Source organism: Canis lupus, chromosome 3 (genome assembly GCF_003254725.2).
Source record: "Canis lupus dingo isolate Sandy chromosome 3, ASM325472v2, whole genome shotgun sequence".
NCBI lineage: Eukaryota > Metazoa > Chordata > Mammalia > Carnivora > Canidae > Canis > Canis lupus.
This window is the reverse complement of record NC_064245.1, coordinates 58,510,273-58,579,531: the sequence shown is the minus strand read 5'-3', so window position 1 is coordinate 58,579,531 and position 69,259 is coordinate 58,510,273. Positions and strand designations below refer to the sequence as shown.

The following is a 69,259-nucleotide window of genomic DNA, read 5'->3' as shown; positions in this document are numbered from 1 at the left end:
TCAGGCTAAGGGGCTTGCCAGAGGGCACACAGAGCTTGCTCTGCTCTGATGCTGGGTATGGCAGCACAGGGTGTTGGAAGAGGCATTCATTTAAGGGGACCCTGAGAATGAATTGTTCAGTGTATTGCCCTGAGGGCCTTGCTTGGCCTCGCCTTCTTCGAGGCCCTTGGGGCCCTGTTGAGAGGCAGTTGGAGGGTGGCTGGAGAAGCAGCCGGTGAAGGCCTGGTTAGGAAGGAGCTTGTCGTCCTACCTGTAGGAACCCGAATCTTGATCCTGTAGGCAGTGGAAGCCATAGAGAGCTTTAAGCCACAGAGGAACGCTCGCTCAACTGCGGACGAGGCTGGAGAGGAAGGCCTGCACCCAACCTCTGGCTTCACCTTCCCATTCCTGGGGTGCACAGGTGCTTCAGAGCTCGGCTCCCTACGACCCCTTCACCTCATTTTGGGGAGTGTGAAGGGCTTCTCACCCTTCCCCACTGTATGCCAGCAGCGATGCCATGGACACCCAGACAAGAGGAGGTGGTTTTCAGGGAACCAACCGGGGCCACAGAGCCTTAATTAGCAAAATCATTAAAAGGAAATAGGACATTTCTGGGGATTCGGAACCCTACAACCTGAACCTAATCGGGGAGAATGGGGCGGGGGATTGAGCCTGTCACAATGACAGGGGCTCTGGGATGCATTTCTTTAAACTCTTGGCAGCAATAATTACTGTGAACTGTCCTTCGTGATTCCATCAATTAGAGGGGAGACTCCCTTATCTGTTATTGACGCCCTGGGGGACGTGCGGCTTGCCTGTGGTAGCAGGGAGGGGGGAACGGGAATTGACATGGAAGAGGACATTCTGCAACCCTTTGACAAAAAAAAAAAAAAATACTGGTATCAGAAATTTCACAGGAATTTTTGAAAAATTAAAAGGACTTTTAGATATAATTTTTTCACACCTGTCAGTATCTCTTCCCATTAACTGTGTGCAGCACCAGTCCTTTTGTGCTCAAAAAGCCATCAGAAATGCCCGCATACAGCCAGAGCTCGGGTTACAGAGGGCCGTTTGGTGTTTCTGTTCTCAGCTATTGATTAGAGCATCCTCTCAGCCTTTGACCTTTGCGGTGTCTTGCTCCTTGAAGCTGGCAGGAGACAAGCCCATGGCTCCGTGGTGTTCAGTGCGGACGCTTCTCTGTGATTTTGATCCCAAGCCACCACCTACCCTGCAAGGCATGCCAGATGCTCTGCACGGTGCAGGGGTGAAGTGAGCAGGACCAGCCCTGGGGGTTTCGATGGAGGCTGGCCAGAGACCTCCAGGGCAGGCCTGGGGTGCAGAGTTGGGGTGTTAAGAGACCACGTTTTGTCTTTGTAACTCATCTTTTGTTCTGACCCCTAGTGGCAGGAACTGGCATCTACCTGCGACAGAAGAGAGATCTGGTGTCCCAAATAGGGGGGAATACAGGGCTGGGACAGACCTACCTGGGAAGTAGGATGAGGGACTTTGGGATGGGGGGGCGGTGCCGGCCGGCAGGGCATGTTTGTGAGCCTCTAAGGACATGTGATCAGCTCTCTTGCTTCTTGCTTCCCTGTTTCAGGTCTAGGGGCTCAGGGGCCAGCAGGTGGAGCAGCTACTCAGCTGGTTTCCATGGGGACAGCTAGGCAGGTTGTCAGATGTTTAAGACCTTCCAGACTGGCTGGGGAATAGCTGCCAGCCCACCACTCCATCCTCTTCCATGTTCCCCGGGCCCCCCTGTGCCCCAGCTCCTACGAGTTAGTGCTTGGTTAGCTAAGGTGAGGCTTGGGTCATGTTTGGTCCCCACCTGCTCCAGCACCAGGACCACTGTAGGATCTGATTAGCCAATGAGGCTGTTGGTGCTCAGACTGGTGGGACATCCAGCCACAGACTGAGCCCAGAAGAGCCTGTCCTGCTGTGTGGGGTCCTCTGCGTGTCAGGAAAGCCCGGTGCTTGGGAGCAGCAGAGAGGGGGCGCTGCCTGGGGAGGTGCTCACCGTGCACTCCGCCCCAGAGTGGGATCATCCGACTGGGGCAGCAAGCTGTCACCATTGGGAGCCTAAGCAATTCCCTGTGTGGGGCACCTGGTCCAAGGTAATAGGAGATGGGAGATGGAGCTCTGTCTGTGGCAGCGAGATTTGATTTTGCCACAATCCTTGCGGCAACCAAACAGCGTGCCCGCCAGCAGGGCTCAGGCGCGAGCGCCCAGTGCTGCATGGGCAGAGCCCTAGGGCCACCAGCAGTGCCCAGGCTAGCCCAGGACACTGCCCAACACAGGCGAGAATGTCAGGACCCCTCACTGTCCTGGTGGTCAGCATCACCAGCAGGCAGCTGTCAAGTGCAGCACAGCGAGTGCCACTCTGGGTCCAAATCCCCACTCCGCAACTTTCTTCTAGCTCAGTGCCTCGGCCATGGATTTCAGCCATCTGTGCCTTAGTTTTCCCGGCTATGAAAAGGGAATGATGGTGGTACTGACCAGATGTTTTTATTAGGTGGTTAGATGAGTTATGAACAGGAAGGGCTCTGCACAGAATCAGGCTGAGAATAAATGCTCAATAAACATTGTCCCGAAAGCTGTTCTTTCCCTCCTCAGACAGCCCTTTGGGCCCACTGCCTCGGAGAGTGGGTGTTCAGTTACAGGTTTGAGGAATGAATGAGTGACCCTACAGCGAGAGCCCAGGATGGAAAACAGAGCGGTCTGTTATTCTGGCCCGTGGGGGCGAGCAGCCCTGTGATGGCCATGGATTCTCTGTCCTCACAGTGTTTGAAGAGCCTGAGGACCCCAGTAACCGCTCCTTCTTCTCGGAAATCATCTCCTCTGTGTCGGACGTGAAGTTCAGCCACAGCGGCCGGTACATGCTCACCCGGGATTACCTCACGGTCAAAGTCTGGGACCTGAACATGGAGGCGAGGCCCATAGAGACCTACCAGGTAGGTGCCACAGCCCAGAAAAATCGGAGCCCCTCTGCAGAGTAGGAGACCCTCCCACCCTGGGCCTCTGTGCCCTGTGCCCAGAACTCTCCCAGACAGGGTGTCCCCAGCCACAGAAGTGGCCTTCATACACCTGTATTGTAGGCGAAGATGCTAAGGCTCAGGTAATCAGGGAGCCCGTCCCCAGCCCCAGCAGAAGCACCTGCTCTGTCCTGCCTCACCGGGTCGGTGGGTGCTGTCCACTTGTTTGCTGGCCTCTGCGGTCCGGGGCCCAGATGAACAAGGTTGAGCATCAGGCTCAGCCCAGTTTGAGGGTTCAGATGATTAAGGGTACAGATGTTGTGCCTCCTCGGAGCAGCGTCTGCAGCCCTAGGTTAAAATGGGAGAAACAGTGCCCTCCCCCAGGGGACACCTGCTGAGCGCGGGCAGTGGGGACAGGGTGGCATGCTCTGTTTCTACATCCTCAACCACAGGCCTTGGAAGCCAGGCACGTAGGCTGAAGCCAGGGACACCTTCCAGGAAAGTTATAATTTATCAGTTTTCTGTTATGATCTACCCAGATATATTAGGGGGTAAAAAACGAAATTCATGTGATGTTAAAGTGAAACCCACTGGAAGCTCCCCCGGTCAGACCCTCACAGTGTCACCAAATATTAGGTGCCCACAAGGTGTCACACACTTAACAGTCGTCACTTCAATTCCTTACCACTCCTGCAAAAGGGGGTGCCATCAGCTCCACTTGGCTGGAAGGGAACTTGGGTGCTAAGAGGCCAGGACAAGTGGGAGCTGCCTTGCAGCTGGCCGGTGGTGGACGCAGAGCCCAGGGGGACCCTCCAGCCCATTCCCTGTCCTCCCTCCCTGTCAGGGCCTAGGGTAGGGATGCAGGAGTGACAACCTTCCATGGCCCTGTCATCAGTAAAGACCCACAGACCCCAAAACTAGGTGTGATGTTTAACATGGGCATTTTGCAGAGAGAGGGTCTGTAGCCTCCAGAGATCCTCAAAGTATGTGGGGACCCAATAACGTGGAAGGGGACTGTTTTGGAGACAAGGCCAAGAGCTGGGTGCTTGGCTTCTGGCCCCCTGGCCTGTTGACCCTATCATAAAATAGTTACATGAAACCAAGATGATAACTAACATTTTTGGCTATTATGCTCTAGGACTGGGCTCAGCAGGGGTGCAGTTGGTTGATGCACAGTGATGAACACACAGGGACTTTTCTCCTTTCACAAGAAGCCACAAGAACAGAGAATGGCTCTGGGACCTCCATGGTATCCCAGCAGCTCCTTCTGTGATCAAGTCCACCCTGCCGTCATGTGTGACACCTCATGGTGGCAGAACGGCTGCCACACCTCCAGGAACTCCATGCCTACATTCCAAGGAGGAAATAGGAAATGTGAAAGGCTGTGTTAGTTGGGTCTGTTGGATGTTTTCTTGGGAGTACACAAGCTTTCCCAGAGCACTCCTCAGAAGACTTCTTACAAGTCGTTGGCCAGAATGGGTCTGTGACCAGGCTGGGGAAGGAGTTTTATGGCCTCTGTGTTTGAGGAAGGTAGGGGAGAGGGGGTGGGGAAGGGCGTCAGTGAGCCAGCCCTCAGCCTATGCCGCCTCGAGCTGAGTCCTTGGCAGAGTTTTCTACTTTAAAGCCTCACATTTGCCCTGGGAAGTGGGGCCAGTGTTCTGTTGATCGCATTTTATTTGGAGAAAATGGAATGAAATGGTACATCTGTAGGAGTAGAGCTAGCAAACGCACACCTGAGGTGGCTGCTCGCGGCTTTCCCCAGAGCCCACGCTCTTCCTTGGCCTGCCACCCGAGGGCAGGAGGCGCTCACCGCTCTGGAGAGGGAGAGCCAGGACAGTGCGTGGAGGTGCTTGGACGAGTGTAGCAATGAGGCTGCTGTGCCCCCACAGGGAGCGGAGCACACACGATAGTGCTGATCTGGAGGGGTGAACATGAGCCCCTGAGAGTCACCATTCACCCTCATCTATCTGGGTGGTTACACATGTTTGGCAGGTGTGTTCTGTGCCTGGCGAGAGCCTGGGCTCAGGGAGAGGTAGGGGCCACAGCCTCACCCCCTTGACAGGGACCCAGTGAGCCTCAGCCAGGTGCCGCTGCAGGAGCAGGGGGACTCCCTGGGAGGGGGCGGCTCCCCGAGGGGGGCACCTGTCTGAAGGAGATAGCAGCACCCTCCCGCATCTGTTTCCCCTTTCCCCGCTCTGCATCCTCCATCACCCCTGGTGCTCTCTCATGTGTGTCCATCAGCCTTCCTCTCAGGCTCCCCCAGGGCTGCCTTGGCCTCTGTCACTTGGCTCCTCGGGGACTCACAAGCCATCAGGGGTCCCCTCTGTGTGGCCTCATCTGTGCCATGGTCCCATCCGAGGCAGCCTGGGCTCCAGTGTGCAGCTGGCAATGCTCCTCCTCCCGAGCTCTGTGCAGCCTTATTCCTGGCCCTGCCGGCTCCCATGGAGGGAGCTCCCCACCCCACATGCTCACCAGGGGAGGGGGGCTCACCATGGGAGGAGGGCAGGAGTCCCTGACACAGTGGCTCCATCCCAGGTGTCCCTGAGCCCTGCCCTATGCTTCCCTCCCTCCAGGTGCTGTTGATGCACAAGACCCCCACCCCCCACCATCCCACCTCCTCCCTTGGGTCCTGCAGCACAGACCCTGGGCTCTCCCCTTTCTGCTTCCCGGCCTCCTCAGCCCATTGCAAGTCTCACCCTTCTCCTTCTGGCCTCTGGCTGGGGATGAAGGCCCATCATCCTCCCATTGCATGCCCTCCCCCAGACCCAGAGCCTTGTGGCACCTGGGGAGCCATAAACCGGGTCTCTAACCCCATTTGTTCATTCTAAAAAAATGCATAGAGCCCCTGTGTTGTACCAGACCCTGTGCACCCCATTGAGAAACTGTGAGGAACAAGATAGATCCTGCCTCGAGGGGCCTCCGTTCCAATGGGAGAGATGAACAGAAACTGAGCAAATAGACAAAATAATCCCAAACTGCAGAATGTGTGACAAATAAAGCAAACCAGGGGCTGGGGCAAAGAACGTAGGGCTGCTGGAGTCTGAGGGAGGTGAGGGCATCCACCATCTGGGGAAGAAGGTGCTCCCAGAGGCGGGAACAGTAAGTGCAAAGGCCCTGAGGCAGGCACACATGGTTAGTGCGGTGGTAAAGCCATGGTGGGGAGCCAGCTGGAGCAGAGTGAGCAGAGAGGAGAGAAGACTCTGAGGTCAGAGAAGCAATTGGGGACAGAGCCTGGGGCGGGTTGTGAGCACTGGAGGGTCTCGAGCAGCAGTGTGCCAGTGATCCACAGTGGTTTCTTGAGGGTCTTCCCGGCTGCCTATGGAGACAGACGAGTTGGGGGCATAGCACGGGGAGAACGGTCGGGAGGTGTTTGCCGAGAGATGGTGCTGGGAGCAGGTGGCAGCAGGACGCGGTGAGAAGCAGTTGGGCCCCGGATCACTTTGGATTCTGGACCAGCCGCTTGTGGGGTGTGACCAGCCAGAGGTGGGGGGAGGGATGCTGTTGCTTGTGACCTTAGTACCGGGGAGCACGGAGGCTGGTGGAGGGCCCGGGGGCTCGTCAGTGGGGGCTCGTGGGCAGCCTGGAGGGGCCTCTCGCCCATCCCTGTGGCCTCCTCCCTCCGTGAGGAGGTCCCTGTGTAAGATGGGGGCGAACCTTCAGAGCAGGAGGGGTCCACACAGAAACTTGGGGCAGGAGCCACAGACGCCCCTCCAGGGAGAGCCGCAGGAGATGAGACAGCACATCCTGGGACCCATCGAGGCTGCCGGTGGGCACCCATCTTTTTAAAGATGAATTAAGAGGTTCCCGACCCCCTTTCTAGATGGGAAACCCAAGGCTCACAGAACACAGAAGTTAAGGGACCCTCTGGGTCACACAGTAAGGGGTCGAGACAGGCATGTGGGCTTTGGGGACCTGGGTGCCCTCCACTCCCCCACCCTGAAGGCAGGGCCACACCCCCGGCTGACAGCTGGTGCTCACTGAGGCCCTCAGGTGGGGGAGAGCTTGTGGGATGAGGCTGCTGCCAGGTGGCCATGGTCCACAGGTGCATCGCCATCTCTCCCAGGGTGTCAGGTGACTCTGGAAGAGGGTCCTGACTGTGTGACTTTGGGCCAGTTACTTACCCTCTCTGAGTGGCAGTGCCTCATCCACAAAACAGGACGAGTGACGTCTACTGAGATCATGTTAAGGAGCCTGTGTGAGCTCCCCTTCCCCTTCGTCCACGATTTGGGCTCACGTGACTGTCACTGTCCTCAGGGGGCATGACCCTACACCAGGCAGTCTCTGGTTGATCCCACTGACGGCCCATGAGGTATGTGCTCTAAGCACTCTAAGGAAGAAGAAACCAAGGCCCAGAAAGGTGAAGTTACTAGTCTAGGATCACACAGCAGTAGTAGGGGAGAGGCCAGGATTTGGTCCCGATGTGCTGTTCCCTTTGTCATCCCGACTGTCCTCTCTCTGGCCACAGCTCAGGATTGGCCATGACAGGCTGTGGGCCCATCTCAATGAGCAGGGCTGGATTGGGAGGGCCATCCGGACCCCAGAGGGCACAGCCTCTCACTACTTAGGGAGACGTGCCCCCTGCATCAGCTCACCCTGCCCCTTCTCTCACTAGGTCCATGATTACCTTCGGAGCAAGCTCTGTTCCCTATATGAGAATGACTGCATTTTCGACAAGTTTGAATGTGCCTGGAACGGAAGCGACAGGTAACCCCCCCCGTCCAATCCTAGGACAGTGATCCCCTAGCTGGAGAGGGCCTCGGCCGCTGACCTAGCATCTGCTGCTAATGAGCCTTGGTGAGTGAAGGTGTTGGGGTTGCAGGGGGAGGTTGCCGAGCCCCTCTTCTTGCAGCGCCCACGAGAACTCAGGACACATCCTCAACCACACTGCCTCCACTTTGAGCCCCGGGTTTGGTTTCCTGAGCGGTAGTGGAAGCATTCAGTCCATTCTGGGTCCCTAGCACACGGCTGCTTCCCTGGGCTGTCAGGAGGAGGGGTGTTTCCAGCGTCTGGGCACCCATGGGGCAGAGAGCTTCGGCCATTGTGTGCACCCTGCCCCCACCCTGGATTGTGGCTGCACCTGCCTCTTTCTTGCAGCTCCCCTATATCAGTCCCGCTGGAGCAGGAGGGCATATCTTAGCTCCCACGCCTCTGGGGCTGGCAGGGTTCCCCACGTCTGGCCACCTCTCACAGCCCCACCCACCCACCCGGGAAATGGCCTGATGTGAGCTCCTGACTCCCCATGGATGGTTCATTCAGCCCAGGGCAGGTGCGGACAGGAAGGCCTACGCTGAGACCATAGGGTTGGGGTGGGGAGGAGGTCCAGAAACCACAGGGATGGGGCTGGGAGGGAGCCACCTGCATACAGGCTGGCCCCATGTGGGGCTAGGCCACCGTGGCCAGGGGTGGGGATGCCCTATAGCTGCTGCTGACATCCTGGGGCTCACCTAGCCCCCTGGGGTCTCTGAGCAAGGCAGTGCTCTCCATCAGGGACCAGTATGCTGGTCACAGGGGGTCTGTTGAGTAACACTCAGAAAACCAGGGTAGAGGCCCTGGCTGGAGACCAGGCTGACTCAGAAGGTCACAGGGGACACATGGCACTCCAGGTGCCCGCACCCTGGCTGACCCCAGACACCCTCGCACCCCCACCCAGGACAGGGCTTCTCACATACCCCGGAGCTGCAGACGCTGACACATAGGGGTTCCCTGGTGAGCACTGGCAGTGGGTCTTGGGATAGGGGTTCACTAGAATCTCAGGTGAGGGACTGTTGCTGGCCAGAGGGGATTCCAACACTACTGTGTGTGAGTGTGTGCGTGTGTGCATGTGTTGGGGAGTCTCCTCTGGCTGCGGCCGCTGCACGCCCTTCTTCCACATTACCACCAGGGGGCACTCGTGAACAGGCAATGCCTGGCTCCCAACAGACAGGAGCCGCCAAGCTTGTCCTGGCTGCAGCCCAGCCTGGAGCTCAGCTGTCCTGCCTCTCACACACCACTTCCTGCCATGCACTTTACATGACAGCCACCCCCACCCCTGGGGGTCCTGCTACTCACCTCAGGGGATGTAGCTCTGCGACGAGCTCCACTCCCCGCGCCCTGAAATCCTGGCCACACTGCACCTAGCTCACTCCTGCTGGCACCTGAGATTACTGACCCAACTGAAGGCCGCCTCCTCCAGGAAGGGCCCTCTCCACCTTGTTGGCCCCCCTAGCCCCTTGTGTCTTAGCATCTATCATGTTTTCTCCTTGTCTCTGTTTGCCTGCCCTGTTGGCTGACGTGCCCATGAGGGTGCGACTGTGGCCCAGCCCATCCTGAGCAGTTCATGCGGGGCCCTAGGAGTGTCTAGCCGGTGGCTATTCATATTCAGAAGGCACAGGGGTGTGTCACCCCCTTCTACTTCATCCTGAACGCTCCTCTGAGCCTGTTGTGCCCTGTGGAGGAGAGTCCCTGTCTTCTAGGAGCTCAGGGGTTAAGGAGAGAAGCAAGTACTGCCCCCTGGGAACCCCACTCTTGCAGAGCAAAGCAACTCTCTGAACCCCACAGGCTCACCACGAGTGGTGCTTCTGATATCAGTGGGGAGCCTTAGTGGTCTGCTGGCTGTCTGATGTCCCTCACGGTGGCATCGTACCAAACGCCAGCAAGACCAAGACAGGCAGCGTGGTGCAGAGGGAAGGGTCAGACACCCTGGGTTTCTGGTCTACCCTCCACCACTCTCCAGTCCTGCACTTGAACGAGCTGCCGGGTCTCCTGAGTCTGCTCACCTGGTGCACAGTTCTAATAAACGCACAGCTGAGACCCTGCATGTGAGGCTCCTGGCAAGGTTGTGGGTCTGTGTGGGCAGTGGAAGTTCTGGTTATTTTGCACATACCTGTTACCCACGTCAAAGAACCCTGCTGAGCCTCCAAGTCCCATTTCAAGTGCCACCTCTTCTAGGAAGCTTTCCTTGACCTGTTCTGCTTGGGACAAAGGGATTTGCGTCAACCAGGCGTCTTCCAATTGCAGAGGTCAGACAAGCCTAAGCTTGCTCTGAGCAGGTGCAGACAATGCTACCCCAGGGCTCTGATGTGTCCTGGGCCATCGCTTTCCCTGTCTATTCCTATCTCTGTGCCTCCCTGCTTCTCTTTACACACTAGCCTCAACCTGTGCTGAGGCTCCAGTCGCTGCTGGGGATGATGGTCCCAAGTAGTTCCCCTGGCCTTGATATCACAGCCTGCCGCTGTCCCCGGGTCAATGGGAATTTCTCCCGGAGGGTCAGGGTTGGATTGCCTTTGGGTTACATGCTCACTTTTGGAGGTAACCCAGTCAGCATGCACGTGATTTTTGCATGCCACGCTTGGCCAGCAGGGGGCGTGTAGAGCCCCCACCTGCTGGCATAGGAACCAGAGCCTTCCCACCCAGGAAAGAGCAATCACTGAGGTCCCCAGTGAAGAAGATGAAGCTAGCAGAGGTGAAGCAACCTGCCTAGACACCATAGAGGCCAGGGGCTTGCCCTTTACTTTGTTAAAGGAACCTTCTGTCCTGGTGTGGGTCGCAGGGTACTGGGACCTGGAGTTCTGAGATGAGAGAGACCATTCTTGCAGGTGGGGAAGGGGCTCCGTCCCCCCCAACCCCGCCCATGTCAGCTGGATCCTGCATCTCAACGGAGGAGGATTAACAATTGTGTGGGTTGCCAGGACTTTAGTGACCTCACCCCACCTTCCCCTTGGTGGACCAGAAGGGGGAGAGCTGCATGAAAGCTGTCACTGGCTAAGTGAGCAAAGGGGGGATGCCTTCCTCTCTTCTCTGCCCTCCTGGCCTGGAGGGAGGGTGTGGCCCCTGACAGGAACCTTCCCTGAGAATTGGTTCTCATCCCTGTTCCTTCTACTCCTCTATTTTACGCATCCCCTCTCAGAGCTAGCCAGCGGGGCTTCAGGCCAGGAAGATGATTCGAATCAAGAAATACCTGTCGGCATGTAGTATAACGAAGGGCAGAATTTCTCAGGGCCACCATACTGCCCCGTTTTACTGAAAATTCCATTCTCATCGGGAGCTAGGGTCCCTTGTTACCCCCATTTTATCAATGGAAAAACCTCCAGGGAGAGATGGGAAGCGGAGCATGGTAGAGGCAGAGCTAGAATTTGGAGCCAGGTGGGCTGGCCTGAGCACCTGCCTGCAATACCTGGGTGTGGGGGTGTGCCTTTGCCTTTTAGGCCCAAGAAAAGCAAACAAGTGGGGAGAGACCCCATATTTTACAGTGAGGCCAGTTACCATGCCCAGACTGCAGGCGCCTGGGGCAGCCCGGCAGGTTCCTGACCCCAGTCGGAGTTCCACAGCAGCCACTCTGGGCACAGAGAGGGGAGACCTTGACCCCATAGGGATCTCAGGTGTCCCCATCCAGCCTGGGTATCGGAAACCACAGCCGTGCCCTGGCCCCAGGCTGCTGAGTCCACCCCGGGGCAGGGCTGGCATGGGTTCTAGGAGTTCCTCAGGTAGGTCTGTGGCCAACAGGTGATGCCTTTCCTCTGCAGGCTCTGGCAGTGACCACCTAATAGGGTGGAAGCCAGATGAGGGAGTAGGTGCTGCAGCTGCTCGCCCTGGGGGAGGGGGAGAGTCCACCTTCTCTTGCTAACATCTCAGTACTGCCCCGTGAGTCCCAGAGCTGGACACAGCGAGTGATGAGGAAGGAGCGAAAGCAGGAATCACCTTCTGATAAAGACTGGGGCCGTGGGCATCTGGGCTTATCAGCACTTACTCACTGTACATTTGTTGTGGGATCCTGGCAGGTGGGGCCTTCCCTGTGACCCAGCCTGGCCCAGCACCTGACAACAGTGGACACCCACTGTGGGACTGATGGGGAGCATCGGCAGGGCCACAGGCAGGTCCCCCCCCCCCGCCCCCACTTATTGTCTGCTGAGCCAGACAGGCCTGATGGGTTGCTGACCTGGGTCGGGAGGTCAGAGTTTATCCCAGCTGGTGACCCCCGAGGTCCAAGCATCCCTCTCTACAAGGCACATGGCAGAGTCTAGGCAGGTATCAGCTGGGATCTGCAGATTCCAGCCTTGGCATCCCCGAGAGCACAGGGCACCTGGGACACAGCGGAGATGGGATCCAGTGCCTCCGTGGGAGGACCATGTGGCTTATAGGGCACAGACTAGAGCAAAGCTCAGCAGGAAGCCTGGGCAGGAGGGGAATGGGTGGAGGCCTATCAGGGGAGGGAGCTGGGGATGGCCTCCTGGAAGAGGTGCCTTCAAGTCTCAAGAAACCAGTAGGAATTTGCCCATAGGGGGTGGAAGGGCATTGGGGCAGAGGGAGCATCACGGCAGAAGCCTCAGGAAAAGAACAACTGCTGTGGCCATAGCTTGGAGGTGAGGGCAGAGGTTAAGTCTCAGGGTTCATAGGTGCTCTAGGGCCTCCCTGGGGTGGGTGCCATGAGAGTCCAGCATGGGTGTCATGGGCTTGGGGGCTGGGCTGGAGATCAGAGGCAGGGTGACCAGTGAGCAGGCTGTTGCAGCTGTCCCTCGGGGCCAGGGACAAGGGTGATGTGGGCGGTGAAGGTAGAGGGGAAGGTTTAGAGTCAGACCACCCCAGGTACCGGGTCACATACACCCTTGTGGGTGGCCATAGGGCCCGGGGGTCCCCGTCCACTGGCTGCCACAGGGACCTGGGTGGAGCCTTAAAAAAAACATTCCCCCCTCGCCCTCCACCCCCACCCAGTTCCGGGAAGCAAGAGATGTGATGCAGAAGCTCCCGAGAGAGGTCATGACCTCCTGGGCTGCACGAGGATCTGACGATGAACAGGCCACCAAGTGTCTGCTTATTATATCAAGAGGAGCTAGTGAGCCCTGTTTCCTGCAGCCCCCAGCCCCTCGGCCGTGGGACTGTGGCACTGGGCTGCAGGGTGGCCCCTTTTGCCGTTCCCCAGCCTTGGTGGCAATGCTAACATCACCTGGTCCCCGGCCCTAGCTCTGTCCTCCAGCATGGGCCATGTAAAGCCCCAGTTATGAGCACTCCACAGGCTGGGTGTCCCCACCTGGCATCCCTAGGTCTCCAGTGGGCTCCTGGGGGCCTGATGTTGGGGACCTGTCTTTCCCCCGGAAAACAGCTCTGGGTCTCTGAGTTTGCCGACCCCTCTCCTTCCTGTGGCCTGGTCTGTTCTAAACTGCAGGCTAAAGCCGGTGCAGAGAAGCCCCCACCCCCACCCCCTGCTCCATCCCAGGTCAGATGCAGAGGGGTGGATGGGCGAGGTCCTTGTGAGGGCCTGTGACCCTTCTGCTGCATTCCCTCATTCCAGCAGATCCTCAAGAGCACCTGGGGGGCACGTACCTCTGAACTCGCAGGTGTGGCTGTGAATAGTGAGTAAGAGAAGCTCCTGGGCACTTCCTTCCCTGCGGTTTACAGAGCATTCGCTGCTTTCTCCTCGAGCACCAGGCCAGGGGTTCGACTTGGTCTGCCTCTGTGTCTGCGGCTAAGGTTCTGCATTCTTTCCCTCCCTCTCCCCAATGAGGCCAAGCTGGGCCTTGGGGCTCAAACAAGACACTCCTGCCCCAAGAACCCCCACCCAGCAGTGGAGACAAGGTCCCCGCAGACACTGGCCCACGCTGATTAGCTTAGCGCCATGAGGGTCCCCCGCCTGCCCCTCTTGCTCCCCTAGCCTGTGCCCTGAGGCCGACCATGCAGGCCCTGCCTTAATAGGCCTGGTGACCTCTGGCTTCTGGCCAGCTTTAAGCAGTGGGGACAGTGGAGGGAGGTCTGAAGGTGGGAGAGAGAGACAGGTGATCTGTCCCACCTCCCTCCCTGTCCTCTCAGCCGACTGTGTCCCTTTGGGCGCTTCTCCCATCAGCCAGCCTCTCCACACAGATCCGGCTCTAGCTCTGGCTCCGTCAGCTCTCCTCCCCTCCCCACTCAGGCCTGGGGGGTTGGCAACAAAATCTCCAAAAGTTCCAGCCCCAGGGCACGGCAGTTTCCCTGTGGTTCCCTTAGAACTTTCCAGAACATTTGTGCATAACCTCTTTACGGAGTCCTCCAGTCACCCACTTGGCGTGTGACTTCTGCCCTCTGATCCTCGCCTGGGCCTGCCTGGACACCCCAGGAACATCGCAGAAGAAGCGCTTTATGGAGGAGGTTTCCTATCCTCACTCACAGATCTCTCAACATGAGGTCTGACAAAGCAGTTTGGGTGGCAGGGGGAGGGGACACCGATGCTACCTCCGCAGATCATGGGCCGCGTTGGAAAGCCTCGCCTCATGGGTGGAGGCCAGCTCCGGGAACCACGCGTGCAGAGTGTGCAGGGGAGGCCCGATGCCACTCATGGGTGGAAAGCCAAAGCCTGTACTTCCCGCAAAGCAGCTGCCGTCCCAGACCTGCCAGGCCCCGGGAACACAAGGCCCTTCCTAGGAAGGATCAGAACTCTGAGGGGCCGCTTTCTCAGTGAGAAAGGAGGCAGAAGGAGGCAAACCCCCTGCCCTCCGCTGGGGAGGTCTCTCCCCTCGGGCAGGTCCAGGAGCCAGGCAGCAGCAGGCCTCCCCACCATACACCCTGCCCCACCATCTAGAAGGGACTGACATTGAGAAATGGTCCACAGGTGAGGTGACGGGGACTCCTGTGTGTCTGGTGCAGGCCCCAGGAGGCTGGTTTCCCCAGTTCTCGTAGAGATGCTGCAGGTGGGGCCTGGGGTACTCACTCTCTCCATGTCTATCAACTCACATTCTCCCACAGAAGGGAACTTGGTACCAGGAGCTGTGTCCCTCTCAGCCTGTGACTCAGCATCACGCAGGGCCCCCAAGCCCCTCCATGCATCTGAACTCCCACAGCCCAGGTGCCTGGTCTGTCCAGGTGGATCTCGCCTCCAGCATCTCCTGCCCCTCTGCCCAGCATTGTTCCCCTGACTTGGGCGAGCTTAAAGACACACCATACGTGCATAGCCCTTGTGAACCAGGGGTCTGCAGGGCTCTGTGTCACCTCTAAGGGACACATTCAGCTTCCAGAGGGAAGAAAGGAACTCCAGTCTGTAGGCACCCTCCTGAAGAACAATGAAGGGGGCCCCATTTTGTGGAATCCTCTCCCTCCCTCCTCAGTTATTTTGCACCCCCCCCACACACACACACACACTCCCTCCCTGCCTGTCCTGGGGCCTCTCTCCTGGGCCAAACCCTCAAACCCCTTCTCTAGGCCTAGGCCCTGATGGCTGTCCCAGCTCTTACCAAGCAGACTAACATGGTCTCTCTCCCATGCCACAGGAACCCATTCTCCTTAGAGGAGGTGGGGGGAAGAGAAATGGAGTGCAAAGACAAGTGTCAAATTCTCTTTAGCAGGACAGGGAAGTCTGTGAACACTTGGACTTCACTGGTGTGCAAAGAGTATGTAGTCCCTCAGCTCCCTAGAATAGCAGGGTCCCTGCCATGAAGGGCCTGGTGTGAGGTCAATTCAGGACCAGCCCTGGGTCAGCCTTGGAGTCTACAGTTGGGCCTCAGCTTCTGTGTTTATTTACCCTTGGCTTTCCTTCTGCTGGTGCTTAGTCTCTCTGGAAGGTTAGGCATCTCCTGGAGGAAAAGGAGAGTACAGGTGGGTTTTCTCAGTGATGTCTTGGGCAGAGCATTAAGGGGTCTTAGCTGCTGGCCACAGAGGCCAAGTGCAGATGGCAGCTGAGCCATGAGGGAGGACAGAAGCCTGAGACGAAGGAGGGGACCCCGAGAGGAAGGTGGGGACTGGGACCCATCTCTTCTCCTCCACCCTGGGGAGTGGGGTGGGGGGTAGCCTTCCCAGGAGGGAGCATGGCCCTGCAGCCCGGGGCATATCACCTGCAGCGTGGCACATTTCCACCCGCGTCCTCCCCACCTGACGTCTCTCCTCCTCCCACCAGCGTCATTATGACCGGGGCCTACAACAACTTCTTCCGCATGTTTGACCGGAACACGAAGCGCGACGTGACCCTGGAGGCGTCGAGGGAGAGCAGCAAGCCCCGGGCCGTGCTCAAGCCACGGCGTGTGTGCGTGGGGGGCAAGCGCAGGCGGGACGACATCAGCGTGGACAGCCTGGACTTCACCAAGAAGATTCTGCACACAGCCTGGCACCCGGCCGAGAACATCATCGCCATCGCGGCCACCAACAACCTGTACATCTTCCAGGACAAAGTGAACTCCGAGATGCACTAGGTGGGCACGGGGCCCTGTCCCCGATGCCACCCGCATGGGGCACAGCCAGGGCGACGCAGGAGCAGGCCCTGTCCCCTCCCGGCTCTCCCCACCGGCCAGGCCGCCTCTGCTGGCCACTCTCTGTTGGAAAACAGGAGTAAGGAGGGTTCACAGCCACAAACGGTGAAATGGACGTGATTGTCGCCTTGGGGTCCAGGCCTCTGTTCCTGGATATAACCTTGTGCTGCCCGTTCCACTGTTAGGACGTGGATGTCTCCGGGTTCACGGCTTCCCTTCTTCCAGCAGCAACTTTTAGGAGGAAGCGGGCGCCCTAGGAGCCTCCCGGGCCCCCAGATCAGGGCTCTGGGACAGATGATGGACTTGAACAAGCCAGCTAGGGATTCTTTTGATTATCAGTGGAGCAGTTTCCATTGTCTCAGAGCTGAGGGTTTTCCCTTTGCTTTTTGGATCGTGAATTCATGCTGAGAATCGGCAGGTGCAAGCTCCTCTTTTTAAAGTCTTTCGATACCCCGGGTCTGGCGTTCCCTGAGAGGAAAGGGGGCGGTGAAATCCGCCCGTGTGTGTGTGCCTCTTCTTCTCACCCTTTATTCCAGCCTTTGCTGAGTGTGGGCCGGGGGCCAGGCACAGTGCTCGACCCGTTGGGCACATGGATTCGGTGCCCGCTCTGCGGGGCTCTCCTGTCATGCTTCCCGGTCACTGGGCACGTCATGAGAGCTTATGCCGGCTCAGTCTGTGACCCTTTAAGGTGGGTATCCATTCACTTACTCCATACACACCAGCCCCTCGCTGAGTGCCAGGCGCTGTGCCAGGTGCCTGGGATGAAAGGTGAATTGTTATCATCCCCACTACATGCATGAGGCAACGGGCTCCAAAAGAATGAACAGTTTGTCCAAAGCACGGACCGGCCAAGTGGTGGAGTCAGGGATCCTGAGCCGGTCTTCACTTGCACTGGGCGCTTTCTAGTCCACCACGTTGGCAGCTCAGTGTTAAAGCAACGTTCTTGCCTGGAAGGTTCTGGAAACACCTCTTCGTCTTGTGAAGCAGAACAGAGCAGATGGGCAATGATGAGAGTCTGGGGTGACCCAAGCCGAGGCACAGAGAATGGAGAAGACCCCGGTGGTGCCAAGCTCTGTGTGCTGACTTCAGACCCCCCCTCTGGAGTGCCAGGCTGCACCCACATCTATACCCCAGCCCCAGCCCTTTGTTCAGGTACTGAGCCGCCTCCAAGAGGAAATTGCATGTTATGACCATTTCAAGATACATTTCCTTTAATGACCCGGCCTCGGAGGACTCTTTCCTGATGGCCACACTGAATGCCGCGTCTCCACAACACCTGCTCCTGCTGCGTGGACCTGGAGACCGGTTCCACCCACCCCACCCACTCCGCCTCTCGGCGTGGAATTACAGGGAACCACTGGCTGTGCGTCGTGATTCAGAGAACAGTGCGTGCAGAGGCCGAAGCCAACTTTTTTTTTTTTTTTTACAAGATGTAACCCAACCCAGGAAACAGACCCACCCGAGATTTTTCTCAGTGGATAATGGTGTACTTTTGTGTGTGTCAAAGCACAAAACGCATGTGCATTCACTTCTGGCCATATGATATTTACACAAGGAAATGGGTCCATTGTTTTGTTCTGATTTTTTTTTTAATCAACAAGAATGAAGAATGTTTGTTTATATATCACTGTAAAATCCAGGTGACCTGGACAGTATTATATGTACATATCTATTCTAGTTAAAATTAACGATCACAGGATTGCATTCCTTTTTTCCCCCTTTGTAAAGAGGTTCAAGAATGTGGTGCATTGTATAGAAATCTCGTTGAAGCCAAAATCCAGCTCTGAGGGCCTTACACAACTACGCGGATATTTGGCACAATCCATTTCCCTTCGTGATTCGGACGCTAAGAGGAGACTTGCATTTGCAGCTGGAGGTTACTGTCAGGTCGTGGGTTTCGCATCTACCGTCTGCAGATTACGACTCTTACACTGCATTCAGAGGGAGGTCCTAATACAGCTCCTGCTTCTTCACTCTGGTTTTAAACTTTGGATACCAAACCGAAAAGGAAAAGAAAGAAAGAAAAAGATCTTGGAGGAAAAGCATGTCTTCAGATCCCTGGAAAATCATGATGTCCAAAGCAAGTTGTGAATAATGATACATGTTGGGGGGGAGGGGCAAGACTAGACACGGCAGACGGGCCAGTAAAATTGTCACAAACTCTGCTTCTTACTCTGTTTAAAATTTCTGCTCTTGAATGTATGAGCGTTCACATAGTCATTGTGAAGTTGTTGGGTCGTTTCGTTTTTATTCTCCTACTCTGAGGACTGAGCTCTGGGTGGCGTTGGATATGTGGTGGTAGGTAGACAGACTCGATCATTTTGAACTCCATAACTCATGGGTGCATTCTGGTTTTTCTTCGGTATCGCAGATTATCCAACTGTTGAATAAAATTATAAATATGTTAATACCAGCTTTTTCCAATAAAATAACAAATGTTACATCGAAAATGAGACTCAGGACGCCGTTTGTTTCTAACGAGGCTAAACCCAGGGCAGTGGGTGCCGTCAAGAGGCTGTGTGGCCGACAGGGAGGGCTGGTTTGCCTCAAGACTCTGCTTCCTCTGTCCACAAAATTTTTTAACTTTCTGAACTCTGATTTCAGCACTGGGGAAATGAAGCTAACCTTGTAATTTGGGGGTGTTAGGGGATAGATGACAGTGAATTGGATCGGATGGTGCCTGCAAAGCACAATGTCTGGCACACAAGCTCTCAATAAACAATCGTTGTTTTTGCCCTTTTTTTTGTTTTATTTTGAAGCAGGTCAACAGGGGCAACTGGGTGGCTGAGTGGTTGATCGTCTGCCTTTGGCTCAGGTCGTGATCCCGGGGTCCTGGGATCGAGACCCACATCAGGCTCAGTGCAGGGAACCTGCTTCTTCCTCTGCCTATGTCTCTGCCTCTCTCTCTGTGTCTCTCATGAATAAATAAATAAAACCCTTTAAAAAAAAAAATGAAGCAGGTGAACATAGTCCACCATGATTTTCAGTATTCTCACACTGTCATGATCTTTTTCACTCTCACATCAACTTGAAAATATGTATAGATGAGGACATTGGGGCCCAGAGAGGTTAAGTAATTAGCTCAAGATCACACAGCTAGCACGTGTTGGAGTGGGTTTAGAGCCTGGCCTGGATAACTCCTAGAGTGCCCCCCACCCAGCAGCACCACCACACAAGTGCCTCGGTGTCCCAGGGAACGGGAGCCTGGGAGGAGAGAGACCGCACAGCATCTGGTTGGTTCTAGAAAGCAGAGTGGCCCAGCCTCGCATGTGGCTAATAAAGTGTGGAGCCGGGCCTAAGCCCTGCTGACCCTGCCATCTCGGGTCCTGTGGAAGCAGACTGTGATTCAGTGATGAGTGGCATAGACATGGTCATCAAGGACGTGGGAGGTGCCATGTCCCATAGAGCAGAGTCATCCGTGGGTAGAGCTCTGTGCTGGCACTGTCTCAACAGGCAGGACAGCAGGCCCACGATGCCCCCAGGTTAGTGTGAGGAGCAGGGGGCACAGGGAGGGACCCAGATCGAGCCTCTCGGTGAGGGGCTGCCGCAAGCAGCTCATGGGGCAGCAGGATCGGCCACCTGGCTACCCAGTGGAAGGCTCTCACTCCACACTCGTGCCCTGCCCTGAACCTGCAAACCGTTTCCCACCAATGGTCCTGAAAGCACAGCTACGGGGAAGGTGGGCACAGTGACCCCCCCTCCCCCAGGAGAGGTTGTTGAGGCCCAGGGAGAGAAACGCAGAAGCGCCCTCTGGCCCATCTTCGAGCATCTACAGGATCCCTGTTCCTCAGAGGCTGCAGAGAAAGTGCAGACAATGCTTCCTCTGGGAAGGCTGCTGTCAGGCCAGCCTGTCTGTGCCCATGGCAGCCACAAAGGCACGCCCTGTTCTTCCTTTCTCTCCCCTCCCTGTGTCCCCCAGAAGCTGTGGCTCTGACTGGGGTCCTGACATCCTGGTCCCCAGAGAGGACCCGACACTCCTGCCTCTTGAGGGGTCCTTGACTGGAATCAGCTGCATCCCTCATGCAAGGGGGACTCGCAGCCAATCCTGGGGGTCTTGTTCAAATGTAGAGTCTGTAGGATGCAGCCAGAGATTCCTGCATAACAAGCCGTGGGTGGTGCTGAGGCCACTGGCGCCCAGGACTGTGCTCTGAGTGCCAAGGACAGGAGCCGGGACACTGTTGTCTTCTGCACCCTTTCTCTCCAGCGGACTTTGGGAAAGCCACCTAACTTCTAGTCTTACTTTTTCCATCTGTACAATAGTAAATATCTGTTAGTATTTAGTAAATACAGAAATATTAGCAGAAATGTGAACTATGGCACCTACCTAGTGGGATTGTTGAAAGAATCAAAGGAGAAAGTGCCTCCACGGTACTGGGCCCAGAGCCGGGCACGTATCAACATTAATGTTGATTAGCAGCTCGTATTAAAGGGAGCGGAAAGGTTACCGTGGGAGAATCCCAAGCACGGAGAAGCCAGCGGGAGATGGGGAAGGAAGGAATTCCTTCTAGTGTCATGGGGGAAAGCCGATCTCGCTCTGCCTCAGAGCCATCCGAGGCGGCTCCCCTCCCGTAATTCATCAGCGCGGCTCTGCTGGTTTCCCTGGAAGAAATGAGAGCCCGGGTCACCCTGGGCTGCCGTGAAGACAGGTCACGGGTGCAGCCTCCGCCTGTGTAGCTTTGTCCCCTCAGGAGCATCTCTGTGGGCTGAGCCCTTGCTTGCAGCAGCCCGGCTGCTTCTCCCTAAATCATGCGCGCGCCTCCCGGAGGCTGGGAGCCTGCCTGCACCGCCAGCCCCCGCTGTCTCCCGTGGAATATGAATAGCGCCCGATGGGCTGTTTGTCTTGTTGCCTTTGCAATCTGCTTTCTGCGCAATGTCAGCGATGTGCATCTTTGCAGGCAAAGAAGCCATTATTACTTGTGTGTGTGTGTGTGTGTGTGTGTGTGTGTGTGTGTGTGTGTGTGACATTTTCTGGGAGTCGACAGGGTTCCTGAAGACCCAAGGACAGCTCTCGCCTGTGTCTGGAGCTGTATGGTCCGCGTCCCCTTTGCCATCTGTCTGTATCCCTCCCATAGACCCGTTCACACTCAGCAGAATCTGGGGCGGGAGCTCAGGTGCTGCCCATGTCAAACTGTTAAGGCACACGCGACCCCCCTGAGGCCCTGTCCAGTCCGCTAAAGTGCAGTCTGATTTGCAGGGCTGGGGCCTGGGACACTGCATTTCCAGCAAGTTCCAGATGACCTCAGACTTTATCATACGTCAGAAGCACCTGCAGGTATGAGTAAAGCTGCAGATTCCTGGGTCCCACCCCCAGATTTCTCCTGGAGGCCTCGGGTGGGGCCTGCTAATCTGCCTCTCTAAGAAGGTCTCAGCTGATACTAATGCTGCCGATGCAGGGACTGCACCTTGAGTTCCAGTGTTCTCTCCGGACCGGGGCTGGAGCTCTTGGAACTCTGCGATGTTTCCTAGAGTCCTCCACCCTCGCTGCTTGCCCAGGTCCAGTTGTGCAGGGCCCCTCCAGTCTGTGTTAGTGTCGCTGGCAATGATCCACACTGGGCCAACGACACCCTCGCACTCTCTATGCTCTGTCTTGAACGGGTCGCCTTGACTTGCCTCACACTCTGCAAGCTTGCTGACCTCCTTTTCCCAGGGACGGATGCTCCTGGTGCTTTGACCCGAGTAGACCACGGATCCTCTGGCTTTGGTCTTTGTATTTGTGTCACTGTGTGGCTGCCCCTGGCCTCCCAGCCCTGGAGGCTCTGGGCAAGCGTCACCACTGGCCTGCACCCTGGCCCACTGCCCCTGGGCACCCTCCTCTTTTCCTGGGTCCTCTAAGGGCACCAGGCAGCTGCCCGGGGCCTGGCATGCAAGGCTGTACCCAAGGGAAGCAGCAACCATGGAGCTAATTAAACCAACATGGACACAGGGTCCCGGAACTCAGGGGCCGTCCTCTCCCACCCCCTCCAGCCAGAGCTTCGAAGAGCTGGGATGAATTAGTTTGACCCTCTCGATTGATGCAGTTAATGAGGTGGTTGTGTAATGCTTTGTTTAGCAGGACTGGCTTCTGGCCCTGGCCCAGGGCTCAGCTGGACTCTGGCAGGCTTCCGGCCCCCTCCCTGTACCCAGTGCCCTCTAGATGCCAGCTGCCCCAAATGGGGGACGATCCCTCAGCCCTTTCCCTGGAGCCCCATCTCTGTTTTACAAGCTGGGCCTTCATGCCCAGAGAACCGTGTGTTTACAGTCTGAGCAGAAATGAGCAGGCCTTGCCCAGCAAGTCAGTGACTGCCTGAGGGCCTGGTAACCATACCTCTGTGACTAAGAGCCTTTGGCCTCAGAGACATGATACTCTGTCTTCCTTGCTACAGTTCCCACTGCTGTTCCTCTTGTATGGCAGCCCTTGCCTCAACAGTTCCAGGTAACCTTCCCTGAGCCCAGCACACTGGAGGGGCAAAGGTGTGGAGTCAGCTCGGCCTGGTATGAATCACAGCACTACTGCTCTCTCGCTGGGTTACCTGGGCAAGTGACTGAACCTCTCTGAGCCACATGTCCCATCTGAAAAGTAAGGAGCGCAGTTCCTACCACCGCCTCGGGACAGTCTGGGGAGTGAGAAGATGTGGTGAAGTCCCGATGGTGAGTGGCATTTAGGGCTCGTACTGCTCTCTCCACCCTGACCCCAGCACCTCAAGGGGCAGGGCTTCACATGGCTCAGCTTGGACGAGAAATGAGTGGGTGGGATTCCAGGCTGGCTTAGGTCCCTCCTAGCTCTAATCTGAGCAGGAATGGTGGGGCGGCCAAAAGACCACCCCGGATGGGGGTGCTGAGACCTAAGCCTGGTGGAGCTTTCCCCACCGCCCATCTCCCCTCTCTCTGCCTTGGTGGTCTCGCCTACAAGAGGCAGCTTGACTGTGAAACTCACGTTCTCTGATTCTAAAGGAGGTACTTAACTCAGTGTGCATACCTGGGGCTGGGGGGCTTGTGGGGGCGCCGGGGCCGTTGGGGCTTGTCAGCCCTGCATCTTGGTGAGGGCTTGACCCCTCAGTCAGGGCTGCCTTCAGCGCCCCCCAAGGGTTCCCAAGCCCTACATTTCCAAAACGGGTTATTTCCTCATCTCTGTGCAGCTTCCTGGGGAGCCTGTAGTCACTGCAGCGAAAGCTTCCAGAACCCGTAGGTGGTCCCTCCCCAGTGTGCTTGTAATCACTTCCCGGATTCCAAAGGCTCATTATGTGAAATCCAAGCTGGAAGGCCCAGCGGGTTTGCCTCTCCTATGGGGCTGCCAGCGGGCACTTGAATTGTTCTGGGACAGGAGGGCTGAGACCAGAGGGGCCTATCCGTCTGCCGCTCCTCCTGTCCTGCCCCGCTGGGGTCTGCCCTCTGCTGCACCTGCCAGCCCCCTGGCTTGGGGGTGAGCATTGACTCGGGCCTGGCCCTCCCCATCAAGGGGCGGGACTGTGGGGGGCAGAAGCGGGGAGCCATCCAGGAAGGCCTACAGCTTGCTCACAATAGTGGAAAGGAACTTGAGATCGGTGTAGACAGGGTTCTACAATTCCTTCCATAAAGTGGGGCCCAACACCCTTGCAGATGCAGAGGCAGGTCCATGGGGGGCCTACGAATCCTGTCCATGAAGAAAGATAAACTGGAGGAGTTGGCACTTGTCCAGCCTCCAGCCCGTCTTCTATATCCTGGGTCAGGTCTCGGCCATCCCCTCCTCCCCTCGAGCTCTCAGGGAAAAATGGGTATTTGGGGGCCACACAGGAGGGCTGGGGAGGGGTGGACACTTCCTCCTGCTTCCTAGGGCCTGGTGCACAGAAAGGGGACCACAGCCCACGCCCGGAGCTGTACGAAGCCCAGCACACACACAACCAAATGCTCCCACGAGGCAGAGAAAGCCAAGCAGGTGCATGGGAAGTCATCACTCCCGGGGAGGGTGCCCAGGGCGGGGGTCCTCCCGGAGAGAGCCCTGTGGCAGGAGGATGGAGGACTCTGCCACAGGAGATGGGAAGGAGGGAAGGATGGACGCTGTGAGGAAGGCTGCAAAGAGCAGGATGAGGGCGCTACAAAGTAACCAGGACAGATTCCCCTTCTCTCGACAGCTATGTGGTTTTGGGCAAGTCACTTACACTCTCTGGGCCGTAGTGCTTTGGGTGAACAATGGGGAGAAGGCAGAGAGCTCGTGTGAGGGCCTTTTCATCCAACCCTCGTAACGCAGTGAACAAGACACAGTCTTTGCTCATGCAGAGTGGGAAAGGAAAGAAATAGGACACATGATGCTAAGTGTCTTGGAGAACACCTGGGAAGGGAGAGGAGCGTGAGCAGGGCTGGGATAGAGTTCAGAACTGGACACTCAGGGAAGGCCTCACTGCTAGGGCAACAATTGATCAAGGACCTGAAGGGGGTGGAGGGCGCAGCCATGGGATATTTGGGCGAAAGGGCTGTCTGAACAGAAGGAATAGGGAGTGCAAAGGCCCTGGGGTGGTTGCAGGCCTGGCATGTTCAAGGCCCAATAAGGAGAACAGCGTGGCTGGAATGCAAAGAAAGAGCAGGAGGTCTCCATGGAAACTGGCTCCAGAAGGATGTATAAAGCTGGTCCTCTTGCTGCCAGGGTGAGTCCCATTGTGTGATCAGAAACAGCTTGATGGGCTGGTTGGCAGGAAGCACATTCGCTGCCAGCATCGGCATGTGGCGGGGTGCCTAGTGCACCTGGGGGCAGTGGTTGGCTGGACCAACTGGCAAAGTCAAGAACATGCTTCCTGACACCCTGTGGGGATCCTCAGGTGCTCCTGCCCTTGACCCAGAGGGCTCCGTAGCTCCCTTTGGGGTGGGCAGGGGCACAGCCCTAACACCACTCTTCCTAGGACCAGGCACAAGTCCTGGGTGAGTCCTCTGTCAGGTGACAACACACTGTGGGGAGGAGACATTTGACATCTTACTGTTTGCCCCACCCCACCCCCAACATTTCCTCCTGCCCTTTGACCCTCCCTCCCTCCCACCAGGGAAAGGGTTTGTCCTGGGAGACTTGATGGGGGAGATAACACAGCAGAGCTCAGAGAACAAAGAGGGTTTTTTTGCTTTTGAGGCACGACTGCCAAGTCCCTGGGGATGAGTGAGGGTGTGGTTCTCAGCTTCTAGAGGAGAAAAGAGATTATGGCTGCGGGTTTTGGGGGGAAGCAGAGGATAGTGAAGACCGGGAGCTGGGGGCCCATTGAAAGGGGTCCGAGCTCTGCACCCTCTAGGTCTAGTGCGCAGGGCACCACGGGCACCGATGGAGTCCTGTGGGGCATGTCCAGGCTGACCGGGTCCGAGAGCACCTCTCTGGGCCCACTTCCTTGAGGTCCTGCTTGCATAGGAACTGCATAGGACCTGGTGTCCTGGAAAGCAAGAGGCCGGGCCACTGGGAAGGGATGGACATGGGGGTAACACTGTCACAGCCCCCACACAGAGGAGCAGGTCTGTCACCTAAAGCACCTCAGGTGCATTGATGCATTGGAGCCCTCTGGAGGAGCAGGTGAGTCAGCAGGGCGGTTATCCCCGTCTCACAGAGGGATCTGGGGTTGTGAGGGGTCACATGATGTCTCCCAAAGTCCAGGGCCAGGAACAGGATGGCTGGGATCTGAACCCCACAGCCTCACTTCTGGACCTGCCTTCCCCGACCCTCCCAACTAAGACCCAGCCACCATGGTGGATGGTGCCCGTGTGGCCCCTGACCACCCTGGGGACCAGGAGCCCCTGTGTTCTCTGTACACTTCCTCAGACCCTGGCCATTTTCACTTCTTACGGGACACGGCCCTGATGCAACAACACATTTGAGACACTGAAGAATATTGGAACAGTCACCACCCTGTGTCTGTGGATGGAGCTCCTGGAGACCCGGGCGTCAGTGGTCCGAGTGACCCACAGCCTCTAGCCTGGCTTTTATGACCCAGATGCTTGGCTCCCCTCACCTGCCTTCCTTCCCTGTTTCCCATGCTGGCCTTTCCCCAGTGCTCTCCTGCCACAGGGCCTTCGCAGGTGCTGTTCCCTCAGCCTCCCTGGTCGAGCTCTCAGCTGGGTCAGCTCTTCCTCTGGGAAGTCGGCCTCCCTGGCCCGTGGGCCCCAGGACTCACTCTCCCTGCACTCTGAAGCTCCCCTTCCTCCGCCTGGCACATGATTTCATGTGAATCTGAGCAGTGTGTCTCTGCCTACACACCTTCCAAGTATGGAGAGCAGGAATGACGTTCCCTGAGCACCTGGTGCCATGTACCAGAGACCAAGCAGCTCTGAAGATGAGCCATGATCCTCCTTAGAGGAGTTCACTGAGGCCGGGAGAAGAGACACTGGCTCAGTCACACATGTGGTGAGGGCCAGAGGCAGGCTCTGAGCCTGGTTCTCCTGACCTGGCAGCAGCACCACTCCCGCCTGTGGACCAGCTGCACACCATTGGGTTAGTGGGAGGGTTAACCCTGCCGTGTGGGACAGATGGACCTTGCTTGTGAGTTTATAGACTCGGGCTGTTGTTCCAACATCAGCAGAGTCCTGGTCCAAGGACTTTTTTTTTTTTCACGGGTTTTTGACTTTTATTAAATCCTTACAAAACAATACAAAAGTCCGGCATGACAGTTGGTGTAAGGAAATGAGCTGTATCGATTCACCTGGTACGGTAGTTAAAGTGCTCGGGTGTTCTCCCCCCACTTTTAAAAAACTTTTTTTTTTTTTTTGTCTTTTTTACATTTCTCAATGTTGAAACGTGGCCGTTCCCCTCCCCCTGCGCCAGGCAGCCTGGGAGCCGGGGGCTCATTCACAGTAAAGGTTCTGACAGTCCTCCGGGTCACACGGGGTCACACTGCCCGCGTGACGGGGGAGGCAGTGGCTGTCCCACCTTTGGGAAAAAGAAAAGCTCCTCACAGCTCTGCTTTCCAGAATAGAACGGCCAAGGCGCCTGGGGCGGGCGGGGGTCCATTGGTTTTTTTTTTTACAAAAAGGCAGAAGCCCCAGTTGCAAAACATAGAAGAATCACCGATGGGCAAGTGCTTGTTTTGAGCACTCGCAGGCCTGGTATCAGTGCCCCCTCCAGCCCCTCTCCAGCCCCTCCAGCCTGTAGGGCCTGAACTCTGAGTGGGTGGAGCAGCGTCCCTGGGCGCTGGGTAGGATACATGCCTCTCCCCGAAACCACTACAGCTGGCCACATGTTCCCCAACTGCACTTTGGGAAATTGCCCTGGGTCCTGGTTCACAGAATTGCCTGGAAAGTGACAGCTCTGCATCCACATGAAAGGCATTCTTGAAAAATCTCTCCCCCTTTCTCCCTCCCTCCTGCGCAGGATCCCGGGAGGGGAGGGAGCCTGTCTCCTGCCTTATTACTCCAATGTGTGTAGAACCAGCTCTGTTCTCTGCTAACTTCCCTGCTCCCCACCTCCTGCGGAATGAAGCTGCTCAGAGCAGTAGGAGCAGCAAAGGGCCCGTCAGCTGCCCTCCACCCTCGCAGCTAAACGGGGTGAGGGGAAGGGCCTGGGGCAGCTCACCCCCACACTGCATCTCGGCCCCTGGTCTCCCACCATCATAACCTCCATGCATCTACAGCAGGGAGCCTGGGCTCCATCCCCAAGGATACACTGTGCTCAAGCACTTGCTGCCCCCTGGAGTCCTGTCGCCTGGGGGCCCTGCACAGAGCTGGGGCAGGGACGTGGCCTCACTGGGCAGAGCCACTGTCTGACCAACGTCCTGTATCTGTGTCCCCCGGTGCCGCAGACCCTGGCTACAACTGACTCTTGAACCCTCAAAAAGTGGCCGCTGCGACTGAGGAAACTTTTTTATTTCATTTAATTTTAATTAATTTTAATTTAAATGACCACCAGTGGCTAGTGGCTATCATGTTGGACAGGCCAGTTCTAGAGCTGCCCCAAGTGTGGTTCCACAACCAGCAAAGCAGCATCACCTGAGAACTCCTTGGAGCAAAGCCCCACCCCAGACCTACAGAATTAGACTGCATTTTAACAAGGCCCCAGGTGATTCCTATGCAGATTTTGACCTCTGAGGAGCATTACTCTGGAGTACAGCCAAGAGCAGGGGGGCAGGGGTGAAGGAAAGAGCCTCAGGCTAGTGGGCTGGAACCTCTGCTGCCTCTTCGGACCTCAGGACCTTGCGTGTTCGGGCAGTATTGGTACTTACTTTGGACGCCATTCTAACAGCTTGGCTGTGGGACTGTTTCCAGCCTGCGGTAAATTGGCGGCCACAGCAGACGAAAGCAGCTGGAGGCAGATTAGAGCATCCGATGCCACTTGTTTAATCAGCACCAAGGGCCACGTGAAGGGAAAATGTGATTGCCAGCACCATACTGCAAGGGGAGACCCAGAGCATCGCTCTGAGGCCGTGCGGGATCTCTCTGCTGGGGTCCTGCAAGCCAGGGCAGCACTCCACAGCCTCACTGCTAAGTACACCGTGGTGTCTGCTGTAATGAAACACATGCTACAGACTCATGAAATGTAACGTTCGAGCTAAAGAATAAAATGTTTTATTTATGGGCAAATGTTACATCCCCCTGCAGGGAGATAAGTTAACACGTAAGCCCTTCCCACTCCTGCTGGGACTGATGTGATGCCAGCTTGTCCCCCTGACATCACGGGAAATACGGGCACAGAGGGAAGGGGCTTAAATGGACCAGCTTTCCGACCTGTCGGATCAACTGTCAGGAGGTTGATTGATGGAGAGGGCTGCATTCGAGAACTTTTTTTTAGCTTTAAAGAGACCACAGCTGGTTCTGACTAAGCTAGGAAGGATTCCCAGCCCTTACAAACTCCATCCTTCACGGATAAGCTTGCTCTTTCTTTTCAAGAGTCAATCAGCAAACGTTGATTGAGTTCCATCTGTGGGCCAGGCACTGTTCTAGGTGCTGGAGGATTAAAAAGTATGACGTGAAGTCGGAGAGCTTGTCCTCAAGAAGCTGGTCCCATTGGAGCATAAACATGCACACGAGTAGTTTCAGGAAGGGAGCAGAGAGGCGCAGCAGTGGTCCCAGAGGGCTTCCTGGGGGAAGTGAACTGAGTCCCTCTAAGCAATGAGGAGGCCCGTCCTGAAGACAGAGGGAGGTGAATTCTAGGAGAAGCAGGGGCTGGCGTGAGGTGGTGGGATTTTACCGCAAGCACAGCAGGAGCAGTTGAAGACCGGAGTATCACTGGCACAGAGGAGGGGTGTTCCCAAAGCTCATCCGGCTGCCATTCAGAGAGAGGCCTGCAGCTTTGGAGCAGGGGTTGTGGGCTCCCGGTGACAGAGGACAGAGGCCCTGGGTTCAAGTGGAGATACACAAGAGGTCAGGGCCACAGGGAGCCAACAAGTCTCTCTGCGAGTCAGATGCTCACATGGATGTCGAGCTCTGTTGTGTGAGCCAGTGGGTGACCAGTGACATCAGGTTGTGCCACCAGGAAGGCTGAAGGGAATACTGAGCAGTATTTCTGTGATCAGTGTTTGTGCAAAATGGAGACGCCGCTTCTGTATCGACAAGGAACAACACTGGACTGGCATTGGGAAAGTGCGGTCGTCATCAGCCTATAGAACATGCTGGAGCTGCAGGCCTGGCACAGCAAGGATCAGGGGACAGCAGGAGGGGCCGGTGAGGGTGCGTGGTTTTTGGCTGCAACCGGTTACAGACCATTGGCGGTCTGATAGGGCCCTTCAGAGTCAGGGCAGAGATAAAAGCACAGTTGGGGGTTCCTGATGTTCACCTCCCAAGGCCCCAAGAAATGCGTAGTTTCAATCCCTCTGGGCAGGGTGGTATGGTCCATACCCACCAGGGCCCATACCCTTCTGCTCTGCTGTGTCCCCTTGCCCAGCACGGGGCCTGGCAATAGTAGGGGCTCAATGAACACTCACGGAGGGGACAGAGATGCCTAGGCATGAATAAAAGTGAACCCAGCGGTGGAAAGGCCCAGGGATGGCCCAGCTGAACCCATGCTGCCACTTAGGCCCCAGCGTTTCACCAAGGAAGAGGCTGATGTCCACCAAGGAAGAGGCTGATGTCCACCATGGGACAGGGACTTGCCCAAGGAGAAACAGTGGTCTGTCCCTTGACAAAAAGAGGTGATCAGGTGTCCTTCCTGGGTCTCCAAAGCCAGGAGCAGGTGGAGCCAATTGCAGCAGCCCCAGGCCCAAGCATATGCTGTGCACCAGTTCAGGGCTGTGTTTTCATGCCATTCCTGGGAGGGAGGCACGGTGTCACTCCATTTTCCGGCTGCGGAGTTCGGGACCATGAGCCTGACCTAGTTAGGCCCCAGGACTGGCACTCTCATATGCCATGCCATGCCCTGCACCAGAACGGCTTGGAAAGCAGTGCCCGAGGCCCGGGCTTGGCTGAGCAGCATGTCCGGTGACGGAGAAGGCCCAGCCCCTGGCTCTGGGCCCAGCTGGGAGATGAGGCCTCCCTTCCCCAAGTCCCAGTCTCACTGTGCCTCTGCTGCTCTCAAAACTGGGGTGAGTTTCAAGGGATTTGAGTTTGAAAGACCTCCATCTGGGTACAGAAAACAGACTTGAGGCATGACCACTGGCTGAGGGCTTGTTGCTCTCCGTCCCAGCCACCCCGTCGCTGTCACTCAGGAGGACTGTCCTCTTATGTCAGACATCAGGGAGAGAAGATGGAAGTTTTGCAAACCTCCAACATCAGGGTTTTCATACTGAAACCAGCAATATATTTGTGACTCAAGGAGTCAGGGGAGAGAAACCTGTGGCTTGTGGGTATCACACAGCCAGGTCACAACCTCTTCAGTGGCCTCTTCAGTGACAGTCTGCTCTCAGGACTGCAGCTGCACTTACTGTGTATGAAGCTACTAAAAAGAAAAAAAAAAAAAAACCATCCACTGCTTTTTACAAAGTTATCTCTACAGATAATCACAGGAACAAGTTAGATCATCTAAGAGCTCAACAGAAGCCCATCAGTGAACAGGCAGGAGGATCGCACACTCCCTCCGGCTGATGTTCACCTCCCAAGGCCCCAAGAAATGCGTAGTTTCAATCCCTCTGGGCAGGGTGGTATGAATTGGTTGGCAGGCCAGGCAGGGACACCGTGTGCACTATCAAAAGGCATGCTCTCCTCAGTCCTGAGCCAGGCCGCACGGCTTGGCAAGTAGAGTAGATGCCGGACACCCGGCAAGCAGGGCAGGGATCTCCTTCAAACGGTAGCAACAGGCACATCTGTGAACAGCAACCTGCTTTCGCAGCTGCATCCATATCCTCCTGCCACCCATGAATTCAGCTCACCAGACTCTGTGTCTACCTATCCACAGCTGCACAACTGTGAGACCAGCCTCACTGGTATTATCATCCTGTTTTAGAAGTGAGACAATGGAAGCTAAAAGACAAGAATGATTGGTTAGTGTCACCAGCTGGTAGGTGGTGAGACTGGATGGAGAAGTGTCCTTTTCATTCCACTCTCAGGACAAAGTGGCCCTGGGGGAAGGGGCAAGGTCCACTGGTCACCTGCAGTCAGAGGCCCATGTCTCCCTGCTCTCAGGGTTCTGTCTTTCTGGTCCCATGTCTGGGACACTCAGCAAGTACCCCTCCTCCCCACATGATTAAACCTGCTTCCCCGCTACAGGCTCAGTTGTGCTGAACCACAACTGCTTACTCAGAGGGGTGAGGCCGGTGCCTTTGCTGTGGGCCTAGACTGAGGCTGTCCACCAGGGCTGGAATGGCGGCCTTTCGTGAAGCATCAGAGCCCAAAGTAGATGAGCCTCAGCCCCCTACAGGAGGAACACGCAGTCCCACTGAACGATCTGGAAAACAATTTGGTGCCTTATTCTGGTGTAACTGGAAACCTGCTCTAACTGGGAAACGTGGGCTCTGCTATGCTGCTCAGCAGTGCCTGAGGCTCCCACCAAGGAGGTTAGAGAGACCCCTGCACATCCCACCTACTCTTGGTTTAAAAATCTGTCCTCAGGCTGGCAGTAGAGCCCACCTGGATATTTACAGCAAGAACACCCTCTATACCAAGGGGCCCACCAGGCTAAGGGACCCGCAAAGCCAAGGGACCCATGGGACCAAGGGACCCACAGGACCAAAGTACCAACAAAGTCAAAGGACCCACGAGGACCATGGAGCCACTAGATTACTAGAACTGGTCACCCACTGGAGCAGGGATTTGCAGATAGAATTTGGGGTGTGTGTGGACTTAGATCACAACAAACAAGAACATTTTTATTTCCCCAAACCTCTAGATGAATTGAGCATTTCCTCCACTATGAATGCAAGCAACAAACCCCAGTTGTACTGGCCACACTCGGGATTCTTTCCCAACAGAAATCACTGGTGTTCTGCTATCTCCTTACAGGCATCTTGAGATACGGCTGACGTTCCTCACTGCTTCAAAATTACGGTAGTTTTTAGATGCACTGCTTCATCTCAGTTGATGGGCTAATAAAGAAACATCATATTACAACTTGAAAAATGTGTTGCTAGCCCTATTTCAATATAATTGATTTCTTTTGTAATCCAATGCACTTTATTTTATATATTTACAGACATTATTCTGAGAAGGGGTCTATGGCACCAAGCAAATAAAAACATGAAGATCTCATGTTATCCAAAGTAACCTTCAGGATAGTGGAAGGGGAGGTGGGCAGGGAGATGGGATGACTGGGTGACAGGCACTGAGGGGGGCACTCGACAGGATGAGCACTGGGTGTTATGTTGGCAAATCGAAATCCAATAAAAAAAAATACAAAAAAAAAACAACAACAACAACAAAGTAATCCTCAGTGTGGGTTCCCCATGGGCAGAAGCTATATGTCACATACCCTGGGGGTGGCTGGGTAATATCTTTGAAATACAGATTCCAGGGCCCATCACATATTGGGAAGGCTTCTCTGGGAAGCCAACTCTGAACTGAGTTCAGCGCCTTTGGGATCAACTCCTGTGGAAGAGAGAGGAGGGAAGCAAGATTGGGCAGACGGAGCAGAAGTAGCTTGCTAGAGGCCCCAGCTGACCCCACATCCCATCCTGAAGCTGGATGTTGCTGCTGAGTTGTCCTAAGTTGGGGTCAGGGGGCCAGGCCTTTGCACCCCTACGTTGGCCAGTTACTGGATGCAATCACCCTGGGATGGGGAAATGACCTTGGGCAGGCCACTCTATCCAGCAGAGGCAGTCCCCATAGAGGGCTGATAGCTGGGGGAGAGTCACTGGCTCCTGGGGGGCATCTGGGTGGTGGCCTGCAGTCCACCACGGGTTCTACCTACTCCTGGAGCAGCTGAATCCCTGGATAGAGTCCAGAGTCATCATCTTTCAAGCTCTGCCAATGGTTCTGATGCTTGCCAGGTTGGGAAGCCCTTGATCCCAGGTGGTAAGGGTGGGAGAGGACTCCGAGTTCATGGAATCCAGACTTGTTGAGGGCCGGGAGTCTGCTGACCTGATCTTCTTGCCCCCCAACACCTCTCCATGTATTAATGTCATGTGACAAGCATGTTAGGCGCTGGGACACACCGGTGAGCAACAGAGACATGCTCCCTGTCCTCGGGACGCTTATACTCGGGCTCTCACACCGTGTCCACACCGGGCCTGCTCAGACTTGTGGGCCATGGGAGCCATGCATCGTGCTCAGATTTGTGCATGCCTGGGGGCCATGCATCCTGCAGCTTCTCTGCAGGGCAAACTGGCCGCATCTTCAGAACCGTAAGTGTGGTTTCAGCATTTCCACCTCTAGATGTCCATCCTGTGGACAGACCTCCATACAGATGACCTATGCACTGGAATATTCACCCAGAAGTTATTTTTGCACGCAGGGGATGCCTGGGTGGTTCAGCAGTTAAGCGCCTGCCTTTGGCCCAGGGCGTGATCCTGGAGTGCCGGGATTGAGTCCCACATCGGGCTCCCTGCATGGAGACTGCTTCTCCCTCTGCCTATGTCTCTGCCTCTCTCTCTCTCTCTCTGTGTCTCTCGTGAATGAATGAATGAATGAATGAATAAATGAATAAATAAATAAATAAATAAATAAATAAATAAATAAATAAATAAAATAAAAAAGCCTCCGTGTTCATCAATGACAGGTCGAATAAAAGGAATCTTATGTAGCTATTTATAAAAAGAGGGGGTTCTATATATGCTGATATTAAAAAAATAACAGCCCTACAAGGCATATTAGGAAACAAAGAAGGGAGATGAAGAACTGTGTTTACAGGTCATAATCTGGGTGAAAAAATTAGAAATACCTATGTGAATCCACGAAAGTTTTCAGCTAACCGGGAGCTTTAAGAAAGAGGGAATCAGACTGATTAGAAAAACAGATCCCATTCAAGGTTTTTCAGATGAAGAGAATTTAATTCAGGAAATGGCTAGACAACATGATACCAGAGGTGAGGAGCCAGACACAGGGAGGGTAAGGCAGCCCAGGCACCGGCCACCCAAGAACGTTGCTGGACCCAAAAGCAGAGGACACAGCCTGAGGCTGTTAGCAGAGCTGAGGGGTTTCAGTCCCAGGAGGTCTGGAGCCCTGGCAGACCAGTCCCCCATGCACCAAGGAGACACAACTGGAAAAGCCACCCACGGCAGAGAGAACACGGGAAGCGAGGGCTTTTCCCCTCCTACCCTAGAACCCCTCCACTAATCCCAAAGCCCGCTGACCCAGGACCTTGGGAAACAGGGATCTGCAAGGGTGGCCTCTTGGGGTGCAAAGATCTGGGGAAGGCAAGGAGCAGGTCCATAGGGCAGCATGGTGGTGCCGTGCATGTGAGTGTGTCTTCATACGGGGCAGACAGCCTCCCAGAGATCACCTAAGAAGTGATACCGTGTTTGCCACTAGGAGCTGGGGACCCAGAGGAAACCTAGTTTGTGGTAGGTACCCCCCCAGCACTTTTGTTTTGCACCATGAGTACATACCACCTATTTGAAACGAGATGCTTGCCTGACGTTCACATTTGGTATGTTGGAAAGGCCAAGGCTGCTCTATTTTAACCCTGGAAAACATCCTGCCAGCAAAATCTGCCCCAGTTCCCCTGTGTGGACCCCGAGGGACAGCACAGCATTTCTTCTGTATGAATTTTCCACGGTGTCCTCTTCAAACCGCCTGGCTCGAGGAAGGGCGGAGGGGCGGAGTGCGAGCTGGAGGGGACGCTTCCTGTCATCGGCAGCTGGCCTGCTGGATGATCTCACTGCACATCTGCAGCCACTTAGCAGACTGCCGGGGAGGGCCTCAGCTCGCAGCCTGGCCTGCCCGCCGCCTGCAGGAGGGAGTGCCCCCGACCCTGCACACACGCTCCGTACTGGACACTGCACGCAGGGGGTGGCAGACGGTCCCGGGGCCACCCCATCTCTGGACACGATCCCTTGTTGCTCTTGCTGGACTCCAGGGAGTGCCAGGGAAAGCGTGGACTCAGGAGGCGGGTGTCCAGGGCCGCAGCTGGTCAGCCACAGATGTGGGGCCACCGAGGGGTCACAGAGGCCTCGGCCCAGAGGTCTCTGCCTGGCCTCGCTGGACCGCCACCCCTTTGGGGACCTCACAGCAGACTGCCGCTTGCCCTACTGAAGCCATCCGCACCTGCACCTTGCAGGCTAGCAGGCGGGGTGCTCCCGTCTCCCCGAGAAGTTCTGCTGGGACCTAAGTGTCAACAGTTGTGATTCTTCCCACACACAGCGCCTCAAGGATTCTTGTCTTCCCTGTCTTCAAGTATCCCCATCCTGAGACCCCTAGGGCGATCGGAGACTCCAGCAAGAGCACCCACATCCCTGGGAAAGCCTGGGGCAGCCCTCCTGTCCCGAGATCCAGAGGCGGATCTGCCCCAGCTCCCCTCCTAACTCAGGGCAGCACCAGCAGCGGGGAGAACTGTCCGCTAATGCTAACATCCTGGGCAGGTTTCCTGAGAGAAGACGCTCACAGGTTCTCTGGGCCTGAGCCTTCAGCTCCCCCCCGGCAGGCCTCTCAGCTTCAAGCACACATGAACCCCTGAGAGCTCATCCCCGGTTCTGCTCAGCAAGCCAAGAATTGCCCCTGAGGATCACGACGACCAGATCCATAGCTGAAAATGCTCATCGTGCCTCTGTTTCTACAGGGGAGTCTCCCAGGAAATGTTCCAGGCAGGCCAGCTGGCCCACATCTCTCCGCCCACGTTGGGGCTTGCCCTCTCCAGTCCCTGGGGCTGGTGCTGCCCAGGGTTGGTGCAGACAGAAGGAGCCTGAGGCAGCATTTACTGCAATGGCTTCATTTGCCATCATACTTGTCGTGGGCCTCACCCTGACCTCCAGGGTCACCGCCCACAGCCTGCGTTGCCCACCTGGCTGGCCATCTGTGACCACGGAGCTTGCATAGAACTTCCCCCAGCCACTGTCCCTCCCTCTCCCTCTGCTAACACCTCGTGAGTGCCGTTCCCCGGCAGGGAAACACGGAGATGGAGACCTGTCCCTGTCTCCTGCCCCCGGGCCCCCTATCTCCCAGGACCACATAGTACAGCAGAGGAGACGGGTGTGCACTGAGACGGTTACAGCCAGTGTGGTCAGGGCTCTGCTGGAGCCACATTCCAGGGACTCAGGAGGAAAAGAAAACCAGAGGAGAAAGCACTGAGTTTGCCCGAAGGACTCGGGTGGAGTTCCAGTTATCTTTTGCTCCAGAAGAACCTGTGTGTGTCTGCAGATTCTAGGGCGCAGGAATGGGGGGCGGGCACTGGGGGGCTGCCTCCTGCCTGCCTCGTGATGCCTGGGGAACTACTGGGCCGGCTGAAGAAGGGGCTCCACTGCCCCTTAAAGGCCTCTGGGTGGGCTCTGCAGTGTGGTGGCCTCAGACTTCCTACACGGCATCTCAGGGACTCAGGGATGAATGCCCCAAGTGAACAAGACAGATGCTGCACGGCCTTTGATGACGTAGCCTCTGAAGACACACAGCGTCCCCTCCAACACTTATGACTGGTCAGAGTCAGAGCTGTAAGGCCAAACTGATTCAAGGTACATGGACACGCAGTGGGTCTCTCATGGGGAGGAGAGGCAGGAGATTTGTGGGCATGTCTACAACTGCCCAGAAGAGGTACCCCTCAAGCTGAATTTCAGAGGCAGACTAGAAGTTTGCCAGATGGACGAAGTCAGGGGGTGGGGTCCTAGGCTGAGGGATCAGCACATACAAAGGCCCAGGGGCATGAGAGTGGATTGCATTACACAAAACGAGTCCTGAGTCCCGTCAGATTTCCCAGGAGCTCACGGAAGACATTCTTCCTGCCAACTCACAAGGCAGCCATCCCCTGCTGGTCCTCCCCAGACTGCCAGACCCCAGTGCACCCCAAGCTCATCACCAGCCTTACCGTGTACCAGGTACCAAGCCTGTGCCTCAGCTGCCCAGCCCCCCTTGGCTCCCGGGGCAGCAGCAAGCACACAGGGGATACCACCTGGGAAAGGTTTTGAGTGGAGCCCATCTGGTCCCCATGCCGTGTTCTCATCCCCGGCTCTTGATTTAGAAACGTCGAGGCCCCAGCCAGAGCTTTCTGGGTTTGGATTTCCAAAGCTCTGAAGGCTCTGTGTCCACTGGCTGGAATCCCAGCAATTCTTTCCATAATAGTTAGTTCTTTTGATTGTAGGCATAAAAACTCAAACTAGATTAAACAAAAAGGGAAATTACTGGTTCTTGTACGTGGAATGTTCTAGGAGTGAGTTTAAAGAATATCAAACAATAGCAGAATTCTCTTTCTCCTGATCTCTCAGCTGTGTATTTTTCCGTGTTGGCTTCATTTTTCAGGCAGAAGCTTCTCAAAAGTAACACCCGATGTCTCGAAAGCTCTACCCGTAGCAGTCAGACCCAGCAAACCCAGTGGAAAGAGGGCATCCCTCCCTGAATGTGTGGACTGTAATCACACAGAAGGGTCTCACTGGCCCAGCCTGGTTCACATGCCCTTCTCAGAACCAATCGCCACGGCCATGAAGATGTGGTATTCTGACTGGCTGGCCATGACTGAACCAAATGCCGACCCCAGGTTGGGATTGAGAGCCTCACTGTAACCACACAGAATCACTTCATTTAAAGAAAAGGTGAGGGGGGTCCATAACCAGGAGGGGAAAGAAGATGTGAAAGACAAACAAAATTTAGCTGCCAAGGCCTCCTCCCAGGGCCACTAGCACAGTTGCGTAGTTTGTGCACTGCACAAACGGGGGATGGGATGCCTTCTGTGTCTGCCTTGAAGGGGCTCCTTTATCTAATCCACACAGAGGTGGCCATGTGGATGACTGCTGGCGTTTGCAATGTCCGGCACACTTTCCTTTCCTTGGTGCTGCAGTACGGCCTGGAGAACTCCTCCTCACCTTCATTTCCTCGTCCAAACCCTACTCCTCCATGAACTGGCCAGGATAAGTCATGAGCTCCTCATGTGCCCACAGAACTGTGGCTTCTGCCTCAGACGTGGTCATGCAGGTTTTCAGTTGTGATTCCTTGTCTGTCTCTTCTGGCCAAAGACAGATTCCTCAAGCACAGCACGTATGGCCACTTTGCACTTCCAGGAAGGGAGGAGGAGATGCAGGTGAGATCTGCAATTGAACAATCACCGAGGAATGAGAGCCCTCCACTAGGTAAAGAGAGGCTGTTGGCCTGATCCTGCGTATCTCCCAGCCTCTGCAGACATTGCCTGAAGGAAGGGCCTTGAATGCTGTGTCCAGAGGGCCACCACCCAAAGCCAGAGCTCTAGAAATCAAGCGCCTTTCCCCAGGAGCCCTCTGGGGAAGAGAAGGTGGCTGGGCTCCATCTGGGCCTTGCTGAGGACAGCCAGCAATTGCTCCAGGGCTCAGCTGGAGCTCCTGATTAAAACCAGATCCAGGAGTTGGGGGCCTTTGGTGAAACTGGATACCTATCTATGTAGGCAAAGGAAATGCACCCTGGGAGGGAGGGAGGCTGGCTGGCGGCCCAGCAGTGCTGGGCTGGCGGGAAGGCCCCCAGGACTGCCATGTGGGGTGATGACAGCGCTGAGAAACGGGAGTCCCATGGAGACTCGGGGAACACACCCACTTGTCTGTCTTTTCTTTCCATTTCCTGCTCTTTGTCTGCTTCTCTTCACATGGAAGACCTAGGTTCAACCCCACCACCAACTCATTCATTTGGGGCAAAGTTATTCCATCTCTAAGCCTCAGTTTGATTGCCTGTGAAATGGGGGTGGAAACTGCCTTCTTGGCTGGTTTCCCGTAGGATTAAAAGGAATGCTATGAACAGTGCTTAGTACGGGATCCTGTGCACAGTGAGGCCTAGGTACTAACTGCTAGGCCTTCTCCCTCCGTCCTTTTCCATAGAAGCGATCTGATATTGTTAAACTGCAAACAAAACCCTTGATCCCAGTAGGGGAAATACTTCATGTCCCTGACAGGTAATGCAATGTAAGGTGCACGGGCTCCAGGTTCAGATCACCCAGGATTGTAACCGTAGCTCTGCCATTTACCAACCGGGCGACTCACTCCAAGGGCATGACCACTCTGAACCCCGCGTTCTTGCCACAATGGGGAACCCAGTGACGCAGGTCCTATGCAGGCCCCAGGACTGCCGTGCAGCCACAGGCTGGAGCTGACACCTTGCAGGTCATTGGTCATGCCTCCAGCACAGTGTTTTCCTTCCTTTTCTCCCATTTGGTCCTTCTCTGCCTGTTTCCAAAGTCACAAGGCAAATACTTTCTGGGGAGCAGAGGGTGGATAGTGTTCAACCCGCAAGAGAACTCTGTGACCCTTAGTTTAGGTGGTCTATCTGAAATCACTTGGGGAACAAGAAAATTCACGAAAATTCAGATTCATGGACTCCAGCCCAAACATAGGGGATCAGATTCTCTCACTTTCTAAATGAAAATGTGTTTTAAATTTCCAAAGTAATAATGCCCATTCTAAACGACTTCCAACAATACAGAAATAACGAATAAACACACCCAATCCTCAGGGGTAACTGCTGTTCAGTGTGGTGTGTGTAATCTAGGGTCTTGTGTTTTTCCTGGAAAGAGTGGACCATATAGTTGTCCCCCCCCCACTAAACAAGAATCACCATCGCTCATTTTTGGTCAAACTTCACATAGCTTGAGCATCTTTCCACAACAGGACATGTAGGACCGCCTCATTCCATTAAATAGCCACAGAGAATCCCATGACTGTCGTGGTCAAAGTGACCGTCCCCCCAGGGGTGGATGCTGTGGGCTCTGTCTGCCTGTCCTGCGCAGCCAGTCAAGCCTCTGTCCCCCAGCTTTGTGCAGAGGGGCAGGCAGAGGCCCAGAGTCTTGGGAGGGCAGGGGCAGAACCGGGATTGATACCTCTGCTCCCTGACATGCTCTCTGAATCCAATCACAGCACACGTTTATGTTTTAAAAAGATGTTCAAAGGGAACTTAATATCTTTCTGAACCTTCTCCTGACAGTAGAGAAGAGAAAAAAACTCATTACCTATCCCATGCGTTTCTGAGAACTGGATTTTTTTCTCCAACTTTCTCCGAGTTTTTGCCTTTCATTATATTCTTTGCAAGAGTTCATGACTCCATAAATATTTCCTACACATTGTTTCTGAAGCGAATGTTGTTTTTGCTGGCATCCCGAAATCCTGTTCCCCGCGGTACAGCTGCTCTGTGAGACCTGGCGAAGCCTCACTTTAGCCTGAGACCCCCTCCCCCCTATGCACCATGATTGATAGGTCTCTCCCTCTGGTAAGAACCGATGGAATTAGAAAGCTATGGCTGTCATCTGTTTTGCTGTTAAGTAAATTTCTCCAAGTCCTGTAGGTAGCCTTTCCAGAAGGATAAACGATCCACTTGTCAGGGATAGAACATGTAATGTTTGCAGAATCCTTGTGAGAATTTGCTCTTTGCCCAGAAACTAAGCTCCATATTCCGACTAAGCAACAGGCCCAGGAAACCCTCCTCCCCGAGGTAAGAGTTTGATTGGAAGTGACCCCTGCCCATAGAGTCACATGCTCTTGGAAGCTTCTGCCTCCACTGAGGCCCCTGCACCAAGGGGCTGGTCAGAAACGGCTCGGATTCCTGAGTCCAAGGGAAGAGGACCAGCCGCCCACAGTGCTGGGAACATCTGAAAGTTGTTAGCGCCGTCTTGGGCAAAAGACAGTACAGACGAAGGACGGAGTAGCTCTTGTGCTTGTGGCCTGCCTCTGGCCTTCAGACTCTGCTCTCAGACTGCTCAGACTCTGCTTCTATCTTAGAATCAAAACTAGAGCCCTCTCCCGGCCCTAGATGCTGCCTCCCGACAGCAGGGCTGACACAGGACACGTACCCAACGAACATGGGGATTCTTGTCACACAAACGGCAAGGACATTCTCAAAAACAACAAGGCTCCTACCAAAGGCTTCGGAGTAAGTTCAAAGAGGCTTCTGCTGGCCAATCGTGGACAGCACCTGCAGGGGAGCGAAAGGCAAACATATTTCAATCTACAAATTTATAGTGACACCCCCAAAAAAGTTAAAAAAAAAAAAAAACAGCAAAACCCAAAACACCAAAATGCATTGGTTCCCTTTGAAGAATGACAGGAGAACCAACTCCTTACTTTGAAAAGTAGTAGGTACAGAGAAGAATCCAACACATCTCCTGCTTGTCCCATGTAACCCACCCGGCAGGATCACCACATGGTAGATGAGGGGGCTTCACTTCTCGTGGAAGTATCTAGCTATAAATGAAGAAATGCTGGCTTTAGGATACCCTGTGTCCTAACCTCCAGTGAAGCCATGGATCTCGGCAGCCACCACCGCTGGCTGCTGACAGCACGGAGAGGAACTGGATCTTCCGAGTCCCCTAGGGAGGTACTGCACACACGGCCTCTGCTGCAGTCTCACAAGAAAAATCAAGCCTGAATCTGCCTGAACTTCTAGACATACCCACTGTTTTACAAGAAATACAGCAAACAACACCGCGGAAATGTAACCATAAAAATCCAGACTGTGAGAAACTTTACAGGACAAAAACCAATCTCTCCAACAAACACACCTAAAAATAAAAGGAGGTGGTGGTGGGGTGAGGGGGAATTAGAGATCCAAAGAGACTTAAAAGAAAGATGAATCAATCACAAAGTACTCTCCTTTACAAACCCGATTTGAACAATCAGGCAAAGGAAGTTATGAGACAATCAGGAAGCTTTGAATATTGGAAGGATATTTGATGATATTAGGAATTACGTTTAATCTTTAAGGTATGATAATCATGGTTACTTTTAAGGTAATTATCAACTTTTAGTGACATACACTGAAATATTTATAGATGAAATCATAAATTGTCTAGGATTTGCTTCAAAGTAATCCAAGAGTGGGGACTGTACATGAAACAAGATTGGAGACAAAGATTGTTGAAGCGGGTAATAGGTGCATGGAATCATTATACTATTTACTGCGGCAGATACTTCAAATTTTCTATAAGAGTTAAAAATAAATGAATAAATAAAGACAGGGCACTGTAGAGAGAGAACCTCCGATCTTGACAAGCCCCTGAACAACGACCCCGGCGGACTTGTGCCCTGGGTTCTAGCTATCCACACCTGGGATGCTGATGATGGAGCAGCTTGAAGGCTGGGATAAGCACAGCGGTCTGTGCAATTTACAAGTGTGCAGTAGAAGAGAATTTCACATGCACTCCAGGTCCCATGCAAGGAACTCTCCAGAGACTCCGTGAAGACAGATTTTCTCCCAATGACATACACCTTGGAGCACAGTGTATCCTAGATAGTAGGGAGGGCAGACACAGATGCAAGGCATGTTTCCAACATGACGGAGGCCGTTGCTGGCCCTAACGGGCAGGTACGCAGGTACGGCAAGGGTACCAAGAAGGCAGGAAGGTGGCCGGAGTGCACCCAGCTGGAGTGGGCTAACATCTCTGAGGGGCCAGAGCGGGTCAGGTTGGTGCTGTGCAGGCCACCTTCCTAAGCTTGTAGCCCGCATCTTCTCTGATGCATCCTTGCTGCTCACTTCCGGTGCCAGTTGCCATGGTGACCGGAAGGAGTTGAAGAGGGCAGTGAGGAGGATGTTACCATATGAATGGGGTCTTGCATAAGATACTTCAGCATCACTTTCCTGGAGGGGGACAGCACATTGTGTAGTGCCACTGTGTGGCAGTGTCATGAACACAAGACTTCCTGGACATCTGCCAGCCAGACAGGCCTCTGACCTTCTGTTGCCTCCGCCTATTAGTGATGATTGTGTTACTTCCAAGTATGGAAGCCACTGTATAACAGGCTTAAACAAAGGGCTTTTTTCTTGTCCTTTTTTCCCCTTAATCACACAGCAATACCCTCAAAGAGGGGTGGGGACTGTATTATCTCAGCGACTTGGGCTGGCATCTCCGAGATTCTCTCGGCGTCTTCCTCAGGGGTGTAAGATGGCTGCACCAGCTCCAGGTATTGGCTCTCACTCCACACTCTGCCACAGGCGGGGGTTACCTCCTGGGCTCTGCTCCCGGCATCCAAGCCCGGAGCCGACCTCCCCTAAGTCTCATGGTCAACTCCACGCAGGGTGCAGCGGTGCCCTTCGGGGCCTTCGGGGCCTCCACTATGGGAGGTGGGCAGGGAGAGGGCAGGAGACACCAGGGCAGGCGACCAGCCGAAACCTTCCCGTTTCTCCCAAATGGGGTTGGGATGTTGGCCGCCTGCCCCCCAGACGGAGCAGGTAACGCGTGTCCTCTGCGCCGCCTGGCCTCGGGGACAGGGCCCAGGGACTCTCGGCTCTTCCAGCGGTCAGACAAGCCGCAGGTGCTACGGAGCACCAGGCGGGCCGGGCCAGAGAGGCGGGGCCAGGGCCGGAGAGGCGGGGCCAGGGCCCGAGGGGCGGGGCCAGAGAGTGGGAGACCCGGCCCGGAGGGGCCAGGCGACGGGGCCACAGAGGCGGGAGGGGGCCGCGGAGGGGGCCCCAAGCGGGCGGGCTCGGGTCTTGGAAACGCGAACCAGCCAAGGCCCAGACGCAGGAGCAACTTCGGACCGGCGCCGCACAGCCGGGCTCACGGGCGTCGGGGAAGCCCAGCATACTGACCCTTCACCCCAAACCCCATGGCCCAGCCATGCCGGGGCGCCCCACCGCCGCCTTCTGGCTCCGCCCACGCTTTGGCCCCGCCCCGCTGTGGTCACGTGATGCGGTCTGGGGCCCCGCCCCCAGCGGTGATTGGTTCGGGCGGTCATGTGACCGGACCGCTGCGCAGGAAACCCAAATGGAGGGATGGGCTGAGGGGTCTGGCTTCGTGGCGGCCCCACCTGCCCGGTGTCGTCTAGGTTTGCCGGTGCTGCCGTGGAGCCGAAGTTGGCTGTGTTTCGGTTTCTAGCACTGGCAACCTGAAGGTGTGCCCAGGAGGTAGCCCTTGCCTTTTCTGTTGTGCCTGGCTAGGCCAAGCAGGGGGTGGGGGTGGGGGTGGGGGTGGGGGTGGGCCTTGAATGCCGGGCGGAGTTGGACCTCCCAGAGCTCGAGCGCGGGGATGCGAGGGCGGCAGTGAGTTGGGAGCAGTGTTGTAGATGACTGAGGACAGTGACACCGCGTGGGTTTTCGTCCCCCGTATGTGCCAGGCAGTGTGTGTGCACCAGGCTCTGGGGAGCTCGGCGCTCCAGAGTCAGTGGGGACACGGTGCACGTGCTGCGGGTGACCCGGGCGTCCAGAGGTGCCCGCGTTGGGGCCTCGGCCTGGGACTCGATTTCCGTTCGGGTCCCGACGTCAGGGTGGGGACGTCCAGCCCCACGTCGGCCGCTGCGCTCAGCCTGGAGTCGCCGGGGACTCTCCCTCCCTCTGGCCTCCCCACCCCACCCACCCCCTAAAGAGAAGGATACATGTGTGCCAGACGTGCCCCATGTGCCCTGTGACTAAAGAACGTGATGGAGACACCCTAAATCCCGGTCAGGAAAGGGGAAGGCCCTCCTGCACCTGCCCTTCCACCCGGACCTGCCCCCTTTGGGCTAGATCCGGAGAAGAGCCCAGAAGTATATACCCCAAGACGTCTGAGGCTTCACTCTGTCCGTCCCCGTTGCGGAGCTCCCAGCACCCGTAGTGCAGTACAGACACGCCAGCCCCGTCTCTATGCCGACCTGACTTTCACCCTTTCTTTTGTGGCCAGCTTGGGCCCCTCACCTCCCTCTAGTCTGACATCCTTGTGCAGGTTAGCCATCCATGCAGCCTTCCTCTCCACCGCACACCAGGCCAGGTGCTCCCTATCCTTACAGGCCCAACTTGACCCCCTTCCTGCAGGAAGCCATCAAGCAATACCTCTAACACTTGCTCTCTGCTATAGGAAACTCATGTTGGACTGAGTGTGGACCTGGAGCAAAATGTTAAGTATGTCATGGTGTCTGTACCCACTGTCCAGGTGGCACTCAGGCTGTTCCCATGAAGGGTTTTGAGAAGTTCTGGGACATGCAGAGGTCACTCAGGGTCCTGGAGAGAGTGTATAGCCCAGTGTTAGAGTCTCTTCTACCCATAATCCAGCCCTGCTCTGATACACCAGGGCCTAGTGGATGGGGCTGAGAAACAGTTGCTACCAGAGCTGTTGGTGTGCATGGAGGGCAGCACAGCCCAGACCATCCCTAGACTGCAGGTTGTAGGATGTGAGCTGTGTTCAAGATTCAGCAGAAGACCCCCTTCCCCACACAGTTCCACGTAAGCAACAGAGTATCTGGGAGACTTTGAAGTTCTGCAAGAGCACTGTGGGGACCTGCACTTCAGAAGTGTGAGGATTTAGGTAAACGTGTCCTCATTTACTCTCAGGTCGTGGTGCCTGGCCCTTAGGTAATCTGCCCCATGAGACTGTGAGCTCTTTGGGGGTCACTGTCTCCTGGCCTCATCCATCCCTGCACGTGTTGGTCAGCTAACTCTAGCCTGGCTTCGCCAAGAACCCATGTACCTGAGAGCAGAGATATGCCCAAGAAGCTGGGAAAACAACACACATGAGGGCAGGAACCATGGGGAGATAGACAATCCAAGGTCCACATAAAAGGGGGGGGAAGCTGTTAGCCCCGTGGGAATGTCAGTTCCAGGATGCCAGATTTTCCCAATTTTTCTCCTAAGGAAACAGAAATCTAGATTTTTATGTGAAATCTCCTTATTTTAAAATGTAAGAGTTGGCAACTGTGGAGTGTCATCCACGTACATGTTCAGATCCATTCTGTGCCTGGCAGTGTTCAGGGAGGGTGACTCTCGAGGACAGCACCTCACCGGCCCTTGGATTCCAATTGGGTGTGGCCAGTGGGCAGCACGGGTAGATCAGAGATGGAAAGCTGGGAGGTCAGGATACTTAACCCTGGGAGGGCGTGGAGTTCCGAGGCAAACTCCACGCCCACTCCCACCCCTTATGTCACTGGGGCCATGGTTTGGACAGTGGCTACGTCCCTCCACGCACGGCCACAGCTCCTATATGGTGGCCTCTCCCCTGGGCTTTAGCTCTTATGATCTGGGGTTCTGTGTGCCTTCTGTTTGCAGGCGCAGCAGGTAACAGCTCCTCTGTTGCTAGTCTGAGGGCCACCGCATCCTTTCTGATTCTCTTCATCCTATCCAGGTCAGTGCCTATGTAAACTATCCCTTTATTCTGGGATCCCCTCAATATACCTTTTGAATGTACCCTCCCTCTCCTGCTAGGACACAGACTAATTCTAGTGGACAACGCTGTGAAGCCCAAACACACCTGGATCTCAGTCTAGATCCAGCTGGAAGGAGCCTGTGTGCTCCACCCAGGGGACCCAGGCAGCAGGCTGACACTGAAGACACCACACAGGGCAGTGCAATGCCAAGGACCGCGGGTGCACAGTAACCCATGCTGAAACTGAAGAGGCAGCTCAAGGAAAGGAAGAGCCTTGAAATTTGGCCAACCAGTTTAATGATGGGTGGAACCATGCAGATGCCAAACTACAGAGCACCAGGGGCAGGGGCACAGAGGCTTTGGGGAGGGGGGGGCACCACACCACCAGCACAGGGAGAACAGGGCTCTTGGGGAGGCACAACACCACCGGCATGGGGAGAACAGGGTAAGGGAAGGTCCCCGGCAACTCAGACCTAAGGACATTTCTCAGGGGAACATGCATCCCACCCCCAAAGCAGGAACAAGCCGGCCGCCTTCACTCTCGAACATAAATTCTCGTGCAGACCACGTCATCGGCGCCGAACGTCTGCAGAGAAGGAAAAGCAATCAGAGCAGATGCCTGTGCAGATACGTTTAAAGCATATCACTAATAAGGCCGCTTACGGCCCCGTTAAAGACTCTTTGTAACAGACATTCAATTTCCTGTGCCATGTGTTCATGCTAACTGCTAAGGTTTTTTTTTCTTTTTCTTTTTTTCCTCCCTTAAGCTCCGTACTGGCAGAGAGGCAGCTGTGGTGTAGAATTCTATGTAATTTCCCTTTGTTTCTGGAGCCTGTGAATACTGACATAAATACTTGGTTTGAAAAATTAAACTGAAAGGGGAAGATGTCACACTGGACATTTCTAAAGTGGCTCTGTTGCTTCACATGACTTCAGGAGAGCAAGGGTCCTGTGCTGACCAGTGAGATGGGGCCATGTTGAGGAGAGCGCAGAAGCACCTTCCAGGGAGCAGCTGCCCACCCCTCAAGCCACCCACAAGCCAGAAAACTGGTCTGAGCTGTAAAGGCCCAGTGCTGGCTCCCAGACCCAGCTCTGCAGCATACAGCTGGCACACTGGGCACTGCCCTGCCTCTTGCTGGTTTGGAGTGGAAAGGAAGGGTTTCAGATGGGTGGAATCCAACAGGATGATCCCAAAGTCTCTTTCCAGCTAAAATTTTACGGTTCTTTGTTTGCTGTGCTGTAGGCACAAGCCATTCCACAGATGGAGGTTTTCCTTCTGGCCCCTAAAATGGTGTCGCCTGTAAATAAACTATCAAAACTCCCCCAAACTAGCAATTATGCACAGGCCTGCTCTCTTGGGCTCCCACAGGCAGTTCAGTATGTTTGTTTCACAAACAAAACCAAGAATCAAAATTGTTCTGTAGATCTGATGCAGGCATGTCTGCAGATGTACACCGTTCAGTAGGAGCATCCCTAGCTCTGCAGTTCTCAAAGGGGCATGAGGCCTGGGAGAGGCTGAGAGCCTGGACAGACCTGGACCTTTGCCTGCCCTGGCCTGTCAGCTGGCAATCAAGCTGAGAGGCAATCAAGGAGCAGGTGCTATTATGCCAATGTGTGTCTCAGGGAAATACTAGTCATGAGTGATACTCAGAAGCAAATGTCCATCATCACCAACTCCTTTTCCAAGTAGGGAGCTAGCTGCTCATACCAGCCCAGGTGTACTTGCTCTGGACACCTCCTCCGTCTGCACCTGATTCTGTGCTGGGAGGAAGGCAGGGGTTCCCACCATCATTCACCTCTAGATGTGCCAACCTCTCAGCTCTACAACCATGGAGTGTTTGGGGTTTGACTCCTTCCATGGATCTGACCATCCTCGTATCTGACACCTCCCACAGGCCGACACAAGAAGAAATCACATTTCCAACCATATCTGAAACGTCTTTCTCAGCTGGCACCCGTACTGAAAGACTCCTGCAAGAAACTCTAGAAATGTTCCAGGGTGGTTTGAGGGAAGATACTCTGTTTTCACGGAAGGCAGCTTACAGCCCCCGGGGGACAATTTACTGTTGGCACGGGGAGCACTTATTTCAACTTAACTAGGATAATTTGCCTCTTGTTATAAGGAGATGGCATCTCCCTGCGTTTTGGATTTATTAACGATAACAACCCTTGAAATAAAAGCCCATATTTCAGGTCTCAAATGCCAAGGATTAATGTGCCCTTTGAGGGTTGTCTGGTCGGCTGAGCCAGGGAAGGATGCAGGGGTGGAGGTGGGGAGGGAGGCACCGTGCAGCAGTGTGCTCTGGTTGCTTGCATGTTACCAGGTTAATAAAATCATACTTTCTCGTGGCAAGACAAGCTTGCTCAACCCGCAGCCACGCTCCAGAACTCTCGTACCAGTGAACCTTTTGTTCTGTTCCTTTTTCTCTAAGTTCCACATCTCAGCCTCAAACTCCTCCTCCAATTCCATCAAGTATTCCTTCCTAGAAACAGCATTCACTAGGTTGCAAAGTAAGCCAGTCCCCTTCTCTATGAAAGCAGACAGTGCTCAAAATGAAATCCGGCAGAGGAGGACAAGAGGAGAGCCTAAGATCAAACAGCCCCAGTTAAACTAATGGAGACGGCTCCATTCAGGGTCTGCTCTCAGGATCAACGTGCAATTTCAGGGCTGAGAGCAGCCGGGTGATCAGACTTAGTGTCAGCCCTCACTCTACAGCCACGCCCAGGTCACACAGGGAGGCTACCCCACTCTGCAGGCTCCCTCCCCAACACTGCTAAGATGGGGCCTCAGGCATCCTGGAGGGAACATGGTAACAATATGCCTGATGGAGAACAAAGGATATCATTTCTGGTTACCCACACAGCTTTTCCCTTTTCTTGCGTGTGTGTGCATGTGTGTGCGTGTACACTTGGTGCGTGTGTGTGTGCGCGTGCATGCATGTGGGGGGTGTGTGCATGTGTGTGTGTGGGTCTGGCAGGGGTGGGGTTGCTGCAGGGAAAGCCTGGTCTACTCTGAAACACAAAAGAAGAGGGACTGAGCCTTCCCCTGTCCTGGCCAACCTCCTTTGCCCCCACACCTAAAGGACAAGGAGGTGTGTGATTAAACGGTGGGGGTTTCTAAATTGGCCTCACCAGGTGAATTTTGTGTGGCCAGGAATGTTTAAAATGTTTTAATCTGAATGTCTTTCAGGTGGGGCCCACCCTTCCCCTAGCCCCACACGGTGTTTCACTCAGACCCTTCCCCCATCAGCACAACTCGCCTGGCCCCTGAAGGCCTCCGTTGTTGGTAAGTTTAAGGGTAAAAATGCTCTCTGAGGCTCCCAGTGCTGACATGCTAAAATTCCTGAAATCTTTCCCTGGCAGCAAAATGAGGAGTGAGAAGGGGGGAAAAATCCCTATGCAGAGTGAAAATCCCTGGGGCCTCACAGCCAGGGTAGGGTCAAGGGGGAGGCCAGCTCGGAGAATCCACCAAGGCTCCACTGGATGCACAGGGAGGACACTGCAGCCTGTCATAGCCCTGCTGTGCCCCCGATCCACGCTCCTCCCAACCACACCATGGAACGATGATTGCCTGTGACCTAAACTGTCACCTCGAGCTTTCCGCTCACATTTTAACCCAGGGTAAAGCATTTGCGTGGCGCACTGTAGGCATCATCTAGGGCTGTGGGGTTGATTTAGGGGTCCATGACCTCACCAGGATGAGCTCGTCGTTGGCCAGCTCGCGGGTCCAGTAGGTTTTGGGGCCATCCCCCTCAAGGAGAGTTTGTGTGCAGTGGATTTTGTTCTCATTCTCCCAAGTGGCCAAACTCTGTGGGCAGGAAAACCATTCGTGACATTAATTACAGTCTTGGCAGCAGGAATAGAGATAACAGTGAGCTCCGGAGAGTCACTGCTATGGAGAGAAGCAGCACATGGTCCCCGTCAGCAGGGCACAGAGCCCTCTGCTGCGCCCTATGGAGTTCACAGATTCAGGAGGCGGCCGGTCACAGGTTTTATGGGGAATAAATATTACCTTGTATCCCCCCAAGTCTTCCCCCATCACATACAGACACACACACACACTCAGGGGAACCAGCAACGCTTGAGGCATGCTTTACATCTCCAGTAATGACATTTACAGCACGCAGTGATTAATTTATGTCAGAATGGACTATCACTTCAAGCAATTGGGGTATTAAGGACAAGAACTTTCCCATCAACTGTACTATTGTAGGACCACTCAGACACCACAGCCAGCAGATCCAAAGCCCTCTCCACTGCACAGAGTTGGGGATAACACCCTCCTCTCTATGTGCACTCATCAGATGCAGCACACTCGCTGCTCTGATAAACCCAAGTGTCATTAGCTCTAAGGATAAAAACACAACCACTTTCCAGGCTAGGTCCCAAAGACAAAACAATCTGATGCTCCTGGAGGTGGGAGGTGGGGTTTTCCCCAGTCTGCACAAAACAGAGTGCTCGACATTGGGGTGGGAGACCGATTCGGGATGCACACATATTTACTTTCTGACACTTGCCAGGCCGGCGTGTGAACCTGATTTTTACCAGAATCACCATCTCTGGCGGTAGCTGGATGTCCCCACCTGAGCCCTGCCAATTGCCAGGCCTTCTCCCCGTGATTCCAAGATGTTCACTCTTACTACCCCCAACCACTCTTTTGTTTTCTAACAGTGCAGTGGCGAGCGGCTCAGATCTGCCAGCTCTAAGCCTGGACATGGCTTTCTGGCCACTCGGGTTCTGGGGGCCAGCTCCTGTGGCCGTGTCTGTGTGTCCTCCTCCCAAATCCAGAGCCCAGAGAGTCCCACTCCGCAGATCAGACAGGCACCACTTAGGGGAGACTTAATTCCTCACTTTCTGGAACATTATTAGCATTTCTTTGTTTTTCACACGGGAAAGAGAGGGAGACATTTTGTCACTTTTTAAATAAGTGGTAGAAGCAGCGACAATTTTTCCATCTACGCTCAAAATACAGGACTAACTGGCCATTCTATTCAACCAGATGTAATTTTTGCCCATCTGAGAAAGGAATGTACAACCGCTGCTTCACTCCATTGGTTCATCCCTGGGGCCAATATACATAGAAATGCAAAACTCTGGCCCTTGAGGACTAAAGCACTTAATCCATCTTCCCAGCCAGAATCTGCCTTGCTTTTGTAAGGATCCCGCCTTTCCCGTTAGAAACCAGGCTGAGGGTCGCACGGAGAGGTCGACCTTGCTGGCTCACAAGGCTGCTGAAACTGGATCCAGGGTGTCCGGGGTGGGGGGTGGAGGGTGGGTCAGGGATCGGGGACCCCGAAGGGGCGCTGGGGGGGGGGGGCGCTCCACCTGCGACAGGAGACGTGGCTGACAGGAGACGTGGCTGCGGCACGGCCCCCGTGGCCCCGCACCCACCTCCCGCCCGCGTCCGTGCCGGCACCCCCCGCACCCGCACCAGCGCCCGCACCCGCAGCCTCATCCACACCCCTGCCCGCACCCCCGCGGACGCCGCCGCCCGGGGTTCCCCGCCGCTCCGGGAGCAGCTGTGAGCGCGGAGGAGGCGGCTCGGGGTGGGTGGGGGCGCGCTGGGGAGGCCCCTCTCCCGAGCCCAGGGCAAGCCGCTCGCTCGAAGAACCCTCTCTGCAAACCCTCTCTGCCCGCCCTTGCAAGGGAAGCACGCCCCAGCTGCAGGAGGAGGCAGGGGCGCGTTGGGCTGCGGCGGCCCGGGGCGTGGAGGGGGCGCGCCCGGAACGCCGCCCGCTTCTGGGGCCTCACCCTGCACTTGCGTCCGTCCACCGTCTCCTCCTCGAAGCCTTCGCCGACCTTGAAGTTGATCTCGGTGGTGCGCACGGTGGTGGACGTCTTGATGTAGAACTGGTCCCCGTCCTGGCGGATCTCCACGTGCGGCTTGGACGCCGCCGCCACCGCCACCTTCCTGAGCATGGCGTTCACACCTGCAGGGCAACGAGGGCTGCGCCACCGGACCCCTGGCCGCGAGCCCCGGCCGCAAAGCGTTCCCGCGCCTCCCCTAACCCTCGCCCCAATTTTCGGGAGGAGAAACTGAGGCTCAGCGAGGGCAAGTGGCTTTCCCTGCGCAGCGCGATGAATTCGTGGCCGGGCCCGGCCTCACAGCGAGTCTCCAAATGGCAAGTCCCTGGTCCTCCTTGGACTCCAGCGAGAGTCCTCCTCGCGCTGACCCAGCGCAGACAGGCTGAGCCGTCGGGGGGTGGGGGGGACGGCGCGCGGCTTCGGGGCTCCCCTCACCGCCGCCCCCGGGGTGGCCCCGGCACGCTCCCCTTGCCCTCGCCCTCGCCCCGGGGACTCCCTCCGCCTGGGCCGGTCCCGGAGCCTGCGGGCCCGGGCACCCCGGAGCCGCTCGTCCTCGTCGGCGCGCACCCACCCGCCCGCTTACCCAGCGCCTTGAGGAGCTCGTCGAAATTCTCGCTGCTGCGCATCTTCCAGGTGCCGGCGAAGTTGGGCATGGCGAGGCGGCGGGCGGCGGGCGGCGGGCGGCGGGCGGGCGGACAGCTGCGGCGCGGCGGGCTCACTGCGGGCTGCAGGGCGGAGACTGACGCTCGGCGCCCGGCCCGCGCGCCCGGAGTCCCTGGGAGGGCGCCCCCCGCCCCGCCCCCCGCCCCGCCCCCGCCCCGCCCCCGCCCCCCGCGGCCCGCACCCGGCCTCGCTGCTGCGCCCCTGGCGCCCGCACTCCTGCAGCTGGGGGACGGCCCTGGGGGAGGGTGGGCGCAGCGGGCGGGGCGGGGCGGGGAGGGTCGTGGAGGAGCACTGCAGCATTCTCTCTACTTGTGTGCACTTTGAGAATAACCGTAATATAAAGTGAAAATGCAGTGTATGGTGGGGCCAGCAGAGTGGCGAGCCGCGCTCTCCCCACTCCGGCCTCACCTTACGGGCGTGCGCAGCCGCTGTACCCCCACTCAGTGCTGGATCCTATTCCGCAACCCCCCTCCGCACACACACCCGCGCAGGACCAATGAGAGCGATGGCAGGGGAGGGAAAGCCGCAGTCCCACGACCCCCGCCCAGGGCGCGAGGGGCAGGAGGCTGCCTAGGCCGCACAGCCTCGGGACCGGCACCCTGGTAGGAGCAGCCCGTTCTGCAGAGAAGTGTGGCTTGCATTCTGCAGAGGGGTTCCCTTATCTTCTCCCGTTGCTCCCAAGTGTGCACCATGCTTAACACCCCCTTCAGTGTCCCCAGCAAGAAGATACGCCACTTTTTGGCTGCCTGGAACGTGCATGGCTGACCCCAAGTCCCTGTCCACTGTACCATCATCCATGCCTGAGCCAAACTGCACAACTCAGGATTCTAGAGCCAGCTACACACTTTCCCGAGGCCACTTCTGCCCATGCCGTGCCCTCTCCCTGGAATGCCCCTTCGCTTTCCTGTCCGAGGTCCTAAAATCATGCCCATTTCTTCAAGTCCATCTCTATGCTCTCTTCTGTGATATTCAGTTTCCTAACCAAATCAATTGTTTTTCTCTGAACCCACAGGATCCGTGTTTGGTTTTGCTCTTGTTCCAGTATTTTGCTCTTGTTCCAGATAGTATCCCTGCTATCTATCACCTGAGCTCCTATAGGGCAATGACTGAATGTTCATCTTTTCCTCTCTGGCTCAAGCTCTGCCAGGTGGGGCTCCATAAATAAGCATCGATTTGAGAGGATGTAAGTGCTTTGCAGCCCGGAGGACGTGTGGGGGGAAGACCCCCAGAGGTCTGCAGGATTCTGTTGACCACCTGGTGAACAGGGCTCTGCTGTCTGCAGGGGGCTGGGGCTGGGCTCCCGCGCTGGGGCCCCGAGGATCTGTCTTAGAAAGCAGCTGAGGATAAGAGAGGGCGGAGAGACCGTCACCAGCTGGAAAGAGATGTGGGTAGGGCTGGGCTTATCGGGCTGAGACGCCAGCAGTCACACAGGCCCACGTGCTTAGGTGAGCCTGGTGGTTGGTTCATTTTGAAATTCTTCATCATTTTTGAACAATGTGCATTTTCATTTTGCACTGGGATCCACAAATTATGTAGCTGATCCTGAGTGTGGGAGGCAGAAGATAAGGTGGCCATCGAATCAGACTCATTTCATAGAGGGACTGGCATCTCTACAGTGAGGGGGCAAAACAGGGGTGTCACACAGCTTAGGCAAGCCCCTACCCCAGCCAACACTGCTCCCCATAAGGCTTCTGCATCTTAAGAGCAGGGCCAGGGAGGGACATCTGGGTGGCTCAGCGGTTAAGCCTCTGCCTTCAGCCCAGGGCTTGATCCTGGAGTCCCACATCGGGTTCCCTGCATGGAGCCTGTTTCTCCCTCTGCCTATGTCTCTGCCTCTCTCTGTGTCTCTCATGAATAAATAAATAAAATCTTTTAAAAAAAATCACATGAAGTCTCTGTTTAAAAAAAAGAGCAGGGCCGGGGAGGGCCTGGGGCTCCACAGGGGGGACTCGGGACCACAGGGAAAACCCTTGAGAATGGTCAGAGGGCTATGGATAAGGCATCATGTGACCAGCAGGTCTTGCAGCAGAGGCAGTGGATGGGCAAAGGGGGGGAGAAATCATGGTAAAGGAACAGAGGGATGGGCAGAGGTGCCAGGTGACAGGGTCCACCATCCAGCTGGGACTGCCATGACAGCAAGACGATGGTGAGTCTTCCCAGCACAAGCCAAGCATGGGAGCAGAGTCCAGGAATGGGGAAGGCGGGCCAGTTCAGCATTCACATGTGAGGTGGTCCTAGGGTCCTTGTGAGCCTCCTGTTCTTACTCATATAGTATGGAGGTGGTCAGGGTACAGGAGGGGCCAGGACTTCCTGGAAGCCCTAAACCTCACCTTCCTGGAAGCTCCTTCACCGGGGAGCACATGGAGAGGAGGGCAAGCTCCTGTCACTGGCCTGGCTGCTTACGAGGTGGGGTGGAACCCAGCATGGAGAGAGCAGAAAACACCATTGCAAGGCTCCTGTGGGGCCAGCCTCAGGACCTACCTCCAGGTCCCTGCTGGTAACAGATCAGCTCGAGGCCTGGGCTTCCCTGCCAGCCTCCGTTCCTTCTCCTGCTTTACTCTCCTGCTCACTAATTCTTGCCAACCAGCTCTCTGAGCTGGGACCTGGGCTCAGCTCTGGGTTGGCACCACTGTATCCTGTCTTGAGGGTCCACTGTTCAGCTACAGGGGAACCTAGAACATCTGTGATCACTGTGTGGACTGATGGAGCCTGGGAGGCAGGCAGTTATCCAGGCCTGGGTTGAGACATAGGCCTGTCTAGGGGCATATGGTCAGAAAGGACCATGTGGGGACACCTGCGTGGCTCAGCAGTTGAGCATCTGCCCTCAGCAGATGGATCTGGGATCCAGGATCTGGGATTTAGTTCCACGTCGGGCTCCCTGGATAGAATCTGCTTCTCTCTCTACCTGTGTCTCTGCCTCTCCCTCTGTGTGTGTCTCTCATGAATGAATAAAAATCTAAAAAAAAAAAAAGAAAAGAAAAGACCACGTATGTAAAGACAGGAGCTATAACAGCACATATACCCGGGCGACCCATGCAGAGTCTGAAGGGGTAAGGCAGGAGGTTCCAGGAGGTGAGCAGAAGTCATCCCACTAAGCACGCAGGGCCAGAAGCAGTGTTCTCAGAGGGGGTGGCACATGGGAGGCTTTTAGGCAGAGGTGAGCTGTGGTCCTATTGCTTTTTGGTGAAGTGGCTGCCACTTCAGTGTGGAGAATGGATGGGAGGGGCTGCCAGGAGGAAGCAGATGCCCAGGATAGGCAAGCAGTGGCACCACGGCTGGTGGACATGGGAGGAGGTGGCTTAGAGAAGAGGCCTGAACCCCAGTCCTCACAGCAACACAGAGGAGCCTTCTAGAAATTCAGACTCGTAGGCCCCAGCCCTGGAACTCTGGATTCAGCAAGTCAGGGGTAGGGCCCAGGAAGCTATGTTTGGCAAGCTTTCCAGGCAATTCTCCTTATACAGCCACAACTTGGCCCTGCATTAGTACATGACCCACTGCACCTGGCAGGGCAGGAGAAGGGGCGAAAAGAGCCCAGGGTGACTCCCACATTCTGGGTTGTGTCTCATCTGCTGCTATGGGTCTATTTGGGATGTGTTGGGTCTGAGTCATCTGGGGCATCCGGGACCCCGTGGGCATATGGCCCTGGAGTTCAGGAATGAGGTCTGAGCTGAGATGGGGGTGGGGGTCACCCGTGTGCAGGTGCAGGTGAAGACATGAGTGTGCACGAGATGCCTGGGAGGCCAAGGAGGAGAATCTCAGCGTTGAGCGGCCAATGGAGCAGGGAAGAGTCTAGGAAGGAGGAGGGAAACCAGACTGTGATGTCCTAGCAGCCAGGGGCACTACACTTTACAGTGTTTTACAAAAGGAAGGACGGACTGCGTCCCAAGGACTAGCTGGGGTTTTGTGTGTTGGCATTTGGGTGGAAGAGTTTCGGTGTTTACTGTCTCTGAAGGCAGGAGGCGTGCAAGATGGTACAGGTAGTAAAGGGGAAACAATGGGACCTAGAAGGCAAGGTGTGGTGTCCACCCGGAGCAGGAAGGGTCCAGGGGCTGGGGAACTAGAGGCCAGAGGTTCCTGTCGAAATTGGGTTGTTTCCTGGCCACCAGGAGATGGGGCTCCGCAGAGGCTGAGGAGGGCTGCAAGGTGAGAGCCATGGGGGAGCAGGAGAGGTGAAAGGGGCTGCAAAGAAGCAGGGCCCGGGGCTCTCCTCCCACAGCTTGGGGACCCCAGCATACAGGGTGGGAGTGAGAGGCATAATGCTGGGCATGTAAATGGATGCAAGGGGACACAAAGGACAGCTGGCTGAGTGGGGGGAGGGGTGCCTGAGACTTCAGAATGGAGCTTGGTGGGGCAGCACCCTGTGCAGGTGGCCCAAAGGGGATCAAGCCCTGGGCCCTCACTGTGTGGCTCAGGGAGACTCAGCCCACGCTGTCAAGTGTGCAGAGGTGCTTCCGGGCCGAGCATAGCAGCCCAGGTCAATATCACGTCCTTGGGGTTCCAGCACATTCCCAAATGCCCCCTGTGCATGTGGCACACCCACACACGTGTACTTACAGTCAGGATCCCCTTTCTGTTTTGGTTGGAAACACCAATCTTTGAATCTCTAGAGCAAAGACTCTGGGAACATGAGATCCCGGTGGCTCACCTGGTGTCCTTGGAGAGATACTGTGGGCCTGGCATGGAGTTCAGAGATGGAGGGATTTGGCCCTGTGATACACGGCTGCTGGGGAAGATTAAGTTGGGGACCATTCAGTAAGTGCTGTGAAGGGCAGAGAGGCCCAGGAGAGGACAGTGGACACCCTTAGGCAGGGCTCTGAAGGGGGACAGGTGTTTCCAGTGCAGAGTAGGGGGAAACGGCCTCTGGGCTCCAGGAGGGGCCAATCTGCCAGGAGCTCGCTATGGACACCTCACCTGGGGACGCAGGGATCCCCGAGTCCAGGCCAAGCCAGTTGTCATCAGCAGCCGTAGCTGCCTGTGGGATGTGGCCAATCCCTAGTGTTTCCTCCCCGAGGCAGATTTTTCTGAAGCAAGAGCCAGGGCTGGGCCTTCTCTTCAAGACCCCTTTGTTCTCAGGCTGGCAGCTCCTGCCTTTGCAGACCCCATGTTGCCAGCAACAGGCTGGCCAGGCCACTGACCTGCGTGTCCCTGTCCGGGGCATTTCTGCTGAGCTTTGCTAGTCTTGCCTGGAGGCATGCCAGAGCCTCAGCTTCCCAGGGGCCGCTGGCCTGGCCCCATGCCCTTAGGCGGGCCGAATTCGTGCTGGAAGAATGGGGGTCAGAGTTCAGTCCCTGCAAGCTGGGGGCTCTGCAGAGGGTCCCGGTGGGGGTCTGTAGGATGGCTCTGTGGTGGCGGCTGGGGCCACTGTGCCGCCCAGGCCAGGAGTCAGGAGAACAGGCCAAGAGCTGATATCTTGGGAAGCCTGAGGATGGGGCCCCACTCGTCCCGCTGGGTTTCTTCTAGGTTAATGGAGTGGAAGGAGCTCTGGACTGGAAGCTGGGGTGGGGGGGGGCACCACCAGGGGTGAGGGGACCTGGGGACATGGAGCCCCCTGGTACAATGAATACAACTGCCTAACATTCTGTGAGCTTTTACTGGGTACTGGGCACTGGGCATAGGGGTGTGCATTCATTTATTCATTCATCCTTTACCACTGATCTGTGAGTGGCACTCGGTCCCAGATGAGGAAGCTAAATCACAGGCTATGAAGTGTCCAAGGTCACTTGGCCAGTGGAGACAGACCCGGGAGGGGCCCAGGAGAGCTAGCCCCAGATGCTGGCTGAGCAGGCAGATGGGGGGACTTGAGGCCCAGAGTGGGTTCTGGCCCCTGGCCAAGCAGTGGAGGGAGGTCCTCGTGCCTGCCCAGCAGCCCCAGGCGTCAGGCTCCTGGAGACCTCCCACCACCTCCATGCTGACCAGGGCGACTCTGCTTAAAACCGGCAGAGGAGAAAGGGCATGGCAGGTCCAGGTCTGTCTACCTGGACATTAGTTCCCAATCACTGCCAAGTGGCTGCTCATGCGGAGCAAGTCACAAGCACAATGAACCTCAGCCTGCTCCTCTTGTCCCTCTACCCCCAGAGGAAATGCAAGCACCACCGTGCCTGCTCTAAAAGCTAAAAGAAATTCATCCGTGGGATCCCTGGGTGGTGCAGCGGTTTGGCGCCTGCCTTTGACCCAGGGCGCAATACTGGAGACCCGGATGGAATCCCACATCGGGCTCCCGGTGCATGGAGCCTGCTTCTCCCTCTGCCTATGTCTCTGCCTCTCTCTCTCTCTCTCTCTCTCTGTGACTATCATAAATAAATAAATAAATAAATAAATAAATAAATAAATAAATAAATAAATAAATAAATAAGAAATTCATCCGTGTGAGTACCACGGTTGTGAGCTGTTGGAATCTGCACCCAGTCCTCTCCTGGCCCGTCCACCAGCCACAGGAGAGCTCTGGCTCCTCCTTGGAGTGACTGCGGCACTCATTCAGCAGACATTTAGGAAGCACCTACTACACATGAGGGCCCGCAGTTCTCAAACTAACCCTGTGGGGTTTGCTATCATACCCATCTGATAGATTTGGAAACTGGGGCTTATACATTAGGTGACTCTAGGTCACAGAAGCCAGGATTTGAACTCATGGTTGTCTCATCCAGCATCTGAGCCTCCTAAAAGCTGATAAGTGAGGCTGGTTCCCAAATTGCACCCTGCCACAGAGCAGAGGCAGAGCGATGAGCCAGCCCTGGTAATGGGAAGCAGGCCCTGTGCTGAGGAATATCCCACGAGATTCAGGAGCAGGAGAGGGGGGACGGTGCCATGGCCAGGCAGGGGCTTGGGAGAAGGGTCCACACTTGAGCTGAGCTTGCCGAGTGAACATCTCAGACAGCAAGAGCACAGACCCAGTGGCTTGAAAGGCAGGGAAAGCCAAATGAAGGCAGGCATCTGGGAGGGTGAGCGGCGGCCTGACGGTGTCAGGGAGAAGTTGGGGAGGGTGAGCAGCCTGAGGACGCCTGGTAGGCAGGTGCGCAAGTGAGGTCCTCACACTGATTCTCTAAAGGGAAGATGCCACCAGCATGGAGAAATCAGACTTCTGTAAATCCAGATTTCTGGCTCCTCGTGAAAACCTAAATGATGGAGCCACGTGGGGTGGACTCCATGTGCAATGAGCTCTTAGGTTCCCTCATGTCCCCCAGATCCACCTGTGGAAGTGCGCTAGGAGGCCGTGAGAGTGGAAGCTGACCCTGTGTGATGCGCACCAGAGGCAGGATGCTGTGAAGACACACAGGAGACATGGCCATCCGCTCACCACAGAGAGAAGGCTGCAGAGATCCTTCCCTCCGCACAGGAGCCACCCTGCAACATGATTCTGGAGTCCTGTCTCCAGAGCTGAGAGTCAATACATTCAAGTCTCTGAGCCCCCAGGTAGTGAGCCCGCGTTGGTGACGTCAGAGCAGCAGCCACCAACTCCACTGCTGCTTTCATTCTTCCTAGAACTTGCGTGGCCTTTGTTTCCATGGCGGTGGTTTTGGCATTCTTTGTGTGCGTGTGTCTGGGTGCATGGTTGTGGAGTGCAATCTCTGCGGGGAGGGGCTGTCTCTGCTCTGTGTGTGACATGCTGCATCTGCCTGTGTGTGTCTGTGTGTCTCCGACCTGGGGTCACCAACTGTCCCTGTTGGCCTGGGACTTGGGGGTTTCCAGGATGGGGACCCTCTGAGGTCAAGTGGGAAAGCCCTGGACAGACTGGGATGAACTGGTCATCTGTTTCCGGTATAGTCTGAGTACCTGGATGAACATATGCCACGACGGTGCTTTCTGTGCTTGTCCACTGTGTCCACTGTGTGCCCACTGTGTGTCTGCACTGTGCATTCTGGGACACTCTGCGTGGCTGTCTCTCTCTGCCCGTGTGCCTGTGTCTGAAGGGGATGAGTGGACACTGGTCCTTCCCATGTGGCCCGTCCAGTCGCATGTGTCCCTGCCATGGGCTTGTTGCCGGGCCAGGCCGTCCTATGGCTCAGGCAACTTCTGAGTGCCTGATGCTCCTTTTCAGTCCAGCCTCTCCATCTTTGCAGGCCCAGCCCCAGCCCTGGGCCCTCACAGCAGACTATTGACAGGACCGGCCCTCTCTCCCAGCTCTGCGTGGCCAACACAATTCCTGGCTCTTCTCTCAGCACCCCTGTGTCCTCCATGACCCGTCCTGTGTCTCCCTCACAACCCCTTTCTCTCACAACCCCGCTATCCCCTAGCCCCTACTCAAGTTGTCTGCATCATCCCTGCTGGCATGTCTTTCCTCGTCCACCCCGTGGTGGAGTCCAGCATCTGGCATCCATGCCCTGCCTCCCACAGTCCGGGGTGGGCTCACCACAGGCAGTGGGAGCACAGGAGAAAGAGGGGCTCACCATCTATTGTGCCCCTGGGTGCCAGGCACAGGGCTGGGCCCTGCTGAGAGGGCGCCTAATCCCTCCACCTGTCCAGGGTGCTGCGAGGTAGGTGTCCTTGTGGCACCTTTTTAGGTAAAGGAAGCAGAACTCAGAGAGGTTGAGGCTCTGGCCTGAAGCCTCATGGGAGGTGGTGGAGCTGCTTCCAGCGGGCATACTCCCTCAAGTGGGGCTGCCCCGGCGCTGCCTGCCGTTAAGGGCTGCCATGTGTCTGCCTGCCCGCCGGCCTGGGGGCCCTTTGCGGTTTCCATCTGTCTTACAGGCGGCCTAGGCCCGGGCACCTAGCGGGCACTCCGTGGTGGTTTGCAGAATGAATGCCTGCTCTCAGAAACAACAGCCTCAGCCTTCATTAGTCTGATTTATACAAGCGCCAGGCTCCTCTGGGCTGCGAGGCTGGGGAACCGGCGACTATAATTTATCAGGAAACACGGCAACTGTCCCAGCTTCCCTTCCAGTGCAAAAGGAGAGGCTGAATTGATGGCCGACAGCCCTGCACCAGGAAGGGCCCCCGGCCTGGTGAACCGTGCAGAGCGGGCGGTGGAGGGGCTCGCGGGCTGTCCCCCACGTGGGCCTGTCCACCTGCTGCCTGGAGGTGGCCACAGGGGGGTCAGCTGCCTTGCATCGATCGCACTGCTCAGGGTGCCAAATGGTGCCTTTGAAAGTCCATAAAGAAAGAGACCCCATTCATCCCTGATCAATCTCCCCTAGCTGCCCCTCCCATGGCACGTGCGGCACGGCACAATGACTGCTCGTCACGGGTGCTCAATCACCATGGCAGGATTAATGGTTTTTCAGATGCGAGCAACGCCCACCTCCTTCTCCCTCATCCCCCAGCCGGGCGTCACCAGGACAATGCTGCTGTGGCTGGAGAAGCCTCCAGCTCCCTGTGGCCCTCCTTAATCGAGATTGACGGATGTGGGGCATGTGGGTCTCCAGAAGCCCCCGGGCTCCTGTGGGAGTCCCAGCCAGCTCCTCCAGCTGCCCCAGACTTCCCAGGTGTCAGAGGCTTCTGTTCTCCTCTCCCGATCAATGAGGCAGCTGGGAGAGCCCTGCAAGCCCCACCTGAGGGGCCTCGGCCTCAGGCCCCCACGACACTGGGTTCGTTCTCACAACTGGCGGCCCCTCTCAGGAAGGCCTCCAAGCGATCCTGAAGGCTGTGGTCCCCCTTGACCCCCTCTGAAGACAAACTCAGTGCCTGCCTTCTCTTCCTCTGAGGCTGCCCCAGCCTGGGCTTGGAGTGATGAAGAGGGCTTTCCTGGCCTATGATGGTGATTGCATTAGAGCTGATAACTCAAAATTAATCACCATAATAAGACCTGCCAGGCTGCTGAAGGAGCCCCACGGCAGCCCACGTTCCAGCAGCTCGTACTTCCTGCAGGCTCCCAATCATGTCCTCATCCTCAGGGCTCCCTGAGGCCCCGCAGGATGTGAATATTTAATTAACGTCCCTCTCCTGCTCACTGGAGTGTTTGTAAATATGATTCATGGGCCGTATTGTTACTTCAGCTGAGCGTTCCCAGCGACCACCCCCCCCCCCCCAGTCCCTGGCCTGCCAGCATCTCCAGGGCTGAGCTGGCCACCAGGCAGCTAGACCCCTCCCTGAGCTGCCCACACCCAGGTGCCCATGCAAGGGGGCATCATCCCAGGGACCCCAGGCCTGGACATGGCCCCCAGGGGGCAAATCACAGGCCTCATTGTTGGGACCAGCAGTTAGTTGGCTGGTCTTTGTGGAGTGGCCTCCAGGACCAGAGGCCAGACCAGGCTGGTTGTTCTAGGGAGCAGGAAAGGACCCCAACAGGAGGCATGACCCCTCCATAGAAACAAATATGCACAAGAGAACTGGACAATTACAGAGCAATTCCTCCTTCCACCAGCAGGAAGGAGGAGATACCAGTGCCCTGGATAGACAGTCAGATGAGGGAGCAGGAGCCCGGCAGGGCGGGGGCGGGGTGGGGAGGCTCTCCCAGGCTCCGTCATGTGCTTGCTGACCTTGGCCAGGTCATCGACATTCATCTTGGGCACCCTGGGAAGCCACAGCTGAGAAATGTGGGGGAGTTGGGGGAGGACATCTCATGGTGCAGATGGGGAGCCCGATGCCCCGCGAGGGACAAGGCCTCACCTACAAGCCTAGCCGAAGCGGGCCAGAACTGTGGGCCTGCTGACTCTCAGCCAGGATTGCCTTCTGCAACAGAGTTTGGAAGTGAACCACTTTATTCTTCCAGTGCCATCCCTGCTATGCTTGGTAGTCATCCTCATGGGACCAAGGGGTGCACTTCTCCCTGGGCCACAGTGCAGGTTCTCATGGGATGCTGCAGCCACGGCCACTGGCCTCATCTTCCTGTTTTGGGGGGTCCACCCTGGCGCTCTGGCAGGCTGACATTGTGGGGCACACAGGTGCTGGCTCTGGGGAGTGGATGGGCCTTTCCCACCCTCCTGGGACTCACACCTGCATCCCACCTCACTCCCAACCATGGCTGCCCCCCCCACCCCGAAACCATGGGCCCCTTCACGCTCCTGCTTTGTGCTGCTCTCCTTTCATCTGCCTCGCAAATGCCCCCTCACAATTCGAACCCAGCTCACATCCTCAGGCCCCCGCGGCCCCATCACATCCCCTTCTGCAGCCTGAGAGCAGCTCTGGGCCAGGCACCCAGCCCAGGACATGCTAGAGTGACCTCAGTGCTGCCAGGGTGTGATAGTGACGGGAGGACCCTGTGGGCGGTTCTCAGACCCATTGTCCATGGAGCAGCTGTTCTAGGAGCTGCACATTCTTCCTCCCCAAGCCTTTGTCTGCCCTCTCCTCAGGGCCAGGAGCCTGACAAGGGGGTGGGAGGGAAACTGTGCATCTGGAGTGCCATCCCCCTCGATGCAGCTTTTTTGGGCCTCCCAGTCCACGGGGGGGGGGGGGGGGGGTAGGCAACTGGGCAGTCTCCTTATCTGTCCCCATCCTGGGCTGGGGCAGGTGCTTATGGTGCTCAGGGAACCTCTGTCTGAGGCTTTGGGTCAGTCTGGGCGTCCTACCTTCCCCAGGGTGGGGAGAATCGAAAACTACATCTCAGAAAGGCCTGCAGGGAAGCACCTGGCTTTGCAAGGTGAGAGAGGCGAGCAGGATGGGGTTCGAGCTCCACCGACCAACCTGGTGGCTGCTCCAGGCCTGGGTGACCAAGGATGCAGTCCCTGCCTCCTTCCCCTCCTTGAAATGCCACTGTCACTGCTTCTGCCTTTGGCTTGTTCCTCACAAAGCTCAGCTACGTCCCCTCAGCTACCTGTCCCCTTGGAGATGGGGAAAGTGGGGTGAGGGTCCCAGCCGCAGTCACTTTGGGAGGCACAGCTGAAGGATGGTGGGCTGGGCTGCCCGTCTTCAGGGAGGCTGGGCCCAGCGGTCATTAGAGCCACCCGCCACCGGCCCAAGAGGGGGCTTAGGACTAGCTCATTACGGATGACCCATCCATCTTGTCTCTGCCCTGATGCATCCATGACCCCCAAGGGCGGACACAACTGTCCTGGAGGCTCTGCCCTCTGTGTGGGGGTGGGCATTGCAGCGGGAGAACAGAGTCTGCTGGGGAAATGTCTCTATTGTTCCAACCCCTTGCAGACTGCACAACACTGTGGGGAGACCTGCTTGGATGCCGGCTGCAGGGCCCTCCTGCTCACAGCTTGGGGCAGGTCACCTCCGTACAGCCTGGGGACTAGCCCCTCCAGTCCCTCAGGTGTTTGCACAGGTGGGGGGGGGGGGACGGTGAGCAAACACCAGCACTGCCCCTCTGACACCCGGACTGTTAACTTGTAAATGGCCACCATCCTGCGGGTCACTCGTGGGGCCCCCTTTGGGAAGGGGCCAGGCTGACCAGATGCTCGTGCCCCACAGTCCTTGTTTGTGATTTGCAGGCAGAGAGTTGGGAGTGGTCAGGATGCAGGAGCTACCTCTTACCTCCAGGTGTCTGTCATTCACTCAACAGGACGGGGCTCCACCGGCTCTCATGTTTTCCTAGTTCACTTGCCCTGGACCTCTCCTCCCCCAGCCCCAGCCCCAGCTCTGGGGTGCTCCCCAGAGAACCAGGCACCTGAGCACAGAGGACTTTCTCAGCTCCATGCTGGAGCATCACAGCCACGGATTTGCAGCTGCACTGGACATCACCCGCCACACACCCACACTGCCTGCATCCCAAGGTTGCCCCCGCAGGGCCAGGAGTACTGCCTACAAGATGCCCCCTCCATCTGTCCTCCCTGCCCGGTGCCGCCTTCCGGGCCTGGCCCCCTTCCCGGAGCTCCCATCTCTCCTGCAGGGACACGGCCAGCTTCCTTCCTCTGCCTGGTCTCCCTCTGGAGGACATGTTAGGCTTTGTCAGTGCCTCCCTTTTTAAGAATATGTTTCCAGGGACATCTGAGTGGCTCAGTGTTTGAGCATCTGCCTTTGGCTCAGGTTGTGATCCCAGGGTCCTGGGATCAAGTCCCACATCAGGCTCCCTACAGGGAGCCTGCTTCTCCCTCTACCTGTGTCTCTGCCTCTCTCTCTGTGTCTCTCATGAATAAATAAGTAAAATCTTTAAAAAAAAAGAATATGTCTACATTTTTAAAAAATTAAAACATTTTATAGAAGAAGTAGACAGTGGAGAAGAGGAGGTAAACGCATTGCTTGCCCCTTAGCGCTGGCCTCCAGGCCCCCACACCCGCTCCATGTGGTCAGACGGCATGTTCGTCCCGCAGTCCAATGGAATTAGCAGTTTCCAAAACCAATACGACGACTCAATGCTATAGAGCTGTCAGTTCTCTCTCAGAAACTCTGTAAAGTCAGATCAAGCCCAATCAAAATGCTAACAGAGAATTTCCAAATCTGGTGGGTTGGCTCTAGAATTTACACAGAAGAATCAATACACCGGGATCATTCTGGAAATGGAGAATAGTCCCAGCAGATACAAAACACGATCCTATAGCTTAATTATCTCGAAACCATAGAAACTGGCAGAGGAAAAAAAAAAAAAAAAAAGAAACTGGCAGAGGAGTAAACCGACAAGTGTCATCAAGCGGCCGTAAACTGCGGTGTACACAAGTCTGGCACCTCCAACCCGGTGCCCTCCTGGCTTGGCCTCCAGCCTCCTGCCACCAGTGAGGATGACCGTGTCATCGGGGGCATGTGTGTCCACGGAACAGTGCAGCCCCTTGGACTGGGCGTTTAGGACTGGCCCACATTTAATGGTATGAGGGCCGCTGGGATGCAATCGCATCTCTGCAGGCTTTTCCTTCTGTGTCTTGCATTATTTCCTTTAGAGATTATCCCAGGAACAGGATTACGAGGACAGAGGGGACGACCAGGTGAAGGCCCTTGGTGAGGAAGACTGATGCTTTCTCACAGCATGGGCACCTCCCTGCCCGCGGTTCCCTTCCTTTCTTCCTTCCTACATCCACTGGGTGCCTACCAGGAGTGGGACTGGGGGCCCAGGTGAGGCGTGCGAATGTCATTCAGCAGGAGGAGAGACATGGAAGGGGGACTTTCAGGATCAGGGTAGTGACCCAGTAGAGTCAGTGCCAGGGCAGTGAGCCATGAGTCCAGAGGAATGGTCTCCAGTGGCCAGTCCGGCTGCCCTCTTAGGTGGCTGTGGGAGGTGGGCCAAGACGGTCACGGCGGGCCTCAGGGGCCAGGCCAAGGGGTCAAGGAAGCCAGGAAGGTTGGCAGCTGCCAGGTGGGGTCTCCACGCACATGGTAGCTGCTCCCCACCGGGGTGTCTCCCCTGCCCCTCAGTGCCCTGTGGCTGGCTCTGCCCACTCTGTGAAACCAGACAGCCCTCTGCATCCTCAGGCCCCTCACAGCTCAGCAATGGGTGGGAGCCCCTTGTGCTGCCTCATGCTCCCAGAACCTTGTCTCATAGTCACTCCCCATGGGGCAGGAGTGTCTGTGAGCTCATCAGGTCGGCTCCCAGCCCAGCTGCTGACTCCTGAGGGTTCTCAGGCCTCAATTTCCCTACCACAGAGAGAGGCATCTGCATCAGCTGGTCTAAGACCTGGGTCAGCCTGGACTGAATGCAGAGAAGGATTCCTGGCCCCGATAGAGGGGGCCGGGGGGTGGGGGATGCCCAGCACTGGCCCAGCAGAAACCCCAGCTGACTGGCACAGCTTTGCCAGGTTCCCTCTTTGGTACCCGTCCCTCCACCTGTGTCTGCTTAGACCTGTTTGCTGTGGTTGTGATAACAGAGGTAAGCACAGGCCACTTTGTACCTGACATGCAGCCTGAGGTCCGGCTCTGGCCCCCAAGGTCCATCCCCAGCTCCTGAGGTCCATCCCTGCCCTCGAGATCTTCCCTGGCCCCCAAGGTCCAGAGAATGAGTTCCGGCCCTGGCCCCCAAGGTCCCCCAGGCACTGCAGGCCTAGACAGGCCTCATTCATCTCCCTAGCAGGCCCGAGACAAAGGGCTGATGTGTGTGCAGATGGGTCTGCCCCCATTGCCCCCACATCATCCCTCAAAACCAGCACCGATAATGGGCCTCCAATGAGTCCCCCGTGGCCACACAGTGACGGGGGTCGGGAGGAATGACACATGCAAACACAGGAGCTAATGACAAAGCAAGCCTCTGGGGGATGGCCTGGGGAAAGGCATGGCTGCAGCCCCACAGAGAGTCCCATAACTCATCTCTGACATGGATAGATGATGCCTCTCAAACACCACTTGCCCCGGACACTGAGCTGCCAAATTAATTGACAAGGGGTCTACCGAGGCAGCCACTGCAGAGCAGCAGCCCCGTCCCCAGAGGCCTGACCCAAGGAGCCACCATGCCCTGGGAGGCCAGAGTTCTTCCTGCCAGGCCAGGCCCTCACTGGTCACCGCGGAAGGTCCCACATATGTGACTAAGGACATGGGGTCTTGGGGACAGCTGTGATCTTCTCCCTGCACACAGCAAGGTGCCAGAGCAGCTGCTGGAACTCGAATCTCCTCACCCCTCCCAGGTGGCCTCCCTTACTCTGTGGACCAGACCCTGCACCCCCAAGCCAGCCCCCAGCCCATTCCCCACCCTCTGAGCCAGCCCAGGGCCTGGCCTCCTCCCTCCGGACAGCCACTGAGGCAGGTCCAGAGCAAGTGTGGAACATGAAGTGCTGCTCAGAGCTGACCACTCCCCAACAGCCCAAGGACCTGCATGGGGGGCAGGGGGCTGCACACAGGGAATGAGGGTCCAATGCCTACCACCTCTGCTCCCCCATGGGGTCCATCAGCCCGCTTTTTGGACCTTGGTTTGCCTTCAGGAAATGAACTGGTGACCCCAGAAGTTCCGATTACAGAGACTTTTGGGGGTCATGCCAACCCTCTCACAGGTGAGAAAACTGTCGCTCAGAAGCAGCTGAACCCAGATTAGAACCTTGGCCACATAGAGTATGCAAACCTCCACTAGGCCCCCCATGGGCACCACTCAGGCTTAGGAGGGCAGTAGGGGTTCCAGGGAATGAGGCTGGACAGACTTCCAGAGTCCAGGTCCAGCTCGGGGGGCAGGTCAGGGGGGCTCCAGAGTGGGTGGGCCCCCCAGCCATCATGCCTGGGCCCCCAGGAGAGATGCGGTGCTGCAGGGACCATGCAGCTTCCCCATCCCTGACGGCCCAGCCCACCTGCCAGCAGAACATGCTGAAGCCCCCGCAGGTCCCCCTCCATCTGTGCCCGTGGTCCCTCCTCACACCAGGCATTCCTTGGCCCCTCCTGTGGGTGTCACACCCCAGCCTGGTGCCAGCCTGGTCATCACAGAGATCTCAGGGCACTGGCCTCGGCCCTGCCCCACCTGCAGCACTTCTGGCAAGAGGCCCTGGCCTGTGTTATGGAGCCCAGAGCCCTTGCTAGGCACCCAGAACCCA

The 69,259-nt window shown here is 56.2% G+C and overlaps 2 protein-coding genes and 2 long non-coding RNA genes across 8 annotated transcripts in view; 2 read left to right on the top strand and 2 right to left on the bottom strand.

The window, feature by feature from the left end:
• Positions 1 to 18,579, top strand: part of PPP2R2C (protein phosphatase 2 regulatory subunit Bgamma) — a 947,578-nt gene extending 928,999 nt beyond the window's left edge. For all 5 annotated transcript variants that reach the window (XM_049108026.1, XM_025437477.3, XM_035714265.2 and 2 more), the window contains 3 exons: positions 2,758 to 2,927; positions 7,561 to 7,652; positions 15,781 to 18,579. In XM_049108026.1, the coding sequence (XP_048963983.1) occupies positions 2,758 to 2,927; positions 7,561 to 7,652; positions 15,781 to 16,072 (554 nt within the window). In that variant the 3' untranslated portion in view covers positions 16,073 to 18,579. The remainder of the gene's footprint in view (positions 1 to 2,757; positions 2,928 to 7,560; positions 7,653 to 15,780) is intronic.
• A 19,467-nt stretch (positions 18,580 to 38,046) lies between these two features.
• Positions 38,047 to 44,011, bottom strand: LOC112653592 (uncharacterized). Its single transcript, XR_003132292.3, has 3 exons — positions 42,538 to 44,011; positions 40,449 to 41,407; positions 38,047 to 38,571 (listed from the first exon to the last, which is right to left on the bottom strand). It is a non-coding gene; the product is annotated as an uncharacterized LOC112653592 (long non-coding RNA).
• A 144-nt stretch (positions 44,012 to 44,155) lies between these two features.
• Positions 44,156 to 48,899, top strand: LOC112653591 (uncharacterized). Its single transcript, XR_003132291.3, has 3 exons — positions 44,156 to 44,335; positions 46,445 to 46,520; positions 48,437 to 48,899. It is a non-coding gene; the product is annotated as an uncharacterized LOC112653591 (long non-coding RNA).
• On the bottom strand, positions 46,816 to 53,072 carry CRABP1 (cellular retinoic acid binding protein 1). The gene is made up of 4 exons (XM_025437836.3): positions 52,930 to 53,072; positions 52,293 to 52,471; positions 50,236 to 50,349; positions 46,816 to 47,127 (listed from the first exon to the last, which is right to left on the bottom strand). The coding sequence occupies exons 1-4, from the start codon at positions 52,997 to 52,999 to the stop codon at positions 47,077 to 47,079; spliced, it is 414 nt and encodes a 137-aa protein (XP_025293621.1). The 5' UTR covers positions 53,000 to 53,072; the 3' UTR covers positions 46,816 to 47,076.
• Between the last annotated feature and the right edge of the window lie 16,187 nt (positions 53,073 to 69,259).

Bases quoted from the DNA above. Each gene is read 5' to 3' on its own strand.
- CRABP1 (XM_025437836.3), bottom strand. From the start codon at position 52,999: ATGCCCAACTTCGCCGGCACCTGGAAGATGCGCAGCAGCGAGAATTTC. The intron at 50,350-52,292 runs GTGAGGCCCCAG...TCCTGCCCACAG, and splicing joins TGGACGGACGCAAGTGCAGG to AGTTTGGCCACTTGGGAGAA. The intron at 47,128-50,235 runs GTGAGGTCATGG...CCTTCTCTGCAG, and splicing joins CCAACGACGAGCTCATCCTG to ACGTTCGGCGCCGATGACGT.